Below are 69773 nucleotides of genomic sequence, written 5' to 3'. Positions count from 1 at the left end.
CCCTTCCTCTTTGCCTTGTTGGGTATCAAAGGCTCTGGCTATATTTTGAGTTTGGGGAACTGCTTCCCGATTTCTTTTATAATAAAATCTCTGAGATCTCTCATGTAATCCCGATGAACAGCATCATTATTATCCCACTGGGGCTCCTGAGTGGGAAACTTTACATCTGTGAGGAGGACATTAGGACCTGGAGGATGTTCCCATTCCCAAGCCATCATGGCTGCCATCCTTATCATTCCTCTTAACTCCCCAGAGAAAAAGATGCTAGAATGGACATTAGTTCAGCCATGTATGAACCTGTGGGCCAAGGAAGTGGTTAAGTTGATCTGCCACTCCATGTGGATCTTCTAGCGGTGACCTCAATTCTCTTTTTCAATTCCTCACCTCCAAGCTAGTGAGGGAGTGTTAATAAACCCAATTCCCTAAGGTCTGGGATCGATTTTCACTGCAGGGTGGGGGGAGTGGTGGGAGGGAGAAGGGAAGGTTTTGGCTATTTGCTTTACATTGCTCTAATTCCCTTCTCAGTCTGGAGAAAGAAGAGCCTGGTAAGGGAAGGGTTGATGTTGCTGCTGCTGTGTAAAGGCCCTCATTTTTTACCTCTTTTCCCAACTTGGGTGAATTTGCCTGTAGGTTCCCTGGTCTCCTGGATGGAGAAGGTTTAGGGGCAGGGACTGTTGGTCCATAAGGGGGAGGAAGGCAATCAAGGGGTTCCCATTGCTTTCTTTCTCTTTTGATTTAGTTTTCAGTTTTAGGCATTTTAAGCAGGAATAAAGTCATAGGTCCCCTCCGCCAGCAGAGGGCCTAATCTATTTCTTCCTGGCTTACTGGGCTTTTATCAGTTACATATTCTGAGTACTTGGTAACCCCAGTCTTCATCAGAGCCAAATTTTGGCCAGAAAACAGATGGTCTTAAGATTGGCTCCTGTGTTCAAATGAAAGAACAATATTTAATTTTTAAAAAATCTTTTGTCCTAGGATTTTCTGCCCAATATAGTATGAGACTGAGAGAGCTGTCTGGAGGAATAGAAGATGAGACTAGTTTCTTTGTCTTTTCCTAAAACTGACTTTTTATTTCCTATACCGAAATCCTGGCTGTGTTATTCCTGGGAGAATAGTCAACCCCTCATGATGGGGATTTCTTATATTCTACCCATATCCCTGGGAGAATATTTAACCTCCTGTGATGGGGATTTCCTATACTTACCCAAAATGCTTCCTTCTTCTTCCACCAGCTCCCTTGTGGGCTACCAGGGTTAGAAATCTGGAGTTGGCACTTGTGTTGTGTCTGGGACAAGTTCCAGTCACACCCACCTAGCCTCTCTCTGGGATGTCCCAACCACCAAGGCAGTACTCAACTTTGCTACCTTGGTCCAGTGCATGGAGTTAATCTGGTCCACTGCCATGGCTTGCTTGGGCAAGCATTTTTCCAACTGACTTTTGATCTCGAGTTTGCTGTCGGCCATAGAGATAGTGGATTCCCCCAGCCCTAAGTCTACTGCAACAACGCAGCAGGATGTGTCTCTCCTGAGGAGGGGGTATCCACAGCCCCAGGGGCAACGTGAAATATCTTTAAGATATTGGAGGGTCACGAGAGAGATGACACTACTTAGAAGTCAATAGGCAAAGCAAAATTTACTTCTGCAGAAAGGTGCACACCAGAGAGTCTGGAAGGCATGCACACTGGGTGGGAAGTCTGAAGGAGTTTTATCTGACACAATACTGTCCCTCTCCTGCCCCTGGATTGGGCAACTTTTGGGCTCACAGTCTATGCGGTTGGCTAATTACAAAGGGGCCAGGTTGGGAGGGGCTTTGGAAACAAAGAAGTTTAACAGTTCAGAGAAGCAATAACTGTTTTTGGTTATCAGCTCTGGAACCAGGGCATATAGAGGAATTCTTCCCCAACCCAGCTGAGGATAACAACCCTTTGTTCTTAATGGAAACTTTTTTCATATTGAGTCCATGAAGCGAGCATATGGGAAGTGAGTTAGTAAGGAAGTTATTATTGATTAAATTCTTTGACAGAAAAGACCTGATCTAAGCTGATTCTTACGAAGTATTGCATACTTTCGAAATTGGTGGACTGAAGGGGTTGTAAATTGACTTATAATTATAGCTAATGACAGTGTCACTAGAGCTGGCAACAGTAAATATCTGCCATGGATGCTCATGTTATGTGAATTGATTTGTTGTTTATGCACATCATAACTTCTGTTGGTGACATCAGTGACTACTGTCATGTGATTTCAACACTCAGCATTGTACTTTAAAATGTTTTCTGAATCCCAAATTGATGTTATTTCGAAGTCCATTAAGTGACAGCGGCTGCCAAAAACACACTCCCCAAAATCAATAACTTTAAAATGGAAGTTAGATATGATAAAAACTATGAAAAAGCCCAAATAACTATCATGACTTGCCAAGTTCAGAAGTAGCTACTCTTCACAACATTAGCCAGTTCAGTAAATACAAAATAGCATAAGAATAAATATTCTACAATGGTTGAAGATTCTTTTCTTTACATCTGACAGTTATTCTTCTAGAAACTATAGTGTCAAATTATTAAAGTTTTAGCTGGGCACCAGTGGCCTGTAATCCTAGCTACTCAGGAGGTACAGATCAAGAGGCTCCGAGTTCGAAGCTAGACCCAGGCAAATAGTTCCAGAGACTATATCTTGAAAAAGACCATCAAAAAAAGGGCTGGCAGAGTGGCTCAAGTGGTAAAAGCACCTGCCTAGGAAGCATGAGGCCCTGAATTCAAATCTTAGTGCATCTTAAATAAATAAATAAATAAAAATTATAAAAGTTTTGAATTATCTAATGTTTTCAGTAATATATCTTTTTTTTTTTTTTTTTGCAACTGGGGTTTGAACTCAGGGCCTATACCCTGAGCCACTAGCCCTTTTTGGGATGGGTTTTTTTGAGATAAGGTCTCACAAATTATTTGCCCAGTCTGGTTTCGAACCTCAATCCTTCTGATCTTTGTCTTCTGAGTAGCTAGGATTACAGGAATGAGCCATTGGCACCTGGATAATATATCCTTTTCATAAGGTATGATCTCCCTTTAAATGAAATAATACAATCTGTGTTAGTGTTCTTCAGAGAAACAGAACCAGGCTGCGGGTGTAGCCCCATGTAAGTGCTTGCCCAGGACGTGAGGCCTGAGGTTTGATCCCCAGCATCACATGAGCATGGAGGTTGAGAAGTTCTTGACAGCCTATCTGCAAACTGAACAATCAGGGAAGCTGGTGACCTGGCCCAGTTCAAGTTCAAAGGCCTCAGAACCAAGGAAGCTGATGGTGTAACTCTCACTCAGAGGCCAAAGTCTGAAACTAGGGGCATTAGTGAAAATACTGGACCAAAAGGCTAAAGAATCCTTAGTTCTGATGTCCAAGGGTGAAAGAATAGTGTCCCAGCTCCAGGAGAGAAAGAACAAATTCACCTCTTCTACCTTTGTGTCCCATCTGTGTCCCCAACCAATTGGACGATGCCTGCCCACATGGAGTGTGGACCTTCCACACTGGTCCACAGACTCACATGCCAATCTCCACTGAAAATACCCTCACTGGGATATCCAGAAATTGTCCCTTAACCCAGTCAAGTTGGCACCTAAAATTAACCATCACATAATTCATTGCTAGCACGGTGCCTGACAGCACTGTAAAGTGCTTACTATGTGTTAGGCAGCTGTCTCTACTACTGTGGTTGCCAGTCTTGGATCAAGACAAAGCTTTAAGCACTTTTCGGAACTAGCTTGATTCTGACACACAGCATGTGGTAAAGATCTTTACAGAATTCAGAATCTGAAGGTATTGCTCTTTGGAAAATATTGACTGAACTAGTAGTGTAAACTGTAAATTTAGCAATTTCAATCCCCCCAGGAGTGCTGAGGATTGAATTTAGGACCTCTCACATTCTAGATAACCATTCTGCCACTGACCATATCCCCAGCCCCGGAATCAAAGTTTAAATTTTCACATTGGGCAGCTTTAAGAGTCTGGACTGTTGCTGGCTTCAGCAACACATATACTAAAATTGGAACTACACAAAGAAGATTAACAATGGCCCTCTGCAAGAATGACATGCACATTTTCAAAGAGAGAGAGAGAGAAGAAAAGAAAAACAGAAAGAAGGAAAGAAAGAAGGAAAGAAGGAAGGAAGGAGAGAGAAAAGAAAGGAAGAAAAGAAGGAAAGAAAAGAAAAAAGAAAGAAGGAAGGGAGGAAAGAGAAAGAGAAAGAAAGGAAGGAAGGATGGAAGGAAGGAAGAAAGAAAGAAAGAAAGAAAGACAGAAAATGATCTGAACCAGCAAAAACATTTATTTCACAGGAAAAGCAATGTCCAAGAGGCTATGCAGGACAAAGCTGCAACAGCACCATCAGGTGGCAGAAATACTAGCTGCAATGCAGCCTTAATTCCTCTTTAAGATTCTTACTTGGAACTTCATGCAGGTGGATAGGTGTGTAACAGGAGAGAGAAAGCAGGTCACAGGAAGTGGATTTTCCAGCATACAAGATGGTGCCTATCCCAGATTGCAGGTGGAGGTCTTAGGGGTGTGTGTCGGAATACATGACCCTCTGGTTTTCTCAAGAGACACACACAAACGGAAGAACTGGGGCTTAATAAGTATGCTTCAGAGATAGCAAAAGAAGAGTAAGTTTATATGCAAGCAACTTGAAACTGCATATAACAAATTTGATTCTAATATTATAATAATAATACAGACAAAAAAACTGATTGGTGCTTTAAGGAAGAGCTCAGAACAGCAAGTTGCTAAGAAAAGTTGCTAATAATTTCTCTGCAAATATGTAAGACCACTTAGGTAGATTGGAAACATGGCCAGAACTATTCATGCTTTTTTATATTCATGCCCTTTGCAGAGTGATTTTGCAGGTTTTTTTTTTTTTTTTTTTTTGGTGGTACTGGAGTTTGAACTCGGGCCTCATACTTGATAGGCAGGTGCTCTACTACTCGAGCCTTTCTGTCAGCTCTTTTTTTGTCAGGCATTTTGAGATAAAGTGTTGTTTTCATTGCCTGGGCTGGCCCCAAACTGAGATCTTCCTTATTTTTGCCTCCAGAGTAGCTACAATTACAGATGTGAGCCACCAGTGCTTGGCTTGCAGGTCTTTTCTTTTCTGAGCTGCTCAGCTGAGTGACTTTGGCCAATGGAATGAGGCAGAAGGGAGGTATTACTTCCTAGCTTCAGATTCAAGAGGGCTTGCATACCTCTGCTTGTTTTCCAAGAACTTTTGCAACCTCCACATGGATAAGACTAACTTCCCTCCTGGAAAGTGAGAGATCACATGGAACAGAGTTGGACATCTGATTCTTCTCCCCCAAGGCCTATGTAAGGCCAGCAAGGTCAAACCTTCTGACAGCTGAGTTAGACCCTGCTGACTGCAGCAGGTGCATAGCCAAGGCTACCGGATCAGCCAGGCTCACACTGGCTCAGTGACTCATGGGCTAAATAAATGTTCTTTATTTTATTTATCTTTTAAATTTATTTTTATTACTTGTGTGGTGCTGGGGAGCAAGCTCAGGGCCATGTGAATGCTAGACAAGCTATCTATCACTGAACTACATTTACAGCCCAGTGTTCATTGTTTTAAACAAACAAAAAGCGAGACACATCCTCTGATAAGAAAAGCCTTAGAGACTGGTGGAGTGGCTCAAGTTGTAGAGTGACTGCCTAGCAAGTATGAGGCCCTGAGTTCAAACCCCAGTACTGCCAAAAACAAAGAAAGAAAGGATTTTAAGAAAAGCCTTAGGAAGCAGAAAAGAGAAAAATAGAGGGGATGAACCAATTCAGATTATAATACATCTATACATGGAAATGTCACAAATAAACACCTTGCATAGCTATCTTAAACAAAAAAAAATGTCATTAAAAAAAAATAAAAATGGAGAACAGGAAGGCAAAACAGGTCCTGTCTGGGGGATTGGTACCAGTGGGAGGGGAAAGGATATAAGGAAAGGTTGTAGGAGGGTGAATATGGTGGAAATACTCATGTATGTAAATGCAAAAAATAAGACCTGTTGAAACTACTCCAGGAATGGGGGAGGGGAGATAAAGGAGAATGATAGAGGGGGTGAATATGATATAGTGCAGGAACTTTGTTTTTTTTTTTTTTTACTGGGGGCAGATTTCCAGCATAAGCCAGAAAATCTGCTGGACAAATTCTAAAAGAGCCATGACACTTGGAACTTTGGTTTTTTTATCTTTTATATTGCAAGAACTTTTGTAAATGTTATAATGTACCCCCAGTACAACAATATTAGCAACAAAAAAGGAAAAAAGTTTTAGAACCGAAAATATTTAAATTCTCTTCACTTCTAGATTTTCTACTAATTCCATCTGAGTAAGAATCTCCTTTCTTCCTACATAAATATGATAATTTATTCATTCAGTCATTCAGTCAATAGATTTTTTTTTTCTTTTTCAGTATAAGTGCTTTGATAGGCATGGTGGGGACATATGGTATAGGGCACAAGAAGGTACAGATCTGATTTATAGTCTAGTTTGGACAGAAAGGAAATAAGCCTGACCACAGAAATCACCTATTACATTTGAACTGAAACAATATGGGGTCAGTTTACAGCTGTGAGACCCTTGGGTAGTTGCTTTACCTCTCTGAGTTTTGGTTTCCTCATTTCACAAACAAGGCTAATATTTCTCAGCATGGTTGGAAGGGCCAAAGAGATTTTCAAGATACTGAGCCCACCATGGGTCAGAATCATCCACTTCTTGACTTTGCTTGCTCACAGGTGGCTTTGTATGCTACTTTCATCATGTCTGGATGTCCCCTGATGGGGCAAAGCTTCCTGGGTTTAGGAGGGGCCTTTGCTTTCAACAATTCTTCACAAAGAATCAGGGAGGATCCAGCCCAGACAGGAATTTGGCATTTTTCCAGCAGCCTGAGAGAATGATTTCTGAGAGACTGAGAGGTAAGGTGTGATGGTTAAATTTATGTGCCAACTTGGCTGCATATGATGGTACATGCTATAATACCAGCTACTTGAGAGGTGCAGATAGGGGAATTGCAGATCAAGGCCAGCCTAGGCAAAAAAATTAGCAAGACCCTAATTTGCAGAAGTCAGAAGATTATGTTCTGAGACCAGCCTGAACAAAACCTTTAGATCCTATCTGAAAAATAAAGTAAAAAGGGCTGAGGGTGTGGCTCAAGTGGTAGAACACTTGCCCAGTAAGTGCAAGGCCTTAAATTCAATCCCCAGTTCTGCCAAAAAAAAAAATAAATAAATAAAATAAATTATGTGTCAGCTGAGTTAAGGGATGTCCACATTTGTGGTAAAACATTTTGGGTATGTCAATGCCAGTGTCTCTGGAAAAAATTAACATTTGAATTAGCAGATTGAGTGAAGAAGATGGCCCTTAACAATGTGTAGCATCCAATCCACTGAGGCCCTGAACAGGACAAAAAGGCAGAGGAAGATAAATTCCCTTTCTGGTGGAGCTGGGCCATGTGTCTTCTCTTGCCCTTGGACCTAGGCTCTCCTAGTTTGCAGGCCTTCATCTTGAACCAGGACTGACATCTTTGGTTCTTGGGTCCTAACCTTATACTGCAACTATACCACCAACAGTTCTGGGCCTCCAGCTTGCAGATGGCAGACTGTGGGTGGGACTTCTTAGCCATCAAAATCAGGTGAGTAAATCCCTAATAATAAATCTCTTTCTATATCTATGCATATCCTATTGACTCTGCTTCTTTGGGGAACCTCGACTAATACAGAAAGGGTTATGGAGAGCACTCTGTAAATCAATCCTGGTATGAAGCAGTGATCATTCCATGGCCTAGGGCTATAGGTCAAGGCTGGGTGGCTTGTTTGCTTCTCAGCCTTGACTGGGAGATGAGCTGCAAGGAAGGGTTCTGACCTGGAACCTGGTGTTTTGCCCAGTTAGCCTACCCTTTTGCCCAGTTAGCCTGCCCTTCATATGAGCCAGGACCTGAAGTGCAGTCTGAGGACCAGGAGGGAGGGGTAGTAGGTGAATGACAGGTAAGGGATAAACAGTGAATATCCCCCATGCTGTCTTTCCTCCTCCCTCAGAATGCCTGGACCTCAACCAGAACATGCATCAATCAGAGAAAGCACAGGAACCAAAGTTCAGGCTTTTGGGAATGAACCTGCTTGATCAGAATCCATAGCCTGTCCTGCCAAGTCTTACTGGGAGATTGAGTGACCTCACATCGTGCAGTCAGCCATGAGCAAGGCACCCCTAGCCCAGGGTCATGGAGAAGGGGACCAGCACAAAAGACTAAGAGTTGCAAGCTTGGCTACAGTACCCACTTTGGTAAGTTAATGCCCTGCCCCTGCCCCCATGCCACAGTTTGTCCTTCTCATCAGGGTATTTTGTGAGAGGCATGGGGAAGCCAAATTTTGCAGGTAGCAGAGGTTCTTGGGAGTGTGGAGCAGCAATGTAACCATATATCCTGGCGACTTTGACAGTCAAGGAAACATCCAGTTTCAGAAACATCTCAGGTAGACCAGTTTGACATGAGGTGTGACCCTGTTGGAAAATCAAATCTTCACTACGTCAAGAAGATGCTCAGGAAATGTCTATGGAGTGATGGCTCCACGTTAGCCAGAGGGGAGTACACAGGCCTCTGGGCTGTTTGTAGTTGGGAATCTGAATGTCTGACATATGCATGAAGAGAGCTGGGGGAGAGGGCAAGGATGACCAGACTGGTATGTGGATCTGTTACCTCATCAGTGGGAGAAGTTGAAGGGCTAGATCCTGAAACCACAGTTCTGTGGGTTTGAGCTGGCAATGCTGTAACAAGAAAGAAGGGAAAGAGGGGTAAGAGAGACAGTGAGACGTTGTGGGTGTGTGAAATAGAGATAGAGACAGGGCCAGGGACAGAGTTGGGATGAGGAGGAAGAAGAAAGGGAAAGAGGGAGTCAGGAGGACAGAGTAAAAGCTGGAGCATCAGTCAGTCCATAAGTACAAGCTAGAAATAAAAAGCACATTTGGAGGCACCTTCAGAGGTGGAAAGAACCCATCAGGTCACAATCTGTCATCCTATCTGTCTCTTTCTTTAGCCTATGGGTTTTGAAGGCAGGCACCAGGTTTGTCATCTTTACATCCTCAGGGCATAGCACTGTACAAGGCAGTCAATGAAAGTTTTCTGCCAAGTAACAGTGGCTCACCCCTGTAATCCTAGATACTCAGGAGGTAGAGATCAGGAGGATTTCGGTTTGAAATCAGCCTGGGCAAATAGTTCAAGAGACCCTATCTTGAAAAAAAAACTTCATAGATCAAAAAGGGCTGGTAGAGTGGCTCAAGGTGTAGACTCTGTGTTCAAACTCAAGTACTGCCAAAAAAAAAAAAAAAAAAGAAAGAAAAGAAAAAAAAAGCCTAACACAAAAAAGGGCTGGCAGGCAGAGTGGCTCAAGTTGTAGAGTGCCTGCTCAGCAAGTGTGAAGCTCTGAGTTCAGACCCTAGAATGCCAAAAAAAAAAAAAAAAGGGGGTTTTCAAATAAATAAATAAAATACTAAGAAAAGGCAGGATTTTAAGATAGAAGGGAAAAGACATAGAAGATATGGCTATGCATATAGACCTAAGAATTAACAGAGATTCCTTTTAAAACCCAGCTGTCATCTATCCTAACTATATGACTTTGTACAGGACTTTGTACAGCCTGAGTTTGCCCTGTAAAGTTATTGCAGGATTAAATGTCTTCAAAACTCTTAGCAGAATGCCTACATAAATTCTCAATCACATTAGCTACTATTGCTATTGTCACAGTTTTGACTGAAAAATAAGCAAGATAGGGATGGGGGATAGATAGACTGCACATATGATCTTTGATCAACGGCTCTTTGTCCCATAACTTTGTAGTGGCTTTCTGCTTTAACTCTAGGTTGGCCAAGGGTCAGTGGTAAAGTTGATGCAAGCAGACATGTGACCAGGAGGCATGTGTGTCTGATTCCTTTTTTGGAATGCTGCCATTGTAGGCTAGCCTGGTGGAAGAATGTAGGAGACATGTGGAAGAGAGCCAAAGAGTGCCAGTTGAGACCATCAAAGACCTGTCACCCCCTAACCTGCTACCTATGGCAGATGTTTGTGTGAGCCCAAGAAGGCTCAACCAGGTCCAGTCCAGATCAGCAAGATGACCTGGCCAATCCTGAGACTTATGTGAAATATAATAAATGACTGCTGTTCCAAGACATTATTACACAGCAACAGCTGTGTAATACAGCTGGTACAGGAAGCTTGATAGCTCTTGTTCTCTGATATGGAGGCAGCTGTTATCCAAAAGTAAACGAGCAAGGAAGTCATGATCTTCAGATTTTATTGTAGAGTTTGGTGAACTTGAATGAACAAAAGCTGCAAGAAGTGATTTGGAGAGCATGACAGGGCCATGGGGATGGGTTGATGAAAACAAATCCCTTTGCCAGACCCTGAGGGAGCCCTTTAAGCAGGTAATAGCAGGGCTGCAACCAGGAGAGCTGTGGCTTGGGTGGCAGGGTTGGCCCAGCTTGACCCTGCAGGTCTCAGACCCTGGGGTCATACACCCGCCCCATGAAGACAGGAAACTTGTGCTGCTGGTCCCAAAGCAGGAAGAGGAAGGGCTGTTGCACCTCAAAGGTCAGCAGATTGCGGGCCACAGAGATGGCAGAGGCTGAAGCTGCCTCCACACCTGTCTCAGTCAATTCCACCACCGTCTGGTGCTGCATGGACGACACCTGAAGGTCCGGGTCCTCTGTCAGCCCACACAGGTTGAGGTCATAAGTAAAGTCAAAGAATTCTAGGCCCAAACCAGAGATAAACAAAGTCAGAGACTAGCATGAAACTCTTAGCTGACAGAGACAAAGATCTTAAATGTTCTGGATTAGTCTTGAGTCCCTATACTTTCTTCCTCCTCCTTCCCAGTTTGTCAAATTATATACATAGTGCCTTCTGGTCCCATTTATTGGATCCTCTCTCAGTGGGGCCAACCACCACTCTCAAGAGGTGAGAGGCCTTATGCCCACCCACCTCCAAAAAAACCCCTAAAAAATGATGTCATTGCTTCCTGGTCTCCAAAGATCTTGGAAGAGTAATAATTAACAGAGACAGGTAATAGATCATGTACAAGAATGTATGCTGTGGGATAAAAAGAAATACATATATTGTGTCTCTTCCCAAAATTCCTGACAAGGAGGTCAAAAAACCCTTGTAATTTCCTTAGCAATGGGGGTGCTCGGAGCACCTTTTTTTCTAGTATTTGGTCTTTGGACCTGGTTCCTGACATTGAGCTCCCAAGTCCCTTGGAACTTCCTTCATAGGAGTGTCTTTTCTTTTAATGAGACTCTTGGTGGGCTCCTGGATGCAGTCTGGTCACTAAAAGAAGCAAGCCATAATCAGAAGCTTGGAACTTTCAGCCCCACTCCCCAACCTCTCTGGAGAAGAGAGAAGCAGGAAAGTTAGTAACCAACCATGCCCATGTGATGAAGCCTTCACAAAGACCATCCAGATGGTGCAGGGAATTGGTACTGGGGCCCTCAAGATTTTTCCCTAGGCCAGGAGTAGTAGTACATGCCAGTAATCCCAGCTACCCAGGAGGCAGAGATGGAAGTTGTGGTTTAAGGTCAACCCAGGCAAAACACAGACATTATCTCAAAAATCAAGCCAGGTGTGATGGCCCACGTCTATAATTCCAGCTATGTGAGAAGCAGAGGTAGAAGGCTGCTCTGGGCAAAAGTGAGACCCTATCTGAAAAATGACTGAAGCAAAAAGTGCTGGGAGTATGGCACAAGTGGCCAAAGCCCTGAGTTCAAACCCCTAGGATTGCCCACAATTTTTTTTTCAGTATATCCCTCTTCATCTGTTTATCATATCCTTTATTATACAATGAAGCCAGTAAACAAGAGTGTTTCTTCTAGTTTTGTCAGCCATTGTAGCAAAGATTGAACCTGGAGAGGATTGTGGAAACATTTGATTTATAGCTGGTCAGCCAGAAGCGTGGGTGACAGCCTACTCTTGCAACTGGTGTCTGAGTGGGGGCAGTTCTTGTGCACTGAGCCCTTAAAACTGTGGGATCTGATTCTATCTTTAGGTAGATCAGAATTGAATTGAATTGAATTGTAGGACACTAAGTCTGTGTCTGTAGAGAACTGAAGTAAAAGAGGGAGCAAAAACACGCCTACACAGTTGAGAGCCAGAAGTGTTAAATGGGAGTATAGAGAAAACCGACTTGTTTTTCCTGTACAGATGCCACAAACTAGGAAATGAGATCACGTGTTAGTCAGTCAAGTTTCATAACAGGAAATGAAGTGACAGATCCAGACATGAGGTCAAAGGTTAGGAAATGGAGCTTCTGTTGTTGCTCCCAAACTCAGAAGCCTCCAGATGCTCTTACCCAGATGGCTTCTTGCATGTTCCATGGGGTTGTTGACTGTGTGTTATGAAAGTATTGGAGAAGGAGCCTCAACAGCCCACCTTGGTCACCTGGTTCAGTTGTACATTCTAGTGGACTATAGTGGAAACAGCCAAGAAAGTTGGAGACCAGGACTGATATTCTGGTTTGCTTCTAACTATCTCAGGGGTAAGTCATGTAAATTTTAGGTTAAGTCTAATAAAGTTTCTGAGTCTCAGTTTCTTCAGTGATCCAATGGGAAAATAACATTTGTCCCTTTAACTCACAGGCTTGAGAGACAACCTGGGATGATAGATTAAAAAAGAACAAACCAAAACTCTAGAATGCAAATAGTATTTTAGGGACCCCCCCCCCGACCTTTCTCCTTTGATAATGGGAGTAACCTCCAGCAGCTAAAGCTCACCCAGTTTCTCCATGATCGACAGCATGTCTTGGTTGCTTTTCACCTTGATGCGGGGCATCATCAGGTAAGTGGGCTGGAACTTGGACAGCTCCAGCTTCTGCATGATGGCCTTGAAGACAGTGGGGCTGAGAGCCTGCTCCATGTCCTCAAGATGGTGTTTCAGGCTCTGAGGTACTATGATCACAAAGCTCAGATTGTGGGAGAGCTGCAGCTGCCCCACCTAGAGATGGAGAGATGCACCTTTTCAGTCTCCCTACCCCAGGCCCCCACCCTCTGTGCCCCAGGACTGTCCTTCATCCTCTAATAGTTTAACAAACAGCATCCAGACCTAGGTCCCATGCTCTGTCATGAAATGGAGATGCCAGCTGTTCTAATGGGATAGTGCTGGTCTAACTGTGCTGGTGAGAGATAATGAAATAAGCATGAGTTTCTGAACACACCCTGACTACCACTGACTGACTAAGTGATACTAGGCGAGGGATCTGATCTCTCTGAGCCTTGTCTTCTTCCTCTCAAGTGTGTTGTGTGCCAAGTGTACAACCTGCATGAACCATCAGATTTACCATACAGTCCCTTTAAAAACTTTAGGTGGCTCTTCACTGCCTGTGAAATTAAGTACTAATCTCTCAGTGTGGCATTCAAGATTTCTCACAAGCTGATCCATTAGAAGGATTTTCTACTGATAGACAAAAAAAGAAGTACGCAAGAAGCGTAGGACTCATGGTTCTAGTCAGAAATTCTCAATTCAGGGTGAATTTGCACACACTCCTTCAGTGGATATTTGGTAATATGTAGAGATAATTTTGGTTGCCACAGCTGGTAGGAGTGGAGGAAGGATGGCCAAGTAGTGTTTCTGCTTCTTGTGGACAGAAGTCAAGAATGATGTCAAATCCTATAATGCAAAGGATAGCTCCCCACAATGAAGAATTATCCAACACAAAATGTCAATAGTGTCGAGGCTGAGAAATCCTAGTCTAATAGGGTATGAGACTATCAATAAATGGAATTATGGCTGAGGTGAAAGATCGATAAGAATCTAGAACAATGTAGAGTTCAATTGGACAACAAAGCAATGAAATAAAAGCAAATAATTGTTGCAATCTGGAAAACTGGCTTAGAAGTAGCTTCTAAACAGGTATTAAACAGAGGAGGATGAACCTGGAGTCCCAGTTAACATGGCTTCAAATAGGGTTTATTCTTCTGGGCAGTCTGTATGCTTAGGTGCATAAATGGACCTTGAATCTCTGACCAAAACTTTACTGTGTGGTGGTCTGGGATTTTCAAGCCAGTGCTTTCCACATACTTGGGCTAATAAATCTGTCTTACTTGGGAAAATACCCTTAAGTTTCAGGAAAACTTAAAATTTAGCATGGGAATGACAGAGTAAACCAACTCCATAATATTAATACTAGGTGTTAAACTTAGGGTAATATGGGTTTGTTATTTAAAATAGTGTTTGTACTTTTTAAGAGAATCTGACATGCTAATTTTTATGCTTTTTTTTAGTTTTTATGCTTTTAAGTAAAAAGATGCAGGACATGGCCCAAAAGACCAAAAATCGTATGTTCTCCCTCATATGTGGACATTAGATCAAGGGCAAACACAACAAGGGGATTGGACTATGAGCACATGATAAAAGCGAGAGCACACAAGGGAGGGGTGAGGATAGGTAAGACACCTAAAAAACTAGCTAGCATTTGTTGCCCTTAACGCAGAGAAACTAAAGCAGATACCTTAAAAGCAACTGAGGCCAATAGGAAAAGGGGACCAGGAACTAGAGAAAAGGTGAGATCAAAAAGAATTAACCTAGAAGGTAACACACACGCACAAGAAATTAATGTGAGTCAATGCCCTGTATAGCTATCCTTATCTCAATCAGCAAAAATCCTTGTTTATTCCTATTATGGCTTATACTCTTTCTACAACAAAATTAGAAATAAGGGCAAAATAGTTTCTGCTGTGTATTGAGGGGGTTGGGGGGAGAGGGAGGGCGCAGAGTGGGTGGTAAGGGAGGGGGTGGGGGCAGGGGGGAGAAATGACCCAAGCCTTGTATGCACATATGAATAAAAAAAAAAAAAGATGCAGGACAGCTTTATTAAGTTTGAGAATGATGTTGGGATGCTGGCTGGAAGTTGATTTATTCTTCGGATTTAATTTTCAGTTCACAAGTGGGCTTTAAGCAATGCAGAGTTGTAATTCAACTGTCAGGCATTTGACATGTTTAAGAAGAAAATAAAATAAATTTATAAAAGGGGCTTGAAATGCTTACAAAAGCATTTATTAACTGTGTTTGTAAATAGAACAAAAGGAGATTAACCTATTTGATATGGCTTAATTAAAAAACAAATGAAAGTTTTTATATACAAATTACTCTGTTGTAAACAATGTAACAAGTTCAGCTTAAAAGGCATAGGTAAAACTTTGATTTTGAATTTATATATGTATATTTTTTGTGGTGCTGAGGATTGAACTCAGGTCCTTGAGCATGCTAAGCTGTCATTCCACCACTGAGTTATATCCCCAGCCCTGAATTTATAACGTTAGTACATTAAATTAAATATCTATTTAAAACCCCAATGAAGCAGAGTGCCACTGGCTCATGCCTGTAATCTTAACTACTCAGGAGGCAGAGATCAGAAGGATTGCAGATCAAAGTCAGCTTCAGGCAAACAGTTAGAGAGACTATCTTGAAAAAACCCATCATAAAAAAGGGCTGGTGGAGTAGCTCAAGGTGTAGACCCTGAGTTTAAACCCCAGTACTACCAAAAAAACCAAAAACCCAATGATCTGTAAATCCCTTGATATTGACATCTCCCTATATGCAGTCATCTATCTGTCTGTGGGGAGATTAGTTCCAGGAGCCCTGTGGACACCAAAATTCATGGATGCTCAAACCCCTTACACACACACACACACACGCACACACACACGCACAGACACATGGAGGATCTGAAAAGCCCACCAGTCCACATGGTGGATTGACTGAAAAGAGAAAGAGATGCACAGAATAAAAACATGACTCACTTTTTTGCTATTTGATGCAGTAGAGATGAATGAAGAAGTTTTAGAATCATGTCTTCCAGCCTAAAATACATAACCCCTGCCTTGGCCAAGGCTGGAGAAAGGAAAAGGAGAAAAGATAGGTGGAAATACAGATGGAAGGAGAAGAAATGATGAATTTATAAGGGTGCATCCCATACAAGGTGGTCGATAGCAGAAAGGAAGTCAGGACACTCAGACAAGTCTGAAACAGGAGTAGGGTGGGGCAAGAACTTACCTTGGCCTTCAAAGTTGGGTCAGTGAAATGGGCCACAGGATACTTTTTGCTGCTCATCATGGGCACTTGTATCACAGACTCTTTGAAGTAGAAAGACTCCATCTTTTTCTTTCGATCAAATGTTTTCTTCCATTTGGCTAAAGGAAAGAAAGGGTGGCTGTAATACAGGTAGGGAAAAAATGAGGACAAGCTAAACGATCTGTTAGCAAAGGATTGGACAGGCACATTGGGCTGTAGACCTTGGGGTCAGATGAACCTCAAAGCCAGGAGGGAAGAAGAACCCAGAATGGGCATACTACCTGGAAGTGGTCTCCCTTACCACTCAGGTAGACGGCATTGAGAAGGACAAGACGGGTGTCGGAGGGCAGGCTGTCTAGTAGTTGGCTGATCTTGTGGTTGGTATTCTCAGCCACCCAAGTGTTGATGAGCTCCAAGTTGGCATCACTGTCATTGCCCAGGACTCTGGGGCTGGTGCCATACAGGCTCTGAGAGATGTTCACAAAAGTGTCCCTTATGGCCAGGTCTGAGGGGCAGGTCAAGAGAAGGAGGCATGAGTCTGTTGAACACCCCTGACCCTTCCAAGAGCAAGCTTTGAGAGTGCACACACTTCCCATGGTTCTTGCTGCTTACTCCAATGAACACAGCATGTTGGAGCAGGCATCTACCCCACTCCCCTTAGAGATGTGGAAATGAGACCCAAAGAAGGAAAATCCTGAGCTAGGAGTAGAACTACTCCTAGGCCCTTAATGTCTTCGCTTCCCATGTGACCACAACTTGGCAAGATAACTCTGAGATATTAACCTTAACTTGCCTGCAATTTCCCTCTTCCCTTAATTCAGCAGGAAACAGACTCTCAGTGCAAGTTCATGACAAGACTTCCTGGGTTTTGCTCTTGAACCCCAAGTCCACAAGAGAAAATAGTGCTTAAAAGGGAAATTTTTGGCCAAGTATGGTGGTGTACACCTGGCAGAGGCAGAGGTAGGAGGATCACTGTCTGAGGCTGGCTCAGGCAAAAAAAAAGTAAGACCATATCTGAAAAACAAACTAAAAGCAAAAGGACTCAGAAGGAGGGGTTGCCTAGCAAGTATGAGGCCCTGAGTACAATCCCGAGTACTGCCAGAGAGATTAGAGAGAGAAAGAGAGAAATTTTTGTTGGACTTAACAGATCAGGCTTTTGGCTGATGTTTAGTTACAGGATAAGACCTAGAAACTTGTTACAACCCAGAGAGGAGGGCAGGAGGCAGAAAGCCCTAAAATACTGAGTGCAGGTATATTTTCTACCAGCCTAACAAGACATGAGGACAACATTGATTTATAGCAAATAAGAAAATGCACTAGTAATTGACATCTTTGAGCTATATTTTTCTCATTTAAAAAGAGGAGTTTTTGTGTGTTTTCTATGATAGGTATTACATTTAGAGTTCAGTGGTAGAGAGCTTGCAAAGACCTGGGTTCAATCTCCAGCACCGCAAAAAAAAAAAAAAAAAAAAAGGAAGAAGTATTTTCCTTTCTAAAAGACGGGTTGGACTAGATCTGTGATTTTTAAACCTTTAAAAACAGAGGAACTATTTTCAATAAAGTTATGTCAGAAGCTCACATTATAAATTGGCTGTAGTGAGACTGGCAGGAACACAGAGCCTGTCTGGCCCACCTTCCTGAGAGGAAGGGTGCCCGTGATTCAGCCTCCCTGATATACTATCCCATCATGAGTCCTAAGTAGCTATGCAGAATCCTAGGGCTCTGGGGACCCAAGTTTAAAACAACTGCATGAGATCATTTTAGGAGGTTTATATTACTATTTATTGCCATTATTACCTAATAGTATAATACATGTAAATGATAACAACTTCATTTAACACAAAGTACAAAGAATGAAAGTCTTAAGATTCAACCTAAAAATGAGCAAATATTTTATGTCTATAGCTCTCTAGCTCTCTAGCCCTGTCTATTAGTGAATGCATAAAGACATTCTTATTCTAAAAGGGGTGGATACATGCAGATAACTTGCCCAGGTCCCACCTGAAGGAAAGTCCAGTTCTTGGAGCCACCTGATACTTCTGTTGAGGCCCTCAGATGTTCTTACTCCATTCCTGACACAGCCCCTCTGTCCTCTTTTTCCCAGGTGCTGACCACTTCAGAATCCCCTCAGGATGCTCCTCTGCAACTACTGCCCTCCCTGGACACTCACCTGGGCTGTGGAAGATTTGAGAGACTGAGGTGATGCCTTTGGACGTGAAGGCCTTCAGGGCTTGGTGCACGCAGGCAAATTCCTTGGGGTAGGAGAGGACACTCTGCAGGTTGCTCTTGGTGCTGTCCCCAGCCCCTATGACAAAGGGCAGAGATGAAGAGCTCTTGTCGGAGGAGTGGGGGACTCACCATTTTGGACTAGGGTTGAGGACCAGGCTGGAGTAGAGGGTATTCCTTCCTGGGGGCAGAGGGGAAGGAATCACAGATCATCAGAGCTAGTTTTCTTTTGGAAGACAGTATATACATCAGAAAGATGCAAGTGAGGAAGTGACAAGTAGTCCCAGAATTTTTCCAGGACTTTGAATAGAACATTCCTCCTCTGTTTCTCTAACTTTCAAAGTTACATCTAATCACCTGCCTGTTAACTATTATTTAGTTGGTTTTGATTTATAAAAGGTCACTCTTTGGTGAGCGGGGCACTATTTAGATCACTATTTAGATGAGAGATCAGAAAGTCATAAACGGGAATGAATGTTCAGTATCTTTTCAGTTACTCATTCATTATTAAATACTTATTGTACATGCAGTAATAGCGAAAATTTATTGAGCACTTCCTCCACTGCAGTTGTTCTAAGTACTTCTCTGGTATTATGTCATCGAATTGCCACCAAGCCTTTCACATGAGGACAATTACTAACTATTCTCACTATACAGACCAGGAAACTAAGATTAAGTAATTTACTGATTTAAGGGTACAGAGACAGTAAGTGACAGATGGAGGTGGAATTTGAGATGTATTTGGGGGAGTAAGGAAATGAAGTAAAACCAATTGACTGGGACATGGCTTACAAGAAACACTGGTAATGTCTGGAGACTATGGCTGTCATACCCAGGGGTCGGGTACTATGGCATCTAGCAGGAATGGTAGGGTTCTGAGGCTCCAGAAGGAAGGATTTTAAGTGCTCACTAATAGGCTTCTTGGAATTCCCCCTCAGAAGTGACAGCTCCACTACTTTTGGTAATTGTGTCATTCCTAGGGGAAGTCCTCATGGGACTTGAAAGCAATCCTTCAGGAAGGCAGAGGATTTAACAATTTTTTGACCTCCCACTGAGTCAGGCACTAGGCTATCTGCTTCTTAATCTTTTGAGGCAGCTGTCATCACTTTAAACATGAGGACTCAGACTCAGAGAAGTTAAGTGATCTGTCCCTGATCACACAGCTAGGAAGCAGCATTACCGTGATTTTACTTTTGGTCTGTCTTCGATGCGTTCATCTCCCTTATTGCCTCACATTGCCTTGAACCATGGTTTGTGGCTGACACCTTCTTTTATATGTACTTGATCATTCCGTAAGGTTCTACAAGCAATCGTGCTTATCAAATTGTTGTTAAATGAAGGAATATTCAAGAATGAAAAGATCCACATCACTACTACCACCACCCCCACGTAGCCAATTTTACAACTTCCTTCCAGAGGCATAGCTTTGTAGAAGGTGTCTGGGTTGGTAATTCTTATGGGAGGGCCCTATGATCTGAACAGATGTCAGAATCTTACCAAGCAGGACCTGTGTGAGGAGGCTGGCAATGCTGAATGGGGAGAAGGCCATATTGGTGTCAGCCTTCTTGGTGGCTGAGAAAGCCTGGTAGAGCTTCAGGGAGAAATTCATTAATGCTTCCCTCAATGTGGCCTCTGTGGAAACCCTGTCAAAATCAGAGCACAGAACAGGCCCTGGGCAGATGGGCTCGGTGGTAGGCGGCATAGTTGATTGGGTGTACTGGGTGAAGGGTTGGGTGGTGAGCTCATTCATGGTATTTGCTGTTATTTTGGTGTCTGAGTCTGTTTTTGGCCAGGCGGAAGAATTCATGAAGAGTTGAGTGGATAGATTCTCAGAGACATTTTTCTCTGGATGCCAGGTGGAAGACTCCATGGAGCGCTGAGTGGGCAGACTCTTGGGGGCATCTCCCTCTGGGATACTTTCTCCTTGAGTGCTCTTTGGATCCTGTAGTTTAAGAAACCAGGTCTTATTTTTTTATACTAAGCTGCAGTCCCTTCAAACACTCCAAGCAGGAAAGTAAGATGGGAATGTGGAAAATTCTTGTTCCAGAAAGTAATTTCTGGCACAGCCTGGTGGGTGAAGGGCCTACCAGGAGACCACCCCCACAATTCCTTTAGACAGGGGACAATGCTGGAGGTGGATTATTGTCAGCAAAAGAAGAGGGGTAATCCAGGATCTATCATCTCTGTCCAACTACTGACATGTAGAAAACTGTTTTCTTCTTTCTCTCTCTCTCTCTGTGTCTCTCTGTCTCTCTCTCTCTCTCTCTCTCTCACACACACACACACACACACACATTCGTCTTTGTGGGAAAGGATCTCACTATGTAGCCCATGCTAGAACTCACTATGGGGCTCAGGCTAGTTCTTAACTGGCAATCTTTCTGCCTCAGCCACCATGCCTGGAGTGGAAACTGTTTTTCTTATAAATATTGCCCAGAGTGGAAATTGTTTTCTTATAAATATCTACCTCACTTGGTTCACTTTGTTGGCCAATATAGACATTTGAATTTGTGGTCCTTGTTTTAGAACAGTGGATTTGCAAACTGTGTGTTGTAACCCACTGGTGGGAATTGAAAGCAATTAGCATTCCAAAAGGAAAGACAGAAGAAAGGGGGAGAGAGAGAGAGAGAGAGAGAGAGAGAGAGAGATACTATAGACCAGTGGCTGAGAAAATTTTGATTCCAGTAGGATGTCTGGAGTAATTTTTGATTGTCATAGGGAGGAAGAAAGATGCTACTAGAATCTAGAATCTACTGGGTGCAGGCCAGAGACACTCCAAAACATCCTACAAAGCACAGGACAGTCCTTCATGGGTGAATATCCAGGTACATGTCAGTAGTTCCCTGGTGGAGAAATCCATTATCTCCATTTCTCAGAGAAACTGAGACTGATGCATTAAGTAACTAGCTCAAGGTTTCACAGAAGAGGGAGGAAAATCTAGGAGTCAGGCCGAGGTCTATGAGCAAGATCCCTTGCTCATAATCATAACTACACCATCTGCCGCCTAGGAGAGCCTGTCCCTGCACCCAGCCCCTGATCCACACGGCTCTGTCTTCTGTAGCAAGCCCTGGCTTTTTATCATTTTCTTGCCCTCTGTGAACTTGCCAAGCCTGGCTTCTGAACAGGGTGAGATCTACTTATTCTCCTTTTTTGTAAATCAGGAAAAGGAGGCCGGGGAAGTGACTGGCCCAAGGCCACACAGCTGGTGTACCTGCCAAGATAGAACCTGTGTCTGTCCCAGTCCCTAGCTTTCCACGCCCTGCAACGGGGGCGCACGGATCACACTTGCCACTCCCAAGAGAAGTTCCTCTCATTCTCCGGAGTCTGAAGGGTTAATCCTCAAATCCCCCACCCCACGAAGGGACCACTTACCCCAGCCAGCAGCAGCAGGAGGAGGGTCAGCGGGGTCAGCCTGGAGGCCATCTGGGCGGCGACGTCAGCCGCGACCTGCCTGTGAAGCCAGCCTGTGTTGGAGCCAGCCCGGAACCTGAGCGCTCAGGGGCCCTCCACCTCTTCTCCGGCCCGCCCCCATTCCTTCCAGGCCTCAGCCCCTCTTGGAGAATTCCCGACCCCTCCCTCTGGGGCCACCTTCTCCCTGGCTCCGCCTTCTGTTTTGTTTTCCCCAAACCGCCCTCCCTTCCCGGCATCGGCCGGCTCTTCCTCTCCCCACCCCCCAGGCCCGGGTCTCTGTCCATCTGTTCAATCAGTGGGGTCCTGCTTTAGCCAAACAATAAGGCCAGAGGCAGTGGGGAGGGCACCACAGCTCTCAGGGCAGGAGGAGGAGGCAGAGGTCTCAAGTGGTTGCAAGCCTGTAGAGACTGCAGAAATAAAAGGGGACAGGAAACTGAGGGAGCCTCCCCTTGCCCAGACCCTTTCACCCCGTGCTCTCATCTCACTCTCACCCCCAGCACCAAACCTGGTTCAGACTCTTGGTCACTAGGCAGCTTTGGTGCAGACTGAGTGGACAAGTCCCGCAGGGTCAGCGAGGGTGGGGAGGGATGGGGGCAGTGTTACCTATTGGCTGACCAAGGACACTGCCCAGTTACAAATTAAGGATGATTGATCGCTGGTGTGAGTTCCCGTAAATCAGGATGGAACCGACCAAGTGGTAGGGCTTTAGAGGTTCCTGGCCTAGGAATTTAGCCCAAAGCCCTTTTGAGAGTTGGGTGGGGTGGGGTTGAAAGGGTGCAGCTCTCAGCCAGCTCTAAGCAAGCAACACTTCCTCCTGTGTCCTTATGGGTCATGGCAAAAACAGCAGGAACACAAAAATGTGCTCAGTAGTTGACAAGGAATGAGTTTTTAGGGAAGCTAATCTGCAAAGTAACCCTTTTTGGAGATAGGCCGCATTGTGCCCAGTTGATAACTAAGAAACCAAGTCTTAGAGCAGGCAAATGTCTGGCTCATGGTCATCTTCACTTGGAGATAAAGTCTTAACACACACACACACACACACACACACACACACACACACACACACACACACACTGTGGGTGGTATTCTCATTTTCCTCTTGGAGACACATAATCAGTGCCTCCCAGCTTACCGAGCATTTGCCTCAATTAAAAAATGGTCCTGGCTCCCTAGAGCTCACATCTGTAATCCTACCTACTTAGGGGGCAGAGATCAGGAGGATCGAGGTTCAAAGTCAGCCCTGGGAATAGTTTGCAAGACTCTATCTGGAAAAAACCCTTCACAAAAAAGGAATGGTAGAGTGCCTCAAGTTGTAGGCCCTTCGTTCAAACCCAAGTACACTAAAAAAGAAAAAGAAAAAAAAAAGCTCTAGGTTCAATCCCCAGAATAGCAATAAGACAAAAACAAACTGAAAACTGAGGTATATGTGTTTCTATGTCTGGGGTGCCAGAATAGACCTGGCTGTGGGACTCTGGCATGTTACTTTCCTCCTTGGCACCTAGATGTCCTCTCAGGGTTATCAGACAAGACACAGGAAGCCCAGTGAAGTTTGAATTTCAGAAACAACAACAACAATAACTGTTTTAGAAAAAGTTTATTCCATGCAATCTTGGGATATATGTATGCTATATCCCAAGCAGAAATCTCAAGTTGAGATATGGGACTCTGAGGCAGCTTAGCAGGAAGCAACATGTATTGTGCCAGCGCAGACCCAGCGGACTCGTGTCCAAAGACTGAGCCCCGAGAACAAAGAGGTCTCACCTTATACACCCTTGCAACAGGTTACAGGAGCAAAGAGCAAAGCTCAACCCATATATGGTTGCATGTGACTTCATTGGCTGTTTCACTCCCCCAGTGCTATGTGACCTTCTTCATGCTTCAGTTCTTTACGTTTTATCTCTCTGCCATGCCATCCTTTCCTCCTGCTACATTATCAGAACACAAACTTGTCTGTTTCTTTTCTGGTCCTCTTTCCTGCTACATTTTTCCCCCCTTTGATGCTCAGACCCACCTAGGGTCAAAGAGCATCATCTCGATTTAGGGGTTTGTATTTTTATAGCATCATTACATGGGCGGCTATTTTTCTATATATTGGCCACCATAATGGCCCTGATGGACCATAATACCAAGGGAACCAAGCAGGGTAACATCAAACATGCTCCCAAGACAAGACCCATCACTCCTGCTTTCCATGACAAAATGTTGCCTGCATTTTTTTTTTTTTCACTCTGTGACTTTAATATCACTACTGGCAACCTGGCAAACCTGGGGAGTGTATGAGCTGATATAACACCTGTTCTGTTGGTGGGTGCATGACACAAAGTATGGCTGTGCGGAGGTCCCAACAATGGCTCTCTTTGTAACATTTAGCACATGGGGGAAAACCTTGCAAGGGACAACCCGAAAGGTAAGAGTCCAAGTGTGTAGAGGAGAGCAGGGGTGCGTCCCATGTTTGAGCTTCCACCGTGCATAGCCTAGTCAGCTTCCAGAGTGACTAGAGCAGGGCTGTTGTCCTATTGCAGTGGGGATAGACAAGATAACAACAAAAGGGCCCCTCCAATGGGGTTTTTTTTTTTTTTTTAATTCCAGTTGCTCAGACATATCATTTTTATTTATTTACTTGTTTATTTTATTACTGTTCATTTACTTATTTTGGTGGCACTGGGGTTTGAACTCAGGGCCTCACGTTTGCTAGGCAGGCGCTCTACTACTTGAGCCACTCCACCAGCCCTCCAATGGGGTTTTAATGGTTGGACATTTTATTCTTTTACACAGACAGTATCTTTTTTTTTTAATTGAGTAGCCTTACCATGGCAACAATATATTATCAGTATATACCATCTTTAAGTATCAAAAGACATGTTTAGAGCCAGTAAAAAATAGTCACTTTGTCTCTATTTAAGTAGAAGACCCTGTCTAAAAAAATATGAGTTTGTGTCTGGAAGGGCTTTAATGCCAGATAGCTACATATGTATAAGAACCATTTCCTCAATCCTCTCAGCCTTGGTTATTTTTGAGAGGTCTGGCAACAGTGACTCCATTTGAACTTTGGCGGCAATCCCCCCTTGTCTCCAAACTGCTTGTCTCTGAGGAGTCTCCTCTGAAGATCTGTCTCCCATCCAAGTACTAACCAGGCCTGACCCTGCTTAGCTTCTGAGACCAGACGAGATCGGGTGCATTCAGGGTGGTATGGCTGTAGACTGAAGATCTTTTTTGATTAGTCATTTTTTTTTCTTAACCGTGAGGATTTGTTTTTTCCTGGATTTTGTTTGCATCAAAAGGGCTTGGAAGGAGTGGCTCTTAGGCAGTGGGCTTCTAGACAAGGACATACAAAACAAAATCCAACAAAAGCAGACATCTGAAAAGCTCACCTACTTGACAAATAAGTACTCACTGAGTCATTTTTTATGGACTTGATTGTAAATGCCCCAGAAGGATCAGAACTATAATGACAAAAACTTAAAAGAGCCATGGTTAAAAGTCTGATAGACAATTTAGCAACCAACAGAACAGTATAGTAGTACCATTAACTTTTTACCAAGTTTATCTAAATTTTGTATTTTAGAAGGCTTGATATACTTGAAAAACCTAAGTATATTTAGTATACAGGAAGTAACAACAGCATCACAGCTCTATAGAGGTTATATATACATATTAGTTTACTTGTTGTTCTTGAAGTAAAACCTTAGATATTCTCATCAGTTGGAGAAACAGTGTCAGTGATCCCAAATAGCCCAGTCACAGACACATACAGGGTACTGAATGTATTGGAATCACTCAAGACAAAAGTTGCTTAACCATGAGGTCATCTAGAAAATTTTATATAAACCAACTCTTAAATGAACTTTTATTTAGTATGACTCAGTTACCTTAGTAGTCAAAACCCTGACAAAAATCACCAGAGAACACAGGTAAATATTTATGGGGATTAAGTGTGGAATTAGGAAACCTAATGGATGAGAATTATGACTCAGATGTTGATATGGGATCACATCCCAGATTGTTGACATTACACATGGCTCATGATATACAGCAGGATCCTACCAACCTGTAGTCAATGGAGCCCCCCTAAAATAACAGGCTCAGTCTGGCCATCCTAAGCCAAAAACTCCCTTCACCTGAAATGTGGAAGGAGTAGGACTAACATCTCCACTCTGTTGACACTAATAAAAACTGGAGGTCTTGACCTCCAGTGTAGTACTCTTTTTTGAGTTTTTTTCTTTATCCTATCCTGAGGGTGTACTTTGGTTTTTTTTTTTTTTTTTACTTTGTTTTATATAAGTAAATTTTTCTCAACCCTCATATTAGTGCAGCAGCACTCCCTGTGCTCAGTTGCTCCTTGCCTCTCTGTGGTGTTTTAATAAACTCTTGTTGTCTTGACAGATTTGTGGATTAACCTGTAACACCAAAAAATTCTGACCATTACCTTGATAAAACAAAAACCATTTTTAGGACAGTTTTTTGTAAAAAAAAAAAAAAATTATCAAGAACAATGTAATATTTTTAAGATAGCCTGGTTGTTATGAGCTTAGAGAATTTTTAGTTTAATATCAGTACATTAAATTTTGACCTTATAAAACCTTTAAGTAACTGGATTTTAGTCAACTTAATCACCTATATAAGCATTTATATCTTCCACTCATGTCACTTAGATCCTATTAAATATAGAAATTCAATTTTTTTTTATTTTCAACACTGGGATCTGAACTCAGGACCTCATGCTTGCTAGGCAAGCACTTTACCACTTGAGCCACTCTGCCAGCTATATAAACATTTGTAAGTTCCATCTTTTTATGACAACTTACTCTGTTCCTTTATGACAACTTATTTTGTATCCTCTGGGGAAGCTTGTTTTTATCCTTTTTTTAAAAAAGTGTTATTTTAACCTTTTATTTTTAAAAACCATATCCTTAATACCTTATATATATATATATATGTTACTTATTGAAAATAACTCATAAAATCTCTTAACTTAGAGCCTTATATTTTTATGAAAAAAACTGAAAAAAAGCAACCTTAAAATTATTTTTTGTATAAAAATAATTTATAGAAAGCCCATTTGTTAATAGTCTCATGAATTATAAGAGAGAATTAAATCCCAGATTTTATTTACAACAGCAAGAAACAGGCTAAGGTCAATTTTTTAACTACCCAAATTTTAAGATTCCTGCTGCAGGCTGTGGTTCCCTTTTTTCTTTCTTTTTTTTTTTCCTCCCTTGTTCTGAGCCAGAGTGTTAACCCCTGAATACCTGTATCCTAGTGAGACCTGATTGAAATAAGTTTGAAGACTGGTTTTCTTAAAAGTAGCAGTAGAACAGAGTAACAAGTTTTTTTTACATTGACTCTATAATTATAAAGAACCATCCTCAAGATGTTTACGTATTCATATGTAAAAAGCTTAAGCAGTTTATAACAGAGTTCTTTAAGATAAACACCCTGGTTTTTTGTTATCACATTAACCTTATAATAGCAGTTTAAGAACCATGTCAAAGATGTTACACACACACACACACACAAAGTTTTATAAATTAAGTATGCCAGAAAAAAATGTCAATTTAAGGGCACACAAGATGAACTGGAATTCCAGGAGCAAATTAAATTTTGCCCAATGTTGTAAACAAAGTGATACACACAAAATTAGAATACACTCTCAGAAAAACCTTTTTAAACCATAAGCATAGGAATGGTGGATGATGCATCTGTTGTCCTGTGAGTCTCCCTCTTTTGAAATGAATTTTTGTTATCCATCCCTTAACCTTGGTTATGGCTATTTTCAGGGAAAAGCTCAACAACCCCCCTGCTCCCCCAGTACTGGAAATTTCTTGCATTTTTACCCAGAGTGTTTTTCATCCTGGTCTATCTTGCTGGTGAGAAAACTTGGTAGGTGCTCAACCTCCCTAATTCCCAGAGGTGTCTCACACACTTTTGCCCCGCTCCCTAAACCTGAGAGACCCAGTTTCACCCCAGACAGGGTTACTGGGTTGGGTGGGGAGGGTGGTCTCTGGAGTGATCAGTCTCCCCTTCTGCCTCCTACGGGCAGGCCTATTATTCAAACCTGGGTTCTTACCAGTCTGATGAGCTGTGCTCCCATTCCCTTGCTGGTCCCTGCACCTCACCTGGGTCCCTTGTGCATCCGAGGCCCTCACCCGACTCCCCAGGAGAATGAGTCCCTCCTCCAGATCAAACTGTCCATTGGCACCTGGGGGATCATTTCTCCCGGCGGTTTGGGGGATGCACCCCAACAACAAAGGGAGGTGACAAATTACCAGCTCCACAAATCCCAGATGAGCCCCCCGGAAATGTTGCAGGAATCTCAAGCTGAGATATGGGACACTGAGACAGTTTATCAGGAAGCAACATTGTATTGTGCTGGCACAGACTCAGCAGACTCGTGTCCAAAGGCTGAGCCCCGAGAACAAAGAGGTCTCACCTTCTATACCCTTGCAAGCAGGTTGCAGGAGCAAAAAGCAAAGCTTAACTCATATGTGGTTGCATGTGACTTCACTGACTATTTCATTCCCCCAGTGCTATCTGACCTTCTTCATGTTTCAGTTCTTTAAGTTGTATTTCTTTGCTATGCCATCCCCTGCTACATTATCAGAACACAAACTTGTCTTTTTCTTTTCTGGTCCTCCTCCCTGCTACAGTTGTTGTATGCCTGCAATTAAAACTTAACAGAAGCTGGATGCCAGTGGCTTATGCCTGTAATCCTAGCTACTCAGGAGGCAGAGATCCGGAGGATCGCAGTTCAAAGCCAACCTGGGCAAATAGTTTGTGAGACCCTATCTAAAAATACCCTTCACAAAAATAGGGGTGGTGGAAGTGGCTCAAGGTGAAAGCCTGAGTTCAAGCCCCAATACCACAAAACAAAAACAAAAGCAAAACCCCAAAAAACTTAATGGAGGATTCTGTATTTTATTTTCGAAATCTGACAACTCTACTTCCTTTGCAAAACAAGGAGGCCCTCTCTGATGACCTAATGCTTCCGTGGTGTTCTGTGATCATTTCACTGAAGAGGTGACCTCTATCCTTGTGTGGCACACTCAGGAAACTTTGCTGCTAACGCCAGATCTGCTACCTTAAGCAAATGACCACTTACAGAAACAGGAGAACATTTGTACGTCTCCCAGGAGTCCTTGGAAAAGATCCAAAAAAAGTCTATCCCAGCTTTGTGCTTCATTCTCTGTAGCCACTTAGGAAACTACCTGAACAATGGAGAAGGTCTGTAACAGCAGAGCCATGCTGCAGACAAAATGCTATGTCTCCTTCTTCAGGACTCAAGCTGTCTGCCTCAGAGGCACTATGAGCTACGGATTCTGGGAAATGAAGAGCCAAACAAAAAGCCAGAGTTGAAAAGCCACCTCATTCACTGAGTGCTTACATTTTTTCTCACAACAGCTATGAAATGGTTACTAGTATTAATGCCATCATTTAAGACCCTAAAGCTCAAAAATTAATTGATGTACCCAAGATCACATAGCTAGTAAATGACAGAGCTAGGGTGTGAACCAAGTCTGGTTGACCTTCAAATCATTTAATTACCCTTGTAAGTTACGGGTACATACTAGAGCAAATCTAAAGCAGGCAATGGAGGGAGCATCCTGGATCCAGCTGCTGGGGTCCAATGCTTTGTGGGCCAAAGTTTTAAGGTAGACAGTGGAATGGTAGGGACGTTTTCTGGGCCTGGGTGTCTACTTCCTTCAACATCTTAGCTCTTTGGCCAAAGCCATCTCTGTGCCTGGACCCTCAAAGGTGCTTTGTGGAATTATCCCTGCCCAATGAAGCTGGAGTTGAAGCTGGCTTCATCCATGTTTGGGGAACTTCTCCCTCCTGTGTTCACATATCCAATCAGTGTAGGGTTTTGAGTGTATTTTCCCCCCTTGTGGACAGTTACAGTGTTTCTGTGCCATGAGGTCCTTTCCTTCTGGTGGGTGAGGAGGCATGAGTCCACAGGATGCTATTTCACCATGTAGTCCGTATGCATAGCTTCTCTCCCCTGTGCATTTCCTGGTGTTGGATGAGGTTCAAGTTCTCACTAAAGCTCCTTTTTATATTCTGAGCATTTTAACAGCTTTTTCTTTCAGGTAGGTCCTCAGATACTGAAGGTACAAGTTGTTGTGGCAGAACTCTTTCTCACTTTCTATGCTGATACAGCTTTTCCTTTTTTTGGTGGGACTGGGGTTTGAACTCAGGACTTTGTACTTGCAAAGCAAGCACTCTACTGTTTGAGCCAGACACCTGTGGCTAGTAATCCTAGCTACTTGGGAGGCTGAGATCAGGAGAATCAAGGCTCAAGGCCAGCCCTGCCAAATTGTTCATGAAACTCCATCTCTAAGATAACTACATCAAAATGGACTGGAGGCGTATCTCAAGCAACAGAATGCCCAGCTAACAAGCATGAAGTTCTGAGTTCAAATGCTAGTACCTCTGCCAAAAAAAAAATCCTAAACTTAGAAATAGGGCAGGAGAATCAGGGTCATCTTATTATCAGAACACAGAACATTATTTGTGTGACTTTTTTTCAATTCTCCCACATACAGTACACAATTACTACTATTCTAGGCGCAGAGGAGAAATGTCAATTGTTTACCAAGAAAGAATGCCTTGGCATTAGGGCTCAACCCTCCCTCTGGAACTCTGGTTGAGAAATAGTCCATTTGAAGAGAATAACATTTTGTCTGGCTTCTTCTTTACTTATTTATTTAGTTATTTTTTATTTAGGTGAGACTGGGTTTAGACTCAAGCCTTCATGCTTGCAGAGCAGGCACTTTACTGCTTGAGCCACACCTTTCTGGCTATAATCTTATATACTATAGATCAGGATCCAGAGTCTATAATGTCGGAGGCTGATTTGCCAAAAGTGGATAAAATGCAAATTTTGTTTCTGGTAGCGATGTGAGTGAAATGGCAATAGTTAGAAGAGATGGTAGTGACAACTTCAAAGGTAATGGTCATATTGAGCTAGGGCAGTCGCCAGCTTGTAGCTAATTTGCTAGGTTATTCCAGCAGTTTTTTTTTTTCATTGAGTACACACGCGCGCACGCGCACGCGCGCACACACACACACACACACACACACACACCTATTTCTTGCAGCATTCTTTGAACCAGCTTCCTCATTCTGATGTTGTCACATGAAAGTTCCCATCATGTCTTTGTGAGAGAATGACATTTCTCTAATTTTGAGAATTATGTCTTGGCATATCCTTTTGTGTGATTAGTGATGCTTTGTACTGATTGAGCCTTGTCTCTGATTTCTTACAATACAGTCCTCCCTGGGGAAGCACACGGGTTTGACAGCCATAAGTGCAGGCTGGGTGGGGGTTTCAACTTCCACTGTTCCCCAGACAGCTTAGTGTTTTTCTCAGCTGTGGCTCACCTGGGGTCTACCTGTTCAACTTTCTAGGGAATGAGTTTTCCTGGCCACCTTTTTCTTGAGTGATTGTATTAGTTACTTCTATTGTCTCTGTAACCAAATACCTGACACAAACAACTTAAGGGAGGAAAAACTTATTTTGCCTCATGGTTTCAGAGCGTTCACTGTGTGGCCCTCGCTTGGGCCATCATAGCGAGGGAAGGTGTGGTAGAGGTGGTTCTTCACTTCTCGGTGGACAGGAAGCAGAGGGATAGAGACAGGAAAGGGCCAGGGACAATATATCCGTGGAATCTGTCCCAGACAGCTACTTCCTCCAGTTAGACCCAACTCCTAAAACCTCCAGAACCTCCCAAAATAGCTGGGAAATAACCATTCACAGGAACATATAGTGGGCATTTCTTATTCAAACCGTAACGGTCCTCATTCCCAGCACCCTTCTGCTAGAGACCCTCTTCTCTTCCTCCCTTCAGCCTTTGGCTACTACTAGGAGTTGGAGGAACATGAGTGCTGAAGACGGGGATTAGATCCAAGTAAGTGCTTAGACACAAACTCCCCAATCTCCAGACTCATATCCTGTTTAAAAACACTGGAGAGCCTAAGAATACGAAACTTCTTAGAGTAGAACAAAACATTTGATGACTCCTTATATAGACATTCTAAATTGGTTAGTTTACTTATCTAAGGATTTTTAAAAATTATTCTTTCAAAGTTTTCACTACAATGACAAATATGTGCTTTGTAAAAATGTTCAAACAATTTAGACACATAAAAATTAAAAACTATTGCAGCCGGGCACTGGTGGTTTACACCTGTAATCTAGCTACTCAGGAGGCAGAGATGAGGAGAATCGTGGCTCAAAGCCAGTCAGGGCAAATAGTTCCCAAGTACTTATCTTGAAAGACCCACCACAAAAAGGGCCGGTGGAGGCTCAAGCGGTCAGAGCACCTGCCTGGCCAGCCAGAGGCTCTGACTTTGAACCCCAGTACTGCCAAAAAAAAAAAGCTATTGCAGACCACTCCTATTAACAGTCCCAAGTGTATCCTTCCAGACTCTCCTCTCTATGAAATCATGTATGTCTCACACACATAATTATTACTCTTCCCTAATTTCTTTTCTCACTGAAGTATTATGAGGATAATTCCATATCATTACAGGCATTCTAGTTCATTCTTTCTAATAGCTTCATGGTATTCCATTGTGTGGATGTATCACAAACTCTCTCTCTCTGTCTCTCTCTGTCTCCCTCTCTCTCTTTCTTGGTGGCACTAGGGTTTGAACTCAGGGCCTCATACTTGGTAGGTAGTCATTCTATCGCTTGAGCCACTCCTCTAGCCCTGTTTTGTGTTGGGTATTTTCAAGATAGGGTCTGGAGAACTATTTGCCTGGACTGGCTTCAAACTGCCATCCTTCTCATCTCTGCCTCCTAAGTAGCTAGGGTTTATAGGCATGAGCCATTGCCTCCTGGCTACAAATTATTTCTCTAATCTCAAAACAAGTGACATTTGGGTTGATTCCCAAACCAACCCCCTTAGCTTCATGCTGGTTCTAGAAGATTTCCTTTCAATTGCCTACTTGTATCCTGCTTGCACATCAGCTTACCTGGGTTCTCTGCCACCTTTCTGCTGCAAACCTCTGCTCCAGCTCTCTGTTGCCACTTCTTTGAATAGAAAGTCCAGGTTTGGGCTTTCCTCCCTTCAGACTGTGATCTCTTTCATTGACCTGATACCTCTGCTTCCATGCATTGCTCCAGAGGGTGAAAGTGCCAGCCACAATTTCAGGAAACCATCTATCCTGACCCTCCCTGCATTCATCGGTGTCTAGATGAATGGGTGAGAGAGAGCCACCAACAAAGCCCTGCCCACGTTGCATGTGAAAGCCCCCATTGTCAGACTTTTCTTTTTTCAGCCTCTAAAATGCGATTTCTCTTGCCCTGCAAACTCATTGTCCAAATATTTATCTGCCATAGATGGTAATTTGTGTAATTTTTTTTCAGGTAGAGGAGTGTCTATGGCTTCCTTTCTCCTCCCAGTGCCCTGGGTGATTAGATTAGAAAGGAGAAAGGGCACGTCCCTTTGAACCACACAGACCTCTGCTTCTCTGCTTATTAGCTTTCGGGGCCGGGGGGGGGGGGGAACTTAACCCCTCTGGGGAGTCATAGTTTTGAAGGATTAAGTAGATAGGTTTGAAGGACCCCAAAAAAGTGCTTGAGAACAGTAGTGGTGTGATTAGAAGCTTACCAACAGCTTTTTGGTAGTGGAGACTGATTTCTCACTTGTTTTCCAAGAGAATGGCCATGAACTGGTAGTTTATAGGCACATTTTACATGAAGGAGAAAGTAGGAGAGTTACTTATTTATTTATCTATTTTCAGTACTTAAGATTGAAGCCAGGGCTTGCTAGATAAGTGACCTACCTCAGCCCTTTTGCGTTTTTATTTTGTTTTTGAGATAGGGTCTCACTGACTTTGCTGGGGCTTGCCTTAATCTTGCTATCTTTCTGCCTCCACTTCTTGAGTTGCTTTAGTTTCGTTTTCTGATGAGATATGTGACACAAGAAGACCCTGAAGTGGCTGCTGGAGCCTTTGTTTTCCATCATTTAAAAACTATTCATAGGCCGTGCGCCAGTGGCTCACATCTGTAATCTTAGCTACTCAGGAGGCAGAGATCAGTAGGATCAAGGCTTGAAGCCAGCCAGGGAACATACCTTCATAAAAAAGAGCTCACAGAGTGGCTCAAGGTGTAGGCCCTGAGTTCAAGACCCAGTACTGCAAAAAGCAAAACCAAAACCAAAAAACTATTCATAGTTCAGGGTATAGTGGTGCACATGTGTAATCCCAGCTACCTTACTCCAGAGGTGGAGGTAGAAGGATCACAGTTGGAGGCCAGCCCAGGCAAAGTTAGCAAGATTCCCCATCTGAGAAAAAAAAAAAAAAAAGGCCAAAAGGGACTTCAGATGTGACTCAAATGGTAGAGCATTTGCCTAGCAAGTGTGAGGCTCTGAGTTCAAACCCCAGTACTGCAAAAAAAAAAAAAAAAAAACCCACTTCTTTCCTTTTCTTTTATCTTTGCCACCAGTGTTACCACCCTAAAGAAAAAAGTGAGTTTTACTTGTTTTGACATTTGTACCATACAGTATGTGTTCCTAGGTATCTGGTTTCTATTACTCGACATTATACGTTTTAAGATTTTCCCATTGTGGCATGAAGTGTAGTTTATTTTCATTTGTGTATAGTTTTCAATTATTTTTCTTTAAAAACTTTAAGAAATGGGCTCTTACTATGTTCATTAGGGCCCTCAGTTCTTGGACTCAAGATATCCTCATACTTCAGCCTCCTGTGTAGCTGGGACTACAGGTGTATGCCACTGCACTTAGCTAGTTTTCGGTTATTATTATTGTTGTTTTTATGGATTTTTTTTGTGTTACTGGGGCTCAAACTCAGGACCTTGCACTTGCTAGGCAGACGCTGTACCACTTGAGCCACTCCACCAACCCTTTTTTGTGTTGGGTTTTTTAAGATAGGGTCTTGAGAACTATTTTCCTGGACTGACTTCAAACCACAACCCTCCTGATCTCTGCCTCCTAATTAGCTAGGACTGCAGGTGTGAGCCACCGGTGCCTGGCTGTTTTGTTTTTTTGAGACAGGGTCTTTTTATTTAGCCTAGGCTGGCCTGGAACTCAATATCCTTCTGCCTCAGCCTCCCAAATGTTAGGTGTGCACCACCACATCTGGCATCAATTATATTTTAATGTACCACAATTTTATCTATTTTAATATTGGTGGACACTTGGGTTGCTCCCAGTTTCAAACTATTCTCTACTGTGCTACTCCTTTTTTTTTTTTTATTCATTTATTCACATGTGCGTACATTGTTTGGGTCATTTCTCCCCCTTGCCCCCCTCCTCCACCAAGCCTTCTTGCCTGTCTTTTTAGTCTGCTTCTCTAAGGGGTTAAACCTAGAAAGTATAAGGGCTGAGTTGAGACATTGAGCAACTTCAACTTTTTAACATTTTCCAAAGTGGTTTTATCAATTTACACTCTCCCAGCAGTTTATAAAACTGTTGTGATGGTTCTTTTTCTTTTTTTGACAGTATTGGATATTGAAACCAGGGCTTTAAACATGCTAGGTAAGCACTCAACCACTTGAGCCAAGTCCCCAGCAATTTTGTTTTTGGTGGTACTGGAGTTTGAACCCAGGGCCTACTATTTGAGCCATGCTGAGTCCTTTTTTTTTTTTTTTTCCTGTGACAGGTCTTGCCCTGTAGCCCAGACTGGCCTCAAACTCAAGATTGTCTTGCATCAGCCTCTCAAGTGCTGGAATTACAGGTGTGCACCACCATGCCTGCTGTTAATGATAGTTCATTTTATGTGTGTACATGGCTGGGTCATGCACCCTGTTATTTGGTCAAACGTTATTCTGGAGGCTTCCATGAGGGTGGATTTAGGCTGAGATTCACATTCAAAGCTTGGGTCTTTGAGTAAAACAAATTGACCTCCATGATGTGGGTGGATCTCGTGCATTTAGCTGAGACCTTGGATAGAACAAAGATTGTCTCCCTCCTTCCATCCCAGCAGAAAGGAATTTTGCCAACAAACTGGCTTTGACTCAGACTTCATCTCTCCCAAAGTCTCCACTCTGCTAGACTATCCCATCAAACTTTGGACTCACGAAGCCTCCACAGTCACGTGAGTCAATTCCTTAAAATAAATTCCCCTCTCTATATACACATCCTGTTGGTTCTGTTTCCCGGGAGAGCCATGACTAATATAGACCTAAAATTGAGGCTCAAGATTATGTGCTGTCTTGGCATCTGGAGAAGTTAGGGGGCTTTGAATCGCCTGATCTCGAGTGTTCCTCTACATTCTGCTGTTGTGGATAAGCCCGCTCTCCCCCAGCTGGTAACCATCCCTGTCAAGAGGACAAAGTGCATCCTGCTGATCCATGAGTAGTGGATTTCAGTTTCCTGGCAGCCAGTAGAATTATTCAAACAAGTCACTCACATCCTCCCACAAGGAGTCAGGGAGCACCCCATGCCCTTAACACTGCAAAGTCCCTTTTTCTTTGCTCTGTTCCTGAGTGCAGCCCTGTGTGGCTCAGCATGGCAGATGATGTCCTCCTTCCTTGGGATGAGTGGATATGTAACTAACAAACTCCTGTTCATCTCATCAGCTCAGTGGTGGCGTATGTTAAGCAATCCCCCTACCTATAGAATGGGAATCCCTCCCCAGCCAAACAGCGTGAATAGGAAGTGATGAAAACAGAGGTACGGCTCTAGTGGTAGAGCACCTGCCTAGCAAGCGAGAGGCCCTGAGTTCAAACTCTAGTACTGCTAAAAGAGTTTTAAAAAAAGTATAATTCTGATTATAATGAAAGTTACTATTCTGTGGTGCTGGTCATGGTGCACACCTGTAATTTCAGCACACAGAACGAGGAGGTTCTTGAGTTGGAGGCCAGCCTGGGCTACCTAGTGAGACCTCCATCTCAAAAAAAGCCAAAATCAAAAATAAATGAACAAAAAAAAAAAAAAAAGAACAAAAGTTAAACATTTAGCCAATCTATTGATATCCCATTATGGTCTTAATATTTATTTCCTTGTTATCTAATGAGATTAAATCATTATTCATGTTTATTTTCCATTTGAATGTTTCTCTTTCATAAAGTACTTTGCAGCAAAAGCTAATAAATGGTTCATTAAAGTTTTTCCTTTTTCTCCTGGCTGTACAACTAGACCGTATTTCATTGCTTCCCTTGCAGCTGTGTGAGCCATTGACAGAGAACCAGCTCATGGGATGCTGGTGGAAGTAACACGAGAAATTTCTAGGCCCAGCCATGAAAAATCTCCCACACTTAAAACTCTTTTTTTCCCCAACTGCTGGATGGATGTTAATGTCTAGGACACCTTGGAAGCTACACATAGAACACAGTGAGTGTCAGCCTGGGTGCCCGAGTGACTTTGTGAAGCAGAACTCCCTCTGATCAGGAGCAGCAGTTTTAGAGTTTACCTAAGCAAGAAATAAACTTCAGCTTCTCTTGAATAAGGCACCAAGATTTGGGAGTTAGTTGTCATAGCTGTTAGTTCAACTATACTTGTATCTGCCCATTTTTATATGAGGTCTTTATTTACTTATTTATTTTTAGGAGAAAGCAAGGATTTTCTTTTTTTGAGACTTTATTTTATTTTAACTTTTTTTTTGTATTTCTCTTTTTTATGTTTTTCCCCCCATTATAGTATTATCATTGTACTGGGAGGGTACACTGGGAAATTTACAAAAGTGCTTATAATATATATTCGTTAAATATACCCCTTCCATCAGAGAGCAAGGGTTTATTAGGATGCCATCGAGAGAAGAGAAATGGTGGCTAAGCACTGAGTCAGGGTTTAGAGTGACTTTTATACCTCAGTTTAAGCCACTTTTGATTGGCCATCTCCACTTTTTGGCCCTTACTGATTGGTTGTCTCTTCCTGGAATCATGATTTGAATTTCTGGCAAGGAGGAACATCTATCTCTGTTCCATTTGGACCTCCCAGGAGACTGGGTCCACCCCCACATTCCATCTGTTCCTTGATATTTCTTTGTCTGCTTTGTTTCCTTAAAATGGGAGCCTCCTCCACATTCCCCCCTGACAGAACAATAAAACCAATCCTGGCTTTACTGGGGCGAAGGTCTCCTCTTCTTGGCACTGCTTGGAGCTGGGTAGGGTTGTAGAGATATGATTTGTTTTTCTAGCAGAGGATTTTGGAAGTGGCAGAGTCTAATTGAATACCAGAAAAAAATCCTGTGGAAGTCTAGTCTAGGGGGCTAAGAGGTACTGGCCGGTCAGGTGGTAGGCTATGACATTGTAGCACAGGATTTTGCTGTTGATTTAGGGTTTTTTCTAGTTACAGACCTTTTGTCAGTTACATATGTTGCAAATTTATATTCTCTCCTGTGGTTTCCTTTTTCATTCTGTTAATACCATCATTTGGAGAACAAAAAATAGTCATTGCAATATTGTCAAATGTATAGCTCTTTCCCTTTATGGCTAGTATGAATTTGCATATATTCATAAAATGTTCCCATCTATGATCAAGAATATATTCTCCCTCTTGTTATCCTATTTATTTATTTATGCTTTTTATCTTTTATATTTTTGTTTACAATCCACTTGGAACTGATTTTGGGGGTTATGGTATGAAGTAGGGGTACTTCTTTTTTTTTCTGTGTGAATAGCAAATCGCAGCAACACTATTGTAAGTTTTGATATCTGTCAGGTCTCCATTCTCTTCTCCCCCTCCCTTCTTCCTCCTGATCTCCTGGCAGTGCTAGGGATAGAACCCAGGACCTTGTGCATGCCAGGCTCTACTACTGAGCTACACCCCAAGCTCACTCTGCTCTTCTTGTTCCCTGAATTTCTAAATGTATTTAGAAGTAGTTTGTTAGCTTCCACACAATAAAACACAATCAGGATTTTGAGATGGAATTATTTTACATATATAGATCAGTTTGAGGGTTAGTTGACAACTTCATAATATCAAATCTTCTAATCCCTGAACATGTTATTTGGGTGTCTCTTAATATTTCTCAATACAGTTGCATAGTTTTCTCTGTAGATGTTTCTCACTTGTTTTTGTCCATTTTATTCTTAGAAACCTGATATTTTATGCTATTAAACATAATTCATTTTTAGTTTGATCTCTATTATCAAAAAGCATTTTTATGTCTGGCATGGTGGCTCATACCTACAATCCCACCTACTCAGAAGGCAGAGATCAGGAGTATTTCAGTTTGAGGCAAGACCACGCAAAAAGTTATTGAGACCCCATCTCAATAAATAAGTTAGATGTGGTGATGTCTGTAATCCCAACTACATGTGAGACATAGGTAGGAGGATTGAGGTCCAAAAGTCAGCTGAGGCAAAAAATAGGAAACTCTACCTAAAAAATAATTAAAGTAAAAAGGCCTGGAGATGTGACTCGAGTGGTGAAGCACTTGCCTAGTAAGCACAAGGCCCTGAATTCAAGCCTGACTCCTGCCAGGAGTGGTGAGGGTGAGGGTATCATTTTTGTACCAGTTTTCTCATTCTTCTGTTTATGTAACAAGGCTTAATTTTGCCACAGGCCTAGAAGTCTTAGATTTTTATATTTACTTTTTCAGTTGCAAGTTCCTTGAACTTGATTGGATTTAGGATTTCAATCTTGGATCCTAATTTGAACCCTCTACTTCTACCTCAGGTTCAATGACTATAAGAGGTGATAGAAGTTTGATTAGCCTTCCATGAAGAGGGACTAGGGATGACTGATCTTTCCCTACATCCATCTATCAGAAGATCTTCTAGTAATATCTCCAAAATGTATCTGGAACCCACCGTTATCTCTTCCTCTTAGGCCACAACCTCAACCTAGCCACAGCCATCTTGCACCTGAACCATTGAATAACCAACTAACTGGTTTCCATGCTTCTACTCTGCCCCTTCCATCCATTCTCCATCCCACAATCAGAATTATAAAAATATCACGGCAGGGGGCTTCTGTTAGGCACTAATGAAGATGTCCATTGTGGTCCAGGGTCAGAATTCTTGTCTGTCTCGTGGGAAGCTCAGATTACATTTTTGGTCTGTGCAACTTCCTGTCAGCCCAGCACCTGGCACACATTGGAAACTCAATAGATACTTGTTGAACCTCTAAATAGGCAAGGTCTGTTGATATTGGCCACCAAGGAGACGGATTAAAGTGTCTAACTGTGCCTCTAGCAGTTTTTTTTCTCCTACACATCCATCCCTACAGTGTCTTCTGGCAGCTGCTACCAGGGGGCTGGCAGTGCCCGATACCTCCTCTAAATAGCTGATAAGACAAGAGAGACACAAAGCTGTTAGATGGAGGTGGGGTGGGGAGGAAGACAGCAGGACTACCCCAAATTCCACAGAAACAGCTGTATCAGGAACAGCACGTCCTGTGTCATACCACCCCCACCCCAATAAACTCCAGTCATCTTTCTTTATGGCTTCTAGTCCGGGGTTATTCTCTTTTTCTTGCTAAAAGCATCTCTTTTATTAAACCCAGTATTCAAACATTAACATGAGTTGTCTATATTTACAAGTGTGCTTTAGGGAGATGATCTTTTGGCAAAAATGAAAATAAAACATCACAAATAGGGCCAGAGATCTAGCCTTCTATTTAGCTAACTATGCATCAGTGCTTGACTTTATCCCTGAGTTTACTTGCTCACTTAGTATGCATTTAAGATTCAAATGCAGCTGATTTTTTTCATTTAGTCAGAAGTTTCCTGGGGACATTTCTACATCCTGCATCAGGCCACAGAGCATCTCCAACTAAGCAAAAGCCCCCACCTCACATAGCTCCTCCACTCCCTGCATTTTCAAAGACTACTCTTTCATCTCACACTGCTGTTTCAATTTGTCATTCAGAAAGCTAACCCAGAAAGCTGACCCCTGGGTAACTCCTGCTCTCTGGCCAGGCCTCTGGACTTCTTCAGCCTCCCCTCCAGTGGGTTAAAACGGTTCCTTGGATAGGGATGTGGTTACCTGGGTCATAGAAGTCATCTTGAGGCCTTTGAAGAAATCCCCTAGTCAGAATGGTAATTTACTCTTCTTCAAAGCTTCCCACCCACTTTTTTTTTTTTTTTTAAATGATGTGTGTCAGCCTAGATTTAAAGGGACTTTCTCCTTCTTCATCTTGGCCTTTCCTAACAGCTTGGAAACAGTGCTCTGATGGAAACAAAACCCAGTTCTAAAGTAGTTTCTTCACAGAGTCTTCTGGGAAGCCGACTCCTCAGCTCTTGGGGCTTGGCAAAGAGCAGGCTGTGGGGTAACTCAGGAACTTCCCTGTGGAGATGGTCCAAGGCCGGTGGGAGGGATCGTCTCTTTCTGGGGAATGTGTTGTGGGAGCTGAGCTCCTCCTCATGAACTGTCCTGAAGGGTGGGGATGGTTCAGGAATTCCAGACCCAGTGCCATAATGAGGTAGAGCTCTAGGCCTCAATCTCCTCTTAGTCACACAAGGAAGGAAGGGTTTTCATTTTTTTGCCATATTCTCACTGATCCAGCCCCATACTATTTACGTTTTTCATATTGTTTAGCAGGCTCATTTAGTTTACTGGAATACACATATATGAAAAGGCAGCTTGATATCTCTATAAATGGAAAATCAATCATGCTGGCCACAAATAGAATGAATCTGGGCCAACCACACTTAGGGCATTGAGCCCAGGATACTTTCAGGGACCTACTAAAATGCTTTAATTTTAATTTCTCCTAAAGTTAGAAGAAAAAAATAATAATGAGTATATACTAATGAGTATAGCCAGGATTGTATTCTCATTTATACCAATACAATCATAAAATGTAGTTTTAAAACTTTTTTAATAAAGAAAGAGACCCAACAAGGCAAAAGTACCTACCAAAGTCATAACACAGCCTTAGAACAAATGTAGCTATAAAATAAACACAATGGAGACAGAATAATATTACTAAATTTTAGATGATTTGGCCCCTCCCTCCTTGTTAAAAATGGAGATTAGCATGTGTTAGATATTAAAGACTGATGATTGCTAAACTGGTATTTTGTCCTTGAGAGGTCAAGAAGGATCTAAAGAAATTGAAAAAAGAAAAGCTTTCTCAATCTGTGATTTTTTTTTTTTTTTGTGGTGTTGAGGATTGAACATATGCTATAATTATTGTGGTCCAGCTTTGTTATGAGTGCTTGCTATATACCAGACCATGGACTACAATTTTTCATGTTCAAATCTCATGTAATTCTCATAGTGCCACTAGAAACAAGTTATTATTATCTCCATTTAACAGATAAAGTAATGCTTAGAGAGGTATATTAACTTGTCCAAAATGTCAGAGCTTTAAAGCAAGTCTGGTTGACCTTAAATCCTATGTTCTTAATCCTTAGATTACACTTCCTCTTTTTAGTTCCCTCTTTTCAATTAATTTTCTTTAACAGCATGTGTTTATTTATAGTTTAATGAGTAGGTATTTCATTCAAATTTTCTACTTAAATTTTATTGTATGATTTGAAGACAGGATAAAGGAAATTAGCTAGGCACATCATATGTGGAAGCTAAAACAGTTGATCTCATAGAAGCAGAAAGTAGAATAATCATTACTAGGGACTATGAAGAGTGTAGGGAGGTGGGACAGAGGAGGTTGGATGGTGGGTACCAATAGATGGTTGTATAGGAGAAAAAAGTCTAGTATCCTATAGCACAGAAGGATGACTATAGTTTATAGCAACATATTGTATATTTTATAAGGAGCTAGAAGAGAATTGTTTATTGGCTCTAAACACAAACAATGACAAATGATTGAGATGGAAATGCTAGTTTCTCTGATTCCATCATTACACGTTACATTTGTGAATTGAATTATCACACTCTACACCATAGATATGTGCAATTATATGTGCCAATTAAAAAATTTAAAAATCAAGAAACATTAATGGGCAACACTTTATCTTATGAAAAAGACTTTTTTTGAGGCAGAGTCTTGCTTATATCTCAGGATGGCCTCAAACTTGGGATTCTCCCACCTCTGCCTCCCAAGTACACCACCACAATTGGTCTTAAAATTTTTAAAGTACAAACAGTGAATATTAGTCTTCTAGACTAGATGTCCAGTTTCTCTCACCAAACTAATAAACTTCTCTTAGTAGGAATGGGGATGTACTATAGTGGTAGAGTCTGCTCAGTTTGAGACCCTGGTTTCTATACCTAGTACCACAAAAACAAAATAAAACAAAGACACTGCTTAAGCATTCTTCCAGGTTAGTTTGTAACTGTTCAAAGGTAAGTATCAGAAAAAAGTTTAATCCTGACCCTCACAAGATATAATGTGGACACATATTAAATATTTCATTCTTCAACAAAATTGGAGAAACGGGCCCAAGGAAGGGGGGTGCAGGGAGGAGATGGCACAAACAATGTACATCCATGTAAGTAAATGTAAAAATGGTAAAACAAAAGGAGAGAAAAAAATTTCATTCTTACTCAGTAATCAGTGAAGGACCAGGCAGATATTAGAATCAAAGAGCAGGTAGAATCAAAAGAAAATCTGAAAACAGATACATTTGTAGATCAAGAGTATTGAAATTAATATGTAAATAAGGGCAAAACTGGTTTTTGCCCAGGGAGAAGGACAGGAAATCAATTAAACTTCTATAATAACTCAAAGACAGTGAAAGGCAGACAACCTGAAAGAGTGTGCTGTGTGTCGACAAGTTGTTTTCCTCAATAACCACTCACTATCAGGTTTTTAATATATCCTTCCAGGTTTATGACTAACATGTAAACAGTAATGTTTATACTATAGTCTTTTTTTTTTTTTTTTGGTGGGATTGGGGTTTGAACTCAGGACCTACACCTCAAGCCACTCCACCAACCCTGTTTTTGAAGGGCTTTTTTCAAGACAGGATCTTGTGAACTATTTGCCTGGACTGGCTTCAGACCTGGATCCTCCTAATCTCTGCCTCCTGAGTAGCTAGGATTACGGGTGTGAGCCACCAGCGCCTAGTTTTTTTGTTTGTTTGTTTTTAGATGGCCTCTAAGATCATTTCTAGCTCTGTTGTTGGGCCACTTCTAATGCAGACAGAGCTGTCAAAAGGAAGGTCCTGCCCCATCCAGGGGACTGAGGACAAGAGTTCTACCCTGGGAGAGAACAGTTCCTCCTGGAAGGGTCCTGAGAAGGGTCAAGTCACCGTCACACCAAGGATACACATCTGTGTTTGCAAAGGCCACAGTTACCAGGGGGTGTGAAAAACTCTGGCTTTGGAGAAAAAAAGAAAGAGATAGGTAGTTGACAAGTACAAAGAGCCTTTAGCGCAGGGGTCCTGCTCAGGCCCCGAAGGTGAAACAGCAGGTGAAGCTGGCCAACCCAGGAGAAATGGGCAGAGAGGACTGTAGCAAACCGGCCAACACAGCTTACAGGAGCATCCCTGCTTGGCTCCAGCAGACCATGCCACGAGAAAATGTGGACCTTGTGTTGCCAAGAGTCTCGTTTTTCAAGAGAAACCAGAAGTAAAAATTTTTAATGTAGAAGCATTTCCATTTAAAAATGAGATGATTGGGGGTGGGGATGTAGCTCAATGATAGAGTGCTTGCATGGCATGCATGAGACCCTGGCGTCCATCCCTAACACTGCAAAAATAAAAAAAAAATTAAAAATAAAAAAGAGAATGGAATCTGTTTTTTCTTGTGTTTTTGAGACAGAGTCCTGCCACACTGCCCAGGCTGGCCTTGAACTCTGTCCTTCTGCCTCAGCCTCCCGAGAGCCGGAATTAAGGTGTGCACAACCACTCCCAGCCATAGAGAAGGAATCAGTGGTCCACCGGTACCCCAAAGTTGACAGAATGGTTCCGACAGCGCCCTCCTGTGGTTCCAAGCAACTCGAAAGAAGGGCAGTTCTGCCACCGAGCTCTGGACAGCGCAAAGAATCCCAAAGTGCCAAGGGAGTGGTCCTTGGAGGTTGGCTAGTGTACATCTCCCCCAGCTCAATTTTAGGACGGGGCACTGGGCCCATAGAGGACGAGCGCCTTGCCCTCCAAGGAGCGACCCGTCCGGGAGCTGCGTTTGCACAGCAGGCGTCCCGTTTGTGCTTAGGTGGAGTGCGGCCGGGAGTGGCGTGAAGGGGATTGGCGGAAACAGGAGAGCCCCTCGCGGGGCCGCCTGGGACCAAACCCGGGTGGATGGACACTAGCCCGGCTCCCGCACGCCCACGGCCGGGTCCTCGGCGCCCCAGAGGGACGCAGATTGGGCGCTCCAAGAGCGCAAGTTCCAGGGATCCGAGACCCCGCGCAGGGACCCGGTCCGGCCCGGCCCAGCGCAGCCCTGCCTAGCGCGTCCTCCGCACCGCGGCGCCCCGGGCTCCGCAGCCCCAATCCGCGCGGGGTGGGCGGGGCGTGGGCGTGGATCCCGAGGCACCGTCCCGGGGCGGGGCGCACGGGGTCCGCGGTCAGTGCAGGGTCCGGCTGGAGTCCGCTGGTGTCCCATACCCGGTCCCGAAATGACGGCAAGCAAGCGAGTGGCGAAGGTAACCGCGTGTGGCAGTACCCCCTTCTCGCGGCATCCCCTCCGCGGCTCTCCCAGAGAGTTTATTTCGTTGGGTATCAGCATTTGTCGAATCCCTACATCCCCATCCTCTCCCCAGAAGAGGAGCTGGGAAGGGGCCAGAGCTGGAGTATGGGGAAAAGAACAGGGAGCTTACTTATACAGTCAGCAGCTCCCCGAGATCTGCTGGGGGGTGAGGATGAACCTGCTCCCCCAGACTAGGTTCAGTTTCATTTCTTCTGCCTGAAACTTGAGGTAACCGTGGGTTTCCTTGGCAGTCTCTTGTGCCGCACATTCTGCTGCTGCTGCTGGTGGGTGGTTTATGAATAGAGGTATCTAGACAAGGTCCTTGCCTTGGAGTAGCCCATGGCTTATTCCATACTGAATACTATCTCACTAGAGCCCCGAGAAGCAGCGAATGCGGATTAGAGTGTGGGAGGGGAGCAACCTTCCTTGGGTGTTCTCTGGAGGAAAATATGCTGAGGCAGGCCTGGAAGGCCTCCTGGAGTAGGTGACTCGCATACGTTCCTTTTACAGATGCTGAATGCCTCCTATGTGCTGGCCCTGTGCCAGGAGGTAGGGGGCAGAGATGAACAAAAATGATGTCCCCCTTGAGCTTGCTTTCTTACCAGGGACACAATCTGAAATAAGATCTGGGGCGATTTCCCCCAGGAGATGGGAAAACCTAGGGCATTTGGGGGACAGGAGTATAGCCAGGATTCAAGATAGATGGGGGAGGAGGAGTAATCCTGGTGAGGAGGGGCTGGTGAGGTGGAGACTGTGAGTCTCCCAGAAGTGTCCCCCAAATCTTCAGAGTGGAGGGGTGGGTGGGGTGGGGTGAGTGGATGAGGTTGGTGGGAGTGGCAGTGGGGCAGCTGCTGAAAAGGCAGTGGTCTGGGATTGAGAGGTCCCCAGCAGGCTTAGCCCAGAAGAACTGAAATCTGGATGTTGGTGCAAAATGGAGCAGAGGGTCTTTCCCACCAAGTGAGAAAGAGACTGGCACTCTTAAGAACCAGGAAGTTTACATAGGTTGTTAAGTCAGATTCTCACAGCAACTCTGAAATAAGCAGTATTTCCGTTTTATAGGTGAGGACATTGATGCTCAGAGGAAATAACTTGGCCTTCCAGCATCACTGAGTGAGGAGCCACGGAGCTGGGATTTAAGCCCAGTCTCATGGGACTTTGACCCCACCTTCTCTCTACTTTCATTTTCTGTTTCCTCTAAGTCAGGTGATTTCCTAGCAGTCCTTGGGACAGAGCTTCGTCCTAGCTTGGATTTCATCACCCTCAGGTTTAGGGAAAGTTTTGGCAGAACTTACCATAGTAGATCAAGTCCAGGTGCTCCCAGTTAAAGCAAGGTAAGGTAAAGAAAATGTCCAACCTTGGGTTTCATTCTTGCCAGTCACAGACTATAATGAAACCATGATTTACAGTGGCAGATGATTCTAGTTTGGTGATAAATGAAGGGACATGGACTCTGGGCAGAAGGCACAAGAAGCAGTTTGTTGATGTGAACACAGATGGAATACAGGCTGGGAGATAGAACAGGGTGTAGGGGTGTTTATATGTTGGGGAGGGGAAAGAAAGTTCATATGGTTCACAGTAGTAAAAGACCCCTTCTCAACCGTGGACGGGTTTGAGGCAGGTTTCTCTGCCTCTGTTTACGCAGGAGTGTCTTAACCTCATCACTGTTGACATTTAGGGCCAGACAGGTCTTTGTGGGATGTTCATCAGCTTCTCTAGCCTTTACCCACTAAATTGTAATAGCATCCCCTACCCCGGATTTGAGACAACGAAAAGTATTTGTCGACATTGGCCAGTGTCCCCGGTAGATAAAATTGGCCCCAAGTTGAGAACTACCAATTTATACACATTCATTGTTCAGAGGACTGTGCCTTGCCCTTGAATGCTTTTATCCTCTCCTCCTCCAAAGTAAAAAGATCTGAGGTCCCAGAAGGTGGATCTCAAAAGTGTGATGGGATTCCTCTGTCAAGTACACTAGACAAGTACTGAGTGTTGTGGGCTCACAGCTTGGAGAGTTGCATACCAACAGCTCGGGTAGGGCTGGGAATAGAGTTCAGTGGCAGACAGCTCAAGGCCTAGCATGCTCAAGGCCTTGGGTTCCTCTGGGAAGCCCTTCAGTGAAGGAGCTTGTTTAGCACTTGTCTTATCTGGTCGCTCTGCCTTGATGCCTCTTCATTTCTCTACATGGTGGACTCCTATCTACTCTTCAGGGCCCGTTTCACAGTGTGCACTCTCTGTGAAGCCTTCCTGTTCTCCTTCCCTGTTACGTATCTGCACACATTATTCACGTAATCACATTCCCGTGTCCTCCATTACTCCAGTGAAGTTCCTAGGGCTGGGCTCCATCTTAGTCAAGGGTCACTAGAGTATGCCCAGTAAATGCTGCTTGGGAGAATCCAGAGATGTCCAGGTGATTGGGCTGCATTTCTGAGAAGGTGAGTGACTCCTTGTCCCCTTGTTACCATGCTTGGTGTGTAGAGTTCTTCTTCGATTGGTCAGTCTGAGTCATTCCCTTTTTGCTAGCCCTGGTCTGGCAGAGTTGGAAGGTGTGGGGTGATGTCTCTGCTGTGCACTCTGCCAGGGAATGTTGTTATTCTGGACACTCAGTGGATGGAAGGGGGAGAGGAAGAGAAGAGAGGCAGGGAGAGAATTAGGATCCAGAGTGAGAGGACAGAGTTAAGTACCTTTCTTTTAGTGAAAAAAAAGGCTCCTAAGATAGTTCATTCCCAAGTTTTTAATACCTGGAAGAAGTGATCAGCTATACCTAGTTCCTAAAGAATTGTGGTAAGGCCAAAGTCAGGTAATTCACTGACAGCACTCAGGGCCGTGTATCACACTTGCAGATTTCTCTGAGTGGGCGCTCTGAGGATGTCCTATTGGGGATTGCTGCTGGGGCAGGGGAACTGAGGCAGTGAGATATAGGCTCTTCTCCCTCACCACGCACTTCACTTTCACTATGCCTCTTACAGGAGCTGGAGGAGCTTCAGAAGGAGCTTCCCCAATACCTGCGGCACCTGTCCAGCGATGATGGTAATGTCCTGGTGTGGCACATGCTTCTTCTGCCCGTGAGTGTCCATGGGGATCAAGGCTTTGGGGTGGGGGCAACTTTGGGTGTAGGTGAGAATTTCTTCTGCCTTAGGGTCTTCACTGGAGATTGCTGTTGGTGGAGGGGCTTGCTTTCTGTATGGATTGCTTCTGATGTGCAGGCAGACTGACAAAGATGCCAAAAGATCTTTGGGCTTAGTAGGAGACTCTTTCCTTAAACTGGCAGCCACCAAGCCCACCACAGAAGCTTCAGCAATCAACTAGCATCAAAAAGAAGGAAGCCAGACACAGTGATGTATTTCTGTAGTCCTAGGTACTGGAGGAAGAGGTGAGGTGGGAGGGTCACCAAGTTAAAGCAAGGCTGGGCAACAGAGCCAGACAGTGAGACCCTGTTAAAAAAAAAAAAGAAAAGAAATCTCTTTTGACCTTTGTCAAGGGATAGGGATAAACTTCCAGGTTCCCAGAGTGATAGAATCTGCTCTCCAAACCTAAACTGTATTTTGTTTTCTTTTAAATATCTTATTTCAGAAAATATTGTTATGTGTGACAACACAGAAAGCCATCTCCACTGTTCTTGTTTTTTCTCTAACTCATAATTGACACCATTTTGACAAAATCTCCTTTTAGGGTTGGAGGCATGGTTCAAGTGGTAGAGCCCTTGCCTAGCAAGCATAAGACCTAGAGTTTGAACCCCAGTACTGCAAAAACAAAAACAAAAACAAAAACAAAACCCAAAAAACAAAACACCCTCTCATTTTGAAGGCAGTACTTCCAAGAACCTAGCAGAACATAAGATCATGATTTTGTCATCCAATTGTTAGTGACTAAAGATACTCTCTTTGAGGGAGAGGCATGGTGGTGCATTCCTGAAATCCCAGCCACACAGGAGGCAGAGACAGGTGGATCATGGTTTAAGGAATGCCTAAGCAAAAGCCAAGACCCTATCTGAAAAATAAACTGAAAGCAAAAGTACTAGGGGTGTGGCTCAAATGGTAGAGCGCTTGGGCAAGGCCTGAGTTCAATACTCAGTATCACAGGCACTGTGATCTGTTTGAGAATGGTTGCTTGGAAATAAAAATTAAGAGCTCTTTGTTAGTCAAAACTCTTGGAATATCAAGGAAACAGTTCATCTTATTATTTAGGATCTGAGCTTCTTACTGACAACAAAACAGCCTAGGCCAAGTCATCTTCTCTTTTGACTGACCTATAGTCTAGAAAAATGGAGAAAGTCTTGAGTTAGGTCAATACCTGAACCACTGCCAAGTCCCTTGGCAACCTTGTGCTGCTGGATTGAAGCAATCCAGTTTCTTGGGTTGGACTGAAGACACCTGTTCTGGGCCTCAAGTACCAATGGAAAAAGACACTAGAAAGGGTTCCAAGGACTAATTAGCTCTCCTAAGAGACCAGCTCTGAGATGATGATAGTGGAGGAGGAGGAGCAGGTCAGAAGGAAGAAGGCAGGTAATGGGAAAACCTAGGATAGCTCACATTTGGGAGGATACTGTGAAGTCAGAGGCCCTCAAAGATTACCAAGAACAAGGTGAGAGGTGTGCCTAAAAGGTGGATAGTTGGCCAAAGACCTTCCAGCTATACAGAAAGCCTGAAGAAGTGTTTTAATTGGGAGGGCCAAAGCTTGATGCAGAATAGCCAGCTCACAGGGCCTGGAGATGCCAGGTGAAGGAAAACATGGCTGGCCTGCAGGGCAGGGAGAACCAACAAAGGTCTTTGGGATGAGAGCAGACAAATTGCCTCACAAAGGCTTCATGTGGTCCAGCCTCTTGATTACTGAGTCCATAAAAACTGGACCTTTTCTTTATCTGCTTGGGAGTTGCTTCATGTCTTATCTCAACACACACAAGACCACTGTGGTTTCCATTCTGCCTTGCATTAGGGAGGGGAGATCAGTTAAAACCTTGACTCTGGGCTGGAGGGGTGTAGCTTAAGTAGAATGCCTGCCTACCATGTGTGAGGCCAGAGGTTCTATTCCCAGCACTGCAAACAAAATAAAACAAAAACTTTGACTCTGTATGTCTTTGCACTTTGTTCTCAATAATGAAGGTTCTGGAAGGATTTGGTACCTGGAACCCAGTCTGAAGACCCCTGTGCTCCACCCAAATTCTGGAGTTCCCCTCATCTAAGGGTACAGAGTAATGATCACGTGTGGAGAGTCAACAGTGCTGAGTTCCCATACCAATGTGGTCACTGTGGTCCTGGATAAGTTAGTTACATACATTGAACTTGAATTTTCTCATCTGAGAACAGTGATGAATGGTAGTTGTGGTTTTCATGCTTATCATAATAACTGACACATATCTAGTGCTTGTCGTGTTCCAGGTCCTGTTCTAAGCTTTTGACGTGAATTAGCTCATTTCATCCTCACCTAAGTCCTATGAAGAAGTCTACTGTTGTCCCCACATGGAAGCACAGAGAGGTTAAGTTGCTTGCCTGAGGCCACATAGGCAGTGAGTGGCAGAGCCAATATTCATACCCAGACAGAGTAGCTCCAGAGTCTGTGTGACTCCTGTACTCTGAACATGAGCAAATGTGTGTAATTCTTTATCACAAGGCAGTGCAGAGTAGGTGCTTAGGAAATCTTCAGGTCATTCAAAGTCTGGAGAGTTTTCTACTGACTCAGGTAGCTACCAACCCTGTGGTTCCTTCAACCTCTGAGTTTATGCCATTGTTTTTTTAAATTGCAGTAAAATATATATTGTAAAATTTACCATCGCAACCATTTTTAAGATAATAGTTTGGTGACATTAAGTACATTTACATTGTTGTGCAACTGTCACCATCATTCATCTCTGAAACTGAAGCTGTGCACCTATTCAACAATTTCTCTCCATTCCTCCCTCCCCAGTACCTGGAAACCACTTTTCTATTTTATATCTCTACTTTGGTGGTACTGGCGTTTGAACTTGGGACCTCACGCTTGCTAAGCAGGTATGCTGCCACTTGAGCCACTCCACCAGCCCTGCTTTGTGTTGGGTATTTTCGAGATAGAGTCTTGTGAACTATTTCCCTGGGCTGATTTTGAACCTCAATTCTCCTGATCTCTGCCTCTCAAGTAGGATTATAGGTGTGAGCTACTGATACCTGGCCAGTATCTATCACTTTTGTCTAGTTTATTTCACTTAGCATGTCTTTCATCTTTCCATGTTATAGCATCTATTAGAATTTCATTTCGTTTTAAAGCTAATATTCCATTTCACACAAACCCACATCCACACCCCCAAACCACATTTTATTTGTTCATCCATTGATAGATACTTATCCTTGCTACACAGTTTCCATAACAGCTGCACTGTTTTATATTCCCCAGCCTCTGAGTTCTTAGGATTTCCTCACTTCCTTTCACCCCTAGTGAGAGCTAACAGCTCTCAGAAAGAGGATGGTCTTGGACTGGTGGAGTGGCTCAAGCAGTAAGAGTACTTGCCTAGCAAGCGTGAGGCCCTGAGCTGCAAAAAAAAAAAAAAAAAAAAGAAGAAGGAAGAGAGAAAAAAAGATGGTCTGTTCTTCTCTTCTGTAATTCCAGAAAGACTCTAAAGTTGAGCTGGTCCTCAGAGATCATTTAGTCAAACTTTATCTACTTCTCAGATGAGGAAATTGAGGCTCAGAGATGGGAAGTGTCTTACTTATGGTCACACAGTAAAAGCCAGGGTCAGATTTTTCTGATTGCCAGGCCAGTGCCATTCTACTAACACCTGGCTCATTGCCCAGTGCATACAGGTGTCCCCCACATCCCCACCTATGATCTTCCTGGGAGTGGAGCTGAGTAGGCTTAGGACCAAGGCATGGGGAGGGGCAGGAAGGCAAGAGCAAGGCCTTCAGAGAAAGGTGACCTTGGAGAGCAATTTTGCCTTAGAACAGAGCTGGACCTTGTCTTTCTTCACAGGACCAACCTCCCTATCACCTCAAGGCCTTCAGTCTGCGTATCGACTTCCCCAAGGACTATCCATTCAAACCCCCCATGCTCAAGTTCACAACCAAGATTTACCACCCCAATGTGGGCGAGAATGGGCAGGTTTGCCTGCCCCTCACTAGTATTAAGAACTGGAAGCCTTATACCAAGACCTGCCAAGGTGAGACGGCCCTCACCCAGAGGAGGGACTGATGCTGGGTGGGGTTACTGGAGGGAGGGGCTAGTGGACTTATTATGAGTTAGAAAACCTAAAGGAGTAGAAATTAAGATGTCTCAGTTGAACCCACTATCGGGTTAGTTTCTGAGCTTTTGGATGGACTGCCTCTGTTCCTACATCTGGGTAGGTGTGACAGAGGAACTAGAGCACAGTTCATGGGGGAGAGAGATAGTCTCGCTGCAGGGGAAAGGGCTTGGTTTAAGAAGGCCACCAGCCCATTCCATGAGGTAGCACTATCACTAGCCCTGTTGAACAGATGGGGACACTGAAGCATATAATAGGGGAAGTTTTTGCTAAGGTCATACAGCTGGCCAGGAGCAGAGTTTGGCAGTCTAAAACCGTATTGTCCAGCAGAACTTTCTCCATTGTGTCTCCACTATTCAATATGGCAGTCACTAGCACATGTGGCTAATGCAACTGAGGAACTGAATTCTTAATCATATATAACTTTAACTTAAACTTAGATAACTACATGTGGCTCATGGTCACCATATCAGAACACTGCAGCCCTGTAGCCTGTGGGCTTAATCAGTGTGCCTGCCTGTGTCTGGCCTAGCATGGGATTCTTTAACCCCGGGAAAGGAGCCTTGAGGCAGGAAATACTTCTTGAATGAGCTTGGGGATAGGGGATGACTGTGAAGTACTCTTCACTCTGAACAGACACAGTCTGTGTATGAATTTGTGCACATGCCTGGGGGGATGGACTGCTACCCTCTCCAGACTCTCAAAGGTATCTGTGAAAGGTTAAAAGCCACAGAGCAGTAGTGGTTTTCTGTCTTTAGCCTTAGAACCCTTTTCCCTCCAAATAAAATTTATTTGAAGTCCCAATATAACATAGAAAACCAGAGTGTTTCTTACTGGAGTGGGGGTAAGACCCAGAAACCCCATTTATGTCATGAGAAGCTTCTCTGAAGCCATGGAACACAGTGATCTCCCTGGTCAGGGCTTTGGGTATCATCCGCCAAGCATGAGAGGACATTTGATATGGCCAAAGAGTCATTCTAAGAGATGCAGTCTCCTTGGAGGCCCCACAGAAGTGAGCGTGGGGGTCCAGGGGAAACTGGAAATGGGAGGTGGTCTCTTTCCAGGGTTTTTTACCTCTGCTTTGATATCCTGGTCTGACCTCTCTCTCCAGTCCTGGAGGCCCTCATGGTGCTGGTGAACAAACCAAATCTGGAGGAGCCTGTGCGGATGGAAATTGCTTACCTGCTGTCGGAGAACCCAGAGCTATTTAGGAGGAAGGCTGAAGAGTTCACCCTTCGGTTCGGATTGGACCGGCCTTCCTAATTCTGGTTCTGAGCCATCTCTGCCCTGGATCGTCTGGTGGATGGATGTCCCCCATGGACTGGGGCCAGATCCCTTGGTGGCCCATTCCTTACTCATGTTCTCCCTCTTAGCTGCTGGTCATGAGTATGCATGTGTGGTGGGGGAGGGGCAGTCGGCATAGTGTAGTGTGGGCTCCTTGCCTGGTTCACATGGTTGCAGCTGTGCCCTTCCAATTCCCCCAGAGCCAGGGGGTTCAGGCTTTCAGAATTGCAGTCCAGCTGACAGGAAACCAGAGCTGAGGCACTAAAGGGCCAGGAAGTGGGGATGTGGATGGGAAGCAGGGCAACAGAGAGTGTCTTATTTATTACTGAGTGATTGAAATCAGTCAGACTACTGACAGGCATGTGCAGATTTAGGTTCTAAACTTTTTCTTTTCCTCTGATGAATCATAAAATGAAGAATCTAACCTCCATTTTGGAAACCTGACTCCATGTTTTGGAGACCACTTGCTGTCCTTACAGAGTCTAGTTCTTGGGGGTAATGGGTGTGACTCTCCAGCCTGGCCATTTAAGTCACAGATTAATTCTGGAGTTGGGTTGTCTTCGATGAAGATGGGATGGCTTCATCACATAAGAGGGGGCTAGGGACTTAGTGCCATCTAACAAAAAATGTGACCTTGCCTCTCATGGATATTCACCACACATTATAAGGAATGCCAGCCAAGACAGAATAGGCCATCCTTGGCCAGATGGGGCCTTCAAAAAGTCCCTAGGGGTAACATCACTGTTTTACAGATGAGGTAACCAAGTCACAGAGCACATGATTGGGTTACAAGTGTTTACTTTGACAATCAGAGCAGAGTCTTCACCTTTGGCAGCCATGCCAGCTTGGCTGGGGTTTGTTTGTTGTTTTCCCATGAGCTACTTTCATCAACTCCAAATGACTGATAAAGCCTGAATTGATTGTTAGCAGAAAATTATAACCAGCTCAGGGGTTCATCACGATGAGCAATGGAATGACAAAAACAAGCCGAAACTTCAGAGTTGGAGGGAATTGCTGAGTCTGAGGGAACTTTATGGTTGCCATTGTTCTAAGTTTCTGACTTTTCCAAGACAGAATGTGAGGCATCTGCTCAGAGCCACCCCAGGCCCCAGCGGCCAGTTTGGGCGAGATTTCTAAAACATCTTCTACTCCACTCCCTGTCCTGGAGTTCCCTGATCTGGGAAGAAGTGTGGACAGAGCAGAAGAGAACTGGGAAGTGTGCCACACTGATGGATTGAAATGCAGTTTGTTTTTTTATTTTTGGCCACCACCTATTGGGTATTAGTGTGGCAGGGTGGAGCGAGCACTGAGGCATGAGACAGGATTTTACAAAAGTACTTTTAATGCCATAGAGACTGATACCACCTGCCCCTGCTGGCACCCTGGCTCTGCTGCTCTGTGGAGCACGAGTGAGCCTCACAGGCACGGCTATTAGTTGAGCTTCTGTCCACCTCCACCCACAAGGCCAGTCAGCTCATTTCTTCTTGGTCTTCACCAGCCCTTTCTGCACAAGGCTGCGGTACAGCTCCTGGATGTAGGTGTAGACACACTTGGAGTCGGGTACTGCTAGTCGTACCATGTCATCCACCTCCAACAGCTGGGCACAATCTGCCAGTTTCCTGAATGGTGAGGTTGGGAGTAGCAGGCCAAAGATGAAGAATGTGAGAGCCAAGGAAATGGATATGGCAGCACAGCACTGAAGAAACCCATGGAGTCATGTATGTAGGAGGTGGGAGGTCATCTAACCAACCATTCCATTGTACTGATGAGAGAACTGAGGCCCGTCAGAGTTAAGACTCAAGCTCAGCTGGGTCTGACTCCAAAGCCCACAATTTTTTTTTTTTTTGGTGGGACTGGGGTTTGAACTCAGGGCTTCACTTGCAAAACAGATGCTCTGTCACTTGCTCTGATTATTTTGGAGATGGAGTCTCAGTAAGTATTTGCCCAGACTGACCTCGAACCGTGATGCTCCAGATCTCAGTCTCTCAAGTGAGGAGATTCTCAAGAAGAGGAGTCGCTCAAGTGTAGGATTACAGGTGTGAGCCACTGGTGCCTGGCTCCCACATATTCAATGTTAGTATTCCCTCACATCCTTGCATAGATGCAGAACCTCTGGGCTCTAGCTCTGCATTAACCTCCTCCTTCCATAGACAGGAGCTCCTGCTAGGCCAGTTCCTACAGGAAAAACTTAAGGGACAGAGTGCTGGCTTGCAGCAGCACCAAGAGCTTTGTTCATTCAGGCCCTTTGTATTTATTAAGAGCCTCCTGTATGCCTCCTCTAGGCTCTGGGAATTTAGCAGTGAGCAAAACCAGAATTTCCCTGCTTGTGGCAGGAGGCCAGCAGTAATCAGACACTTGAAGGACACGGAACTCATGGTGAGAGGTGCTATGGAGAAAAATGGCAGGGAAGGGTGACAGGGCATGTTCCTATACTGCAGAGGGGGTCTGGTAATTTTTAATAAGGTCCTGGGGGAAGGCCTCTTAAAAACAGTAAATCCCATATCTGGGAAAGGGATGCCAGTTAGAAGAAATAGCACTTGCAAAGGCCCTGAGGCAGGAATGCCTGATGTGTTTGAGGAGCAGCAAGTTCTTTTTCTAACTTCTCAGCTGCCCTTTGAGGCCATTTGATACTCCTGGCTTTGTTGAGGCCGATAAGCTGAGCTAATCACTATTGGGGCTCACTACCCCATGCCAGTTACTTTATCAGATGACTGCCCTTGAATGGTCTCATTTACTCCTCCTCTTTATCTCCAAGGAGCAGAAGAGGAAATGAGACTCAGAACATTTTGGTGGTGGCCCAAGGTCAAAGTGACAGCCAGGACTCAACCACAGGCCTGCACAGTGCCTCTGGCATCTTGGTCTGAAGCTAGGTCTCAGTAGGCCAAGGCTGCCAAAGTCAGGCATGGGTGCTGGCAATGGGAGAAATGAGGGCCCCAGCGGAAATCCTCTATTGTGGCTGAGACAGCTGGGCTGACATCCAAGCTGGGCTAGCCTGGGCGCTGGGGGAGGGGCACAGATGGGAGGTTTTTGAAAAATGGGGCTAGCAAACTCCCTGTGATAATTGTGAGGCAGACTAGGCATTAGGGAAAGTTTGGGACTTTAAAAACTGTACAGCCTGATTTAGAGCACCTCGTTCAGCCCTCCCTTATCCATCCCGTCTGAACCAAGAAAGCTCCATTTCAATGGCAAATCCTTTAGCAAATCCTTTGCTAAATTAGAGTGGAAATTTCTTCCACATGGACTTAGGGCACCTGAGAATTTGCATAGGTGTATGCATGAGTCTGCCCAGATTCTCCCCCTGGCCCAAAGGCCATTGGAGACTGGGAGTGACACCGGTCTTCTCACCATCTCCACATTAAGGATGATATAAAAACGACCTAAAATAAGAATTCTTCCTGTTTTCCTTCATGTGGTACCTCTGTTCTAACTGGCAGAAGACCAAACCTATAATCCCTTTCCCCTTTCCTATAATAAAACTCCATAATTTTCCTTACTACACCCACTTGTCCTGCCTGGATGCTTCTGTGTGGGACACAAAGAATTTGGGAATCTTCTGATCAGAGACTGTATGAGTCTTCAACAATTACTGCCCTCTCAGTCCCCCAGATTAGAGGAGGCAAGACCTTCATTCTCATGGAGCCTGGAGGGGGCATCCCAGCAAAATAATGATAGAGCCCACCAGAAACATTGCCATTGGCTGTTCACGCCCTCAACCCAGGACTTCGTGGGACAGAGTTGGAACAGAGCAGGTGGCTATGGTAGCTATGGCAAAGGCTCCTTACTTCCTTGCTGGAAAATATTGAGAAGTTAGAGTTTTTTTGTTTTGGTTTGGTTTTTTTGGTATTGGGGATTGAATCAAGGCCTCATGCTTTCTAGGCAAGCACTCTAGTACTTGAGCTATATCCCCTCAGTCCTTTTTTTTGGAGATATGGTCTTTCTAACTTTCCCCAGGCTGGCCTCAAACTCATGATCCTTCTGTCTCTGCCCTCTAAGTACCTGGGATTACAGGTGTATAGTACTATGCCTGGCCATTTGATCAAAGTTAATCCTGATCAAATCCTATGATAGGCTTCCAGAGAGGCCACAGACCTACGAAGTAGGAATCAGGGTTCAAACCCAGGCACCTTAGCTTCTGTTCTCCACCCTTCATCTCCACGAATCCCCATTGCCTCCTTTTCCTGCCCAATGCCTCCTGCCAGTCTGTAGTCATCCTCTGATTATTCTGGGGCCTTTCTGTGGCTCTTCCTGGCTTGGAACCAGAGCAGCTGTAGGAGGAGGACAGTGGCCTGTGCCCTGTAGTCTAGGGACATTTGGCCAGGGTGGAGCTGCCTGCCTTTCTGATGTTCACCCAGAGCTCAAAGGCCAGATGAGAAGTTTCACTTCAAACCTGACCCTGCCAATGACCAAATCTATAATGTCATCGTTACAGCCCATGCTTTTGTAATAATCTTTTTCATAGTAATACCAATTCTTATCGGCGGGTTTGGTAATTGGCTTGTACCACTAATAATTGGGGCTCCTGATATAGCATTTCCCGGAATAAATAATATAAGCTTCTGACTCCTCCCACCATCTTTCCTTCTTCTATTAGCTTCCTCAATAGTAGAAGCCGGGGCGGGGACTGGATGGACTGTTTACCCTCCATTAGCAGGTAATTTAGCTCATGCAGGAGCATCAGTTGATCTCACCATTTTCTCCCTTCACTTAACTGGTGTATCCTCAATTCTCGGCGCTATTAATTTCATTACAACAATTATTAATATAAAGCCCCCTGCTATATCACAATATCAAACACCACTATTTGTACGACCAGTCCAAATCATACAGTTCTTCTACTCCTTTCTCTCCCTGTCCTAGCAGCTGGTATTTCAATACTTTTAAACGACCATAACCTAAACACTACCTTTTTTGACCCTGCAGGAGGAGGAGACCCCATTCTTTACCAACACCTCTTCTGACTTTTTGGTCACCCTGAAGTGTACATCCTAATTCTCCCAGGCTTTGGCATAATCTCTCACATCATTGCCTAGTACTCTGGCAAAAAGGAGTCACTGGATACATAGGAATAGTATGAGCTATAATGTCCACTGGTTTTCTGGGATTCACTGTATGAGCTCATCACATGTTTACCATTGGAATAGACATTGATACCCGAGCCTACTTCACATCTGCCAGTATAATTATTGCAATCCCTACAGGTGTAAAAGTTTTCAGCTGACTGGCTACGCTTCACGGGGCAATATCAAATGATCACCAGCCCTACCTTGAGCCGTAGGCTTCATCTTCCTTTTCACAGTGGGTGGCCTCACAGGTATTGTACTATCCCACTCATCACTAGATATCATATTGCACGACACATGCTATGTGGTAGCACACTTCCACTACGATTTGTCCACAGGAGCAGTATTCACAATCATAGGAGAGTTTGTTCACTGATTTCTGCTATTCTCAGGCTGTACACTAGATCAAACATGAGCAAAAATTCCCTTCACTATTATATTTGTAGGAGTCAACCTGACTTTTTTCCCCCAACATGGCCCTCCTACATGAATGTTGGAAGTTATACAACCTCTTTCCACGTGCAAGACTGTTCTGAGGAGCAAGGGAGATGATCCATGTAAACCACGTAGCAGAATGCCTAATTCATCTAAGGGTGTTTCTGAGAGTTGGAGGCATGGCTCAAGCGGTAGAGCACCTGCTTAGCAAGAGTGTGAGGCCCTGAATTCCAAACAACAACAACAACAAAATTAAAGGTGTTTCTGAGCTTGTTGTGGACATGGTGCTCCTGAAACTTCCTTCATTCTCTACCTGGGACAGCTATCTCCTTTTACGGCAGTAAGTGTGAAACTGGAAGGGACCTTCTGGAGCATTGAGTGTGAGATTTTTTTGTTTTTGTTTTTGCAAGATTGGGAATGGAATCCAGCCTCCCCCCCACATTACACAAGCACTCTACCACTGAGCTACACCCCCATTCCAGATCGTGGTAGTTTTTAAATGACATCCTTGGTGTTCTAGGGCCATATGGATGGGCCTGAGGGACCTTCTTGGGAAGGGATTGGGGATTGGTCGCAGAGCTCCTCCTAACTTACAAAGGTATCCCTTTAGCCTGTTTTATATGTTGGACATCCACTTAATGTTTTGTTTGAGGAAATCTGCTGGAAAAATTTGTTGAGATGCATGGATCAATATAAATCTCACTTGCCAATAGGGACACAGATGTCCCTGCCAGTTAGTTGGTGGCCAGGCCCAGGTTAGACTAGAGGGCTTGGTCTTCCAGTCCAAAGTGCTCTAACATCTCCATTGACCTGTTCCCTGTCCTGGGGCCTGAGCTGCCCCTGTTGGCCACCCCTCCACACAGCCCTGTCTCAGCCAGGTGGCTCAGAGCTTCTTTTCTTGGGCTCCCCCTGATGATGGAGAGAACAGGTGTGCCTGTGCTAAGATCCTGGTGTGTAGAGATCAAGGCCTTGGGCTAAGGCTGGCTTTGGTGCTTTGGTGCTGGGAGCACCTCCTCCCTGGCCACCACCTTGGAAGCCATTTTTTTTGTTGTTGTTTTGTATTTATGCCAATTTTTTTTTTTGATAAAAGGTCTTGCTTTGTAGCCCTGGCAGGACTGGAACTCATGATCTTTCAGCCTGAGCCTCCCAAGTGATGGGATTACATATATGCTCCACGATGCCTAGCCCTGGGCAGCTATGTCTTTGCTTGTTTCTTCTCTGGACCTCACACTTCCTCACATTGCCCTTTCTCTAGTTACCATGCAGCTATATGAGCCTCAGCTATAACTCTCCTCCAGGATCCAAAGTGAATTATTATCATAACAACTTTGATATCATTATAATATGTTAACATAGTCAAGATTTTTTTGAAGTGCGTATTGAGGGTTAGGTACTGTTGTAGGAATCTTTCTTTCTGCTGGTACTAGGGCTTGAATTCAGGGCCTCACGCTTTCGAGGCAGGTGTTCTACCACTTGAGCCACTCCATCAACCCATTTTTTGGGTTTGGTATTTTCAAGACAGGGTTTCACAAACTATTTTCCTGGGCTGGCTTCAAACCACAATCCTCCTGGCTCTCTGCCTCCTGAGTTCAGGCTCATCAGGAGCCACCGGTACCTGGCTGGAATTTTTCCTAATTATTTTACTTAATTCTTACAGAGGAAACATCATGTCTATTTTTAGAGATCTGAATACGGAGGCCCATGGAGAGGTAAAGGAGCATATCCAAGGTCACATGGCTGACAACTGGCAGAGTTGGAGTATGACCCCAAGTCTGTGTAACCTCTTGTCCAAAAACAGCAGGCTTGCCTTTCCTGTGTCCCTCATCCTGCCTAAATTTTCTTTATGGTACCCACTACTGTGTAGCATTATATTTCACTTCTATGTGTGTATTTATGATCTGTCTCTCCATTTAGAATGTGACCCATGAGAGAGCAGGGATTTTTGTTCTATTTAAGCCACTGCTGAATCCCCAGGGTCTAATATAGATCCTGGTCCTCAAAAAAACTCTTCGGGCTGTTGATGATCAAGTGGTAAAGCACTTACCTAGCAAATGTGAGGCCCTGAGTTCAATTCCCAATACCACACAGACACATACAAAAATGTTTGTTGGATTCATTAATGCGTGGCTTCAGTAGTAATCTGAGTAACCACCATCCAATTCCCCATGATTGTGCCAGCCCTCATCACAGGTGGCCAAAGCTCTCATCCAGTTCTGCCATAGCATGGCTGAGGCTTACTTACTCTGCAGTGGAGAAGGCCAGGGTGAAGTTGTGCCTGCGCTTTGTGGGGTCCAATTCTGCATAGTCAAAGGCATCAGGGAAGAATTTATGGATGAGGGCGCAGAAGGCCATGCCGCTACTCCAGCTGGAGGAGAAGTTCTGGATGTCCACATGCTATGGGGGGTCAGGAATGGAGGAAGCCTTGGTGAATCGGTCCAGAGGGTCTGGAACCCCCTCTCCCATTCTTTGAAGTCTATATCACTCAGACTTTTCTGGCACCGACACTCTGGGGAAGGGTCCCCCACCCACTTCTGTGTCCCTTTCCCATGCCCACCTCGTAGCTTCTTGTCATGGCCCGGCACCATTCCAACAGCATGTTCTTCACCCCACCAATGGCTGCCCCTGCTGCCTTAGTGTTCCGGAACAGGGCAGTGGGGCCTGAGGCTGCCCTGTGGGGGGAGGGTATATAGGCAGGACAAACAGGCAGAGACTGCAGAGGGCTCTACTGTGGGAGCCTCAGCCCCCAAATGTCAGTTCTGCTCTGGCCTGGGCTGTTCCCACTGGCCATCAGGCTTTCTTCCCTCTGTCCTCCCTGGATCCCAGGGAAAGTGCAACCCAGCCCAGCTCCTTGTCTGCACCCTACCCGCCAAACTTATCCACAATGGCTTTGTGATTTTGTGCACGAGGCCCCCTAGGCCTTGCTGGGGCTGACACTCTCCGCTCTGGTGCTCTCTCCTTCTTCTTCTCTTCGGAGGGAGGGGACTCTGTGGGACTCTGGGGCACATCGCTGGGTGAAGACTCACTACATGGAGAGGTGGGGAGAAGTGTGAGAGGGGATGGGACCACCTCCGTATTACAGGAAGGGGCTGTGAGACTCGTTGGGTTGGGGTCACTTTGGGCACAGCAGTTGTGGGGCCTGTAGTAGGCACACATTTATCCCATGCCCAGCACTGGGAGAGGGTTGAGAAGTGGTAAAGAGGTTCAGTCTAGCTTCAGGGACCATGTGGTTTGGTGAAGTCATGTGGGCAGAACTAGGACTTGTCTAAGGTCTGACCCGAGTTTGGATCCTGGCTTTGCAATTATTTGCGATGTGATCTTGGAACTATTTATATCACTTCTCTGAGCTTCAGCTTCCTCCTCTGTGAAGTGGAGATAAGAATAATGCCTGGCTGACAAGGTGACTCTAAAACCTTCCAAAGGTGAAGGTAAAGCATCTGACTGTGCTGCCACACAGTTGCATGAGTGCTCAGTGAATTGTCGCTAGGTATCTTGCTCCGAGAAAGGGATGAGGAGATGGCTTTTGGCTTGGTATGATGACTAAATAGTGTGATGGTGAGCACAAGGTTGGCTATCACCTGCCATATTCCAGGCACTATGCTAAAGTGCTTTATACTCACTATGCCAATTTGAGCCTCACAATAATCCTGTGAGGTAAAGTCAATTGTTATGCCCACTTCACAGACAAGAAGAGGCAGAGTGACATGACCAAGGTCACTCAGCTGGCCAGTGACAGAGAAGAGCCACTGTCCAAACACAGGTTTTCTGATCATGCTTTTAGGATGACACACACACCACAGAAACATGCTAGAAACAAGAACTGCTATAAAGAATTAGGGATGCTGAAGAGGAGGCTTCAGATCCTCCATGTTCCCTCCAGCTCCTCACTGCATGATTTCCTGGGCTCTGCCCTGGGATTGAAGGCTGAGGGCCAGGAATCCTGGAATATCTTGAAATCAGGGGCTGGAGAGACTCAGACAGAGGAGATGATGGACTTTGAAGGGAGCAGGAGGTAGAGGGAGTTGGAGCTGAAGCCCCAGAGCTTGACATTACCTGGCTGAAGGACTGGTCTCTCCCAAAGCTGTGGAGTCTGGACCCAACCCATCTAGAGGAAAGGAAAGGGCTATCCATGATGTGCCCTTTGCACAATGTAGCTGCTCCAGTGTTCTGTGGGCTCCTGGGTTCTCACTCACCTGGGCTGGAGCTGTGGCCCTCCTCTGTGGGGCTCTCAGACCACTCCTCTGGGGAGCTGGGAATCACTGCTGCCCCTTCCTCTGGCTCTTTCTCTGGGTCCTGGTTCTTCTCTTTTGTGGGACTCTCTGGCTCCTGGAATGAACAGATCTTTATGGGCTCATAGCCACACATGCACCTACCTACCCAAGACTTTGTGAGGATGTCAGAAAGGTTTGAAAGGCAGCCTGGCATCACAGTACTGCATCCCTGTTACCACCTCCACCCTCAGGTTCTGATGTCAGTGGGAAATGAAGTATCCCCCTTAGAGGCTCATACGCTGAAGGTTTTGTCCCCAGTTCATGGTGCTGTTGAGAGCTGATTGGATCATGAAAGTGCTCACCTCATCAATGGGTTAATCCACTGATGAATTCATAGTTGAATGGGCTATTAGAGGGTGGGACCTAGTTGGAGGAAGCATGTCACTGCTTTTGAAGGGTGAATCTTGTACACAGTCCCTTTCTTTCTCCCTGCTTCTTGGCTACCATGAGATGAACAGTTTTCCTCTGCCATGCCCTTCCACCATGATGTTTGTGCCTTGCCACAGGCCTAAAAACAATGGAGCCAGCCGACCATGGACTGAAACCTTTGAAACCATGAAAATAAAACTTTCCTGCTTTCAGTTGATTTGCTCAGGAATTTCATCACAGTGATAGAAAAACTGACTAATACACACGGGAATTAAGCAGGTAGGGCTTGCTTCCTGGGGAGCAGAAGACTCCAGAATCTCCTTTCTGCCTCACTCACCACCAATTCCTTTGCATCACTTTTGGCCTTCTCTTTCCCATCAGCCTCCTGAAGTTCAGCCTTGGCCTCATCTTTCTCATCAGCCTTCTTCTGAGAGCCAGTTTTGGCCTCTTTGTTCTCAGCCTCCTCTGCAACAGCCTCCTTAGGTTCAGGCTTGTCTTTGTCATTCACATTGGGTTTCTCCCTAGATTCAGGTTTGACCTCTTTCTCGTCAGCCTTCTTCTGCTTCTCTGAGGTCAGCACAGCTTCTTCTTTTTCCTCAGCCTCCTTGGGTTCAGGTCTGGTCTCTTCTTTCTTGCCAGTCATCTCCTGAGAAGCCGCTGTATTCTCTTCCTTTCTACCATCTTCCTTTACAAGTTCAGTGTTGCCTTCCTCTTTCTCACCAGCCTCACTCTGGGATTCCACCTTGACCTCATCTAACCTATTTGCTTCTCCCTGGAATTCTGCTGAAGTGTCATCTTCTGCTGGTGCTTTCTCCTGCTTTTCTGCTGCATCTGGAGACCTCTCTTTTACCATCATCCCATCTGTGCCTTTGGTCTCCTCCTCTGCAGAGGCTCCACTTCCTGGTGTCCCAGGGTCCTCTGCTGTTGGGGGGACAATGGCCTCATCCTCACAGGGCTTCTCTTCTTTCTGCTCCATGTCTGGAAAGAGAAGACAAAAGGACCTGATCATGCTCTATCTGTGCATGAGGCAAAGATTCTGACCCCTGTGAGCTCTGGCTGGAGAGTCTGGGCATCTGTGGTTCAGTCCTGGCTCACCTACTATTTGGATGTAACATCCACAAATTCACTCTTCCTGTGGTAACATGAAGGTTAGAGTGCTGCTTCTGCAAAGTGGGGGTAGTTGGGCTACATGGATTTGATGTTGCTCGTGTTCACCTAACGCCCCCCTCTCTAAAGTTTATGGCTTTAAAGAACATTGAATGACACAGTATTTTCTTTTTATTTTGGTGGAGGGAATAGAACCCAGGGCCTCACGCATGCTAGGCAAGCGCTCTACCACTGAGCTACACTTCCAGCCCCACATCAAACCTTTTCAATGATTTTGCCTTTTTTTTTTTTGTTTAAGCCAGTGAGGCGATCACAATTTGATATTAGCATCCTGGAGCACCTGTGTAACAACTGCTGCTCGCCCCCTAGAGCCTAAAGCAGGCAGGTCAATCTAGACGGAATTGAACAGCTTGGTTTTGTTTCCATTGTAAGTATTTTTGCAGTTACTTTCTATTTCTGGCAAGTGATATTGAGCTTCTGTTTCCAACAGTGATATAAAGTGTCTTTTAAAAATACATTATTATTGAATTTTAAAATAAAGTAATTCAAAGGAAGTCATTCAGGAAATTACAGCACAAGCAGTGCAGATGTAGCTAAATCACAGAGATGATGTAAAAATGCCTGAAATTTGGGAACCGCTGGGCCAGCTGGTCTCTGAATCTCTGCCAGAGGTTCTTAAAAAAGGTGGGCAAGGAAGAGTTTACTTGGTAAAGAATAGAATCACACTCTTAACTAGCTTCTGCAAATCTGATCCTTCACCTGCCCCTGGGTGTATGTGGGGGAAAGAACACTAACTCAGAGATTCCTATATAAGTATATAGGATCTACAATAATAGGTGGAGAGGACAGTGACAGGGCCAGCTTCCTCATCCTCTTGCTCTTCTTTGGGGGGTCTAGTTACAAAGAAAACAACCCCCAAATAGGGCTCATGGCATGACTCAGACAGTAAGAAAAGTGGACATGCTTGTCACTAACTAAAAATACCTCCTGCCCTTGGCAGTACTATCTTTCTTGGTGATAGTACCCAGGGCATCTGGATAATTGGGACAGAGTAAAGGAGGCAGGAAGACTGGCAGACAAGGGACAGGGCTCTACTCTTGCCATCCACTCAGGTTTTATTGCTCCAGAAGAGTCCTGGAGTTCCTGGATTTAGTGCCCACCCCCACTTCCTAGGAAGGAGGCTGGGGTTTGTAAAGATCACAGATTATCTATCAATTCCACTCCCACCACAGTCCCCTCATGGTTCAGCAGCTCTGTCAATGTATTAAAGTAAGGTGGAGAGGGGAAGAGCCTAGGAGATGGCGTGCACATCAGCAGAGAATCAGTAGGTGATGAAGGTGCCTTCATTCAACCTTCTATTCCCCACTATGTACCTGGAGCAAGTATTTCTGCCTCTCAGGACTCAGTTTCCACTGACAATGATTGTTTCATCCAGATCAAATTTCCCAGCTCATGTTCTGTGGAAAACTAGGGTCTCCCACAATATTGGTAAGGATTCTCTGTGTTGGGAGGAGGAAGATGTATTCTCTGGATAAGTTTGTTCCAAAAATAGTCTGCTTTCACTCTCTTAGAGATACACAGTTTTATTAGCACTTAAATAGATTTCAGATACCACATAGTAAAAAAGTCTTAACTTTCATTTAATTCACTTCCTCTCAAACCTATTTGGCCATGGGCTTTATTCGTCTTTGCCTTCATTTCTTACTGTTTCGTTTTTTCTGAGGAGCATTTACTGCCCCCTTGAGCAGTATAGCTGGGGCTGGTCTGCATAAGCTTCACACCCTATCCGTTCCTGTTCTCTGCTCTTGTGTGGAAGATGAAATGGAACCGTGGTGAAAAGCATCTATTTTGGGGTCTTCTTGTGGTGGGATCTCAGCTTCCATTGTTTACTAATTTTCTTGAACAAGCTTCCTACCCTCTGTGTTTAATTTCTGAAGATAAAAATGGGTCCCATATCATAGGAATGGTGGAGGGTTTAGAGAGCCATTGCACAGAAAGCATTTGGAGGGAACACACAGTACACATCAGTTTACATGGCAGAGGTTGATCATTCCTAGCCTTGTGCCAGGGTGAGGTCCTGACCTTGTCCTCCAGGACATTTATTGGTGAGACAAGGCAGAGAGAACTGAATATCACTAAGATGATAACAAGTCCTTTTTATACCTCCAAGTAAAGCAGTGTTTGGCTAAGACATAGCTGAGTACTCCAACCATTTTCCCTTCCATCCACACACTACACACAGAGTAGTAGAGGGGAAGGTCAGGTGCGTGCACACACACACACACACACACACACACACACACACACACACACACAAAACCCGCAGCCATCCTGTTCATCACCTTAGCTTTCCCCTGTAGGCTTGTCATAAATAGACAAGGAGTGAAGAAGCTCAGAATGCTGAGAAACTGGGGATAACACCACCTACACTCTGCACTCATAATTCTATAGCACTTTACAGCTTACACTGAAGTGCCCTGCTGTACCTTGGGTGTTCCTCACTCCGACCCTTCAGAACAGGTGTTATCAGCCCCATCTTACAGATTAGGAATCTGAGGCTTAGGGAGTTAAATTCTCTTGATTAAAGTCATAAGGCAGTTAAATGGCCCAACTTCACCTAAAACCTAGGTCTTCTGACTGACGGACTGAGCATGTACCAAAGATAGCACTCCCACTATCTCCTCAGCCCAGTGTCCCTTCAAAGGCCTCAGCCCTGAGTAGGGGGCACTTTCCTGGTGGGATGGGCTGTCATATATGACTGAGGAGCTCCTTTAAGTGCACATTTCTTTTCCTTTAAGTGCACACTTAACCCTTCAAGAAAATTTCTCCCTACCTCTCCTTCCTGTCTTACTTTCTATTTCCTTCCTCCTTACTTCCCCAGGAAGCTCCCAGATCACCCCTGTCTTGTGTCCAAGGCAGCACTGCAGACAGCTCCCCCCACCAAGCAGAAGGAAGCCCAGGAGGAGCCCACGTTCCAAGCCCTGAATAGTGTGGGTGATGCTTGATGCTTCTGCAGGTGCCTCCACCACCCCCTGCTGCCCAATATGTCTTCTAGTGGTCCTGAGACTTCCACCTTCCCAACACCAGACAGAGACCCTCTCAAGGAAAGCCTACTTTCAGTGGCCTAAGAGTCAGCTTCCTAACCCAACTTGACTGGTAAGACTTCCAAGACTCCCTCAACCCCATGAGATGACCAGCTACAGGATACTCTGTAGGTGATCTCAAGGTTACACACTCTTTAGGGCTGAGTCCCTGACCCCTAGCATCTAAAAAGAGTTACCAGAGCAGTGGGAAGAATTAGGATGGAGCCTGGATTTCTGATTGTAGGGCCCTCCTTAGAAGTTCTGGTCCTTAGAAGGTGGGAGTGGGGGTTGGCAGATTGGTGGGGGCAATTAGAAAGGGGCCCAGGGCTTTTCCTACCTGTGGAGCCTTTGCTTGGAGGCTTGGGAGCTGTTGCCTTCCTCTAGCTGAGCAGCCTTACTCCTGGCTGCCTTTAAGCCCCAGTGGCTGCTAGCCCCAGATCACAGTCTCACCTCTCCCCCTTCTACTCCACTCCATCCCCCACTTCAAGAGGCCTGGGCTGCCTGAAGAGCATTGTTTACTGCCCTGTTGGTACAACACTTTCCCCTAGACTGGAAGGCTCAGATTTCCCCTGAAGATCTGACAGGTGGCACCTTTCAATCACGCTGGATCCCTCCTGCGCTGACCCTAGCAGCATTTGTTCTGTGATCACCTTCTTTCCCAATGTGCTGTGTCCCTTGAGACCCTGACAACACTCTGCACTGCCCGTTTGGAACATGGTCCCAGCCCTTTGGCCTCCCCTGCCCATCCTGAGCCCAGGCTAAGCCTCCTGTGTTTCCTTAGCCCTCGATCCACAATGTTCTTTTACACAGACCCTTGCATTGTTCCTTAGACAAAGCAGCTGCTGAAGACTGTGCAGCAGCTGCTGACACAGGGGACATGTCTCAGGGTTCATGCTGTACAGAGACATTTGGAGGGGGAGGAGCAAGAGGAGAGGGATGGAGTGAGCTGGTGGATTGCTGGACTTAACTTTTGGGTTTGTTTTGAGCTGAAGTGACTAGAACACATTTTGACTGAACACATTTTTGTGCTGAATTGAAATTTTGCTCAAGCCCCTCCCCTAAAAGAAAACAAGCCTCTCCCTTTGCTCTGAGTGCTACAATTGGAGAATGTGGGCAGAGGAAACCCCTGTTACTTATGAAGCTTGTGACTCCCCCAATTTCCCTTCCCCTGCCATTTAGCCACTCTGCCCTTCCTTCCTGTTCTTGAATAAATTGATCTCTTTTCAGACTCAGGACTTGTTTTCCTCTCTGCATCTTTGCAGGACTGACTGCTTCTAATTCTTCTGGACTCAGCTAAATTTCATTCCTTTGGAGAGATCTTCCATGACCTTCAATTTCTCCAACATTTCAGCGTGTTTCATGTACTTCATAATACTTACTGGAATCTAAAATTATCCTGCCCATTTTCTTCTCTGTCTCTCTCACTAGGCTCCATATTCCATGAGGATAGGGAAATTATCACCTCTCTGTTTGTGGCCATTTATCCAGGGCCTTGCAAAATCCCTGGTTCATATTAGGCCCTCAATAAATGTTGAATTGAAGAATCCATCAGTAGAAATATAGACTAGGAACTTAGAGTCTATGCCAGGGATAATCTGAAAGGGAGATCATTTTGTGCAGCCAGGTTTGGGGACCAATGGTCAAACAGCCCAGTATTTATGGTTGCCAGATACCTTTAGTATTATGTGTCTCCTTCACCCTTCCAGAGTTTATTTACTCAAAACAGTCCAGTTCTTCCACATACTTCTCTGGCTTGCTCTCTTTTTTTCTTAAAACTCATTTCTCTTCTTGTGCTACTGTCATTAATACTGA

General features: G+C 44.4%; 3 protein-coding genes and 2 non-coding genes across 9 annotated transcripts; 2 read left to right on the top strand and 3 right to left on the bottom strand.

Annotated features, from left to right (window-relative positions):
• The first annotated feature begins 4001 nt into the window (after positions 1–4001).
• Positions 4002–4109, top strand: LOC141416402 (U6 spliceosomal RNA). The gene has a single exon (XR_012441129.1). It is a non-coding gene; the product is annotated as a U6 spliceosomal RNA (small nuclear RNA).
• A 2021-nt stretch (positions 4110–6130) lies between these two features.
• LOC141416435 (U7 small nuclear RNA) lies at positions 6131–6195 on the bottom strand. Its single transcript, XR_012441163.1, has one exon. It is a non-coding gene; the product is annotated as a U7 small nuclear RNA (small nuclear RNA).
• Positions 6196–10289: 4094 nt separating this feature from the next.
• Positions 10290–22328, bottom strand: Serping1 (serpin family G member 1). Of its 2 annotated transcripts, none has more exons than XM_020167627.2 (8): positions 22214–22328; positions 21670–21748; positions 19795–20239; positions 18242–18376; positions 16373–16576; positions 16054–16190; positions 12777–12996; positions 10290–10762 (listed from the first exon to the last, which is right to left on the bottom strand). In XM_020167627.2, exons 2-8 carry the CDS (start codon positions 21718–21720, stop codon positions 10509–10511), a joined length of 1446 nt encoding a protein of 481 aa, XP_020023216.1. In that variant the 5' UTR covers positions 21721–21748; positions 22214–22328; the 3' UTR covers positions 10290–10508. The 2 variants fall into 2 exon arrangements, with proteins under 2 accessions (XP_020023216.1, XP_073901998.1); XM_074045897.1 differs by having other exon boundaries at positions 22200–22231.
• Positions 22329–44985: 22657 nt separating this feature from the next.
• Positions 44986–57137, top strand: Ube2l6 (ubiquitin conjugating enzyme E2 L6). Of its 2 annotated transcripts, XM_074045889.1 has the most exons (5): positions 45042–45107; positions 46211–47583; positions 48118–48213; positions 52088–52274; positions 53467–57137. In XM_074045889.1, exons 3-5 carry the CDS (start codon positions 48199–48201, stop codon positions 53616–53618), a joined length of 354 nt encoding a protein of 117 aa, XP_073901990.1. In that variant the 5' UTR covers positions 45042–45107; positions 46211–47583; positions 48118–48198; the 3' UTR covers positions 53619–57137. The 2 variants fall into 2 exon arrangements, with proteins under 2 accessions (XP_020023219.1, XP_073901990.1); XM_020167630.2 differs by lacking the exon at positions 46211–47583 and having other exon boundaries at positions 44986–45107.
• On the bottom strand, positions 48435–68666 carry Smtnl1 (smoothelin like 1). Of its 3 annotated transcripts, none has more exons than XM_020167629.2 (8): positions 68299–68666; positions 64109–64749; positions 63325–63457; positions 63185–63236; positions 61998–62156; positions 61689–61803; positions 61377–61528; positions 48435–48582 (listed from the first exon to the last, which is right to left on the bottom strand). In XM_020167629.2, exons 2-8 carry the CDS (start codon positions 64745–64747, stop codon positions 48450–48452), a joined length of 1383 nt encoding a protein of 460 aa, XP_020023218.2. In that variant the 5' UTR covers positions 64748–64749; positions 68299–68666; the 3' UTR covers positions 48435–48449. The 3 variants fall into 3 exon arrangements, with proteins under 3 accessions (XP_020023218.2, XP_020023217.2, XP_073901973.1); XM_020167628.2 differs by lacking the exon at positions 48435–48582 and adding an exon at positions 54964–55258 and having other exon boundaries at positions 68299–68664; XM_074045872.1 differs by lacking the exons at positions 48435–48582; positions 61998–62156 and adding an exon at positions 54964–55258 and having other exon boundaries at positions 68299–68665.
• Positions 68667–69773: the final 1107 nt, after the last annotated feature.

This window comes from Castor canadensis, chromosome 1 (genome assembly GCF_047511655.1).
Source record: "Castor canadensis chromosome 1, mCasCan1.hap1v2, whole genome shotgun sequence".
In the NCBI taxonomy this organism is placed as follows: domain Eukaryota; kingdom Metazoa; phylum Chordata; class Mammalia; order Rodentia; family Castoridae; genus Castor; species Castor canadensis.
The sequence above is the reverse complement of the archived record's forward strand: the minus strand, read 5'-3'. Positions and strand labels throughout refer to the sequence as shown.

Bases quoted from the DNA above. Each gene is read 5' to 3' on its own strand.
- Serping1 (XM_020167627.2), bottom strand. From the start codon at position 21,720: ATGGCCTCCAGGCTGACCCCGCTGACCCTCCTCCTGCTGCTGCTGGCT. The intron at 16,577-18,241 runs GTGAGTGTCCAG...CCTGCCCCTCAG, and splicing joins TCAAATCTTCCACAGCCCAG to ACCTGGCCATAAGGGACACT. The intron at 12,997-16,053 runs GTAAGTTCTTGC...CTCCATCTCTAG, and splicing joins ACCCAACTTTGAAGGCCAAG to GTGGGGCAGCTGCAGCTCTC.
- Ube2l6 (XM_020167630.2), top strand. From the start codon at position 45,081: ATGACGGCAAGCAAGCGAGTGGCGAAG. The intron at 45,108-48,117 runs GTAACCGCGTGT...TGCCTCTTACAG, and splicing joins CAAGCAAGCGAGTGGCGAAG to GAGCTGGAGGAGCTTCAGAA. The intron at 48,214-52,087 runs GTGAGTGTCCAT...CTTTCTTCACAG, and splicing joins GGCACATGCTTCTTCTGCCC to GACCAACCTCCCTATCACCT.
- Smtnl1 (XM_020167628.2), bottom strand. From the start codon at position 64,747: ATGGAGCAGAAAGAAGAGAAGCCCTGTGAGGATGAGGCCATTGTCCCC. The intron at 63,458-64,108 runs GTGAGTGAGGCA...TGTTCATTCCAG, and splicing joins GTGATGCAAAGGAATTGGTG to GAGCCAGAGAGTCCCACAAA. The intron at 61,804-61,997 runs GTAGGGTGCAGA...CTCCCCCCACAG, and splicing joins ATTGTGGATAAGTTTGGCGG to GGCAGCCTCAGGCCCCACTG.